The following is a 72,089-nucleotide window of genomic DNA, read 5'->3' as shown; positions in this document are numbered from 1 at the left end:
TGGAGAGCTAGAGGTTACATGACAGCTTCAGGTCAACCAGTAAAACATGGACAAATGATTAGACAGATCCTAGAATCAGCTGCCTCAACCAAACAAGTAGCAGTAATAAAAGTACCTGCACATGTAAGACTCGACACCGAGATAGCTAGGGGTAATGACCGAGCCGACAAGGCTGCTAAGCGAGCTGCAGTAAAACCTCTGACAACTGACCACACTATTAGTGCAGTATCAGAATTTGACTTAATTACACGGCTCAAAGAAGCCCACCAGCAGGTGAGTAGAGAAGAAAAAGAAGAGTGGCAGAAACAGGGGGCAGAAGAAAAAGAAGGACTATGGAGAAAAGGAGATGAGCTTTGTCTCCCCCGAGCGTGGTACCCTGTTGTGGTCAGTGAAGCCCACGGACCTACACATGTGTCTGCAAACGGTATGATACAGAGGGTCAGACAGAAGTGGTTAGCCCCAGGGTTCGGCCAGGTAGCTCGAGCAAAATGTGGTTCTTGTGAAATCTGTTTAGCCCACAATCCAGGACAGACTGTTAAGACCCCCCAGAAGCACCATGTAAGACCACTATATCCGTTCCAGAGACTTCAGATCGATTACATCCAGATGCCTAAGCATGGACACTATGAGTATGTACTGGTATGTGTGGACATGTTTTCGGGGTGGCCAGAGGCTTATCCAGTTCATACAGCCACGGCTAAAGTCACTGCAGTAAAAATAGCACATGAACTGGTACCCCGTTATGGTATCCCAGAAGTGATCGAGTCAGATAGAGGTACACATTTTACTGGAGAGATCTTTCAGAATGTAATGAAAATGTTGTGTATAAAAAGTGAACTACACACCCCTTACCACCCACAGAGTTCTGGTAAGGTTGAGAGAATGAATGGAACACTTAAGTTAAAAATACAGAAAGCCATGGCAGAAACACAGAAACCATGGACTGAGTGTCTCCCAATAGCATTGTATTCAGTCAGAAACACCCCCCAGGGAAAGAGCAAACTCACCCCCCATGAAATATTGTTTGGTAGAGTTGCCAATACAGGATTGTATTTCCCACAGACTTTAATGTTAGAAACTGAAAGCTTAACTGCTTATGTACAAAATTTATGTAAGCATGTGTCTAAAATACACTCTTTAGTGTTCTCTTCCATTCCAGATCCTGATTCCATTGAGGGAACGCACAAGCTGCAACCAGGAGACGAAGTTTACGTAAAAAGACATAACAGAAGAACGCTAGAACCCAGATTTGAGGGTCCATATCAGGTGTTATTGACAACTCCAACTGCAGTAAAATTGGAAGGAAAATCAGCATGGGTACATGCAAGCCATTGCAAAAAGAAATAGTGGTGATTGTACTTGTGTTAGCTATAACGATAGATCAGGGAGACCTGTGGGATAAACTAAGTTCCCCAAAACCTGCAGATAATAAATTTATAAAACATCATGAGACATTGGTAAACGGGCTGCTCGATGGCGGACAGAAAATAGCAGACTGTTGGATTTGTACGCATTCTCCAATATCAGCCACGAGCATACCCTTCCTGGCCGTACCCATGACCCCTGAGGAAGTGTTTACATGGACTAATTGCTCAGACAAATTAGCAAATAACCAAACCGTTAATTCTAGATTATGGAACACCACTGTTGCCATCCCAGTTGTGGGGTGGGTGGGATTTCCCTGGTGGCAAGGTAATATGACCGGAAAAATAAACAACTTACAATATTTAGCGTTTAAAGGAGGTGTATGGGTTCCTAGAAATAAGACGGGACTAACAGACTTAGGGTTAATTCCTACAGAAAATATACAACTCAGTTTTAGTAGCACAGTATCTTCTTCTCAACCTTTTAAACCTGATATAGTAGAAAAATACATACACAATAATGGTTGGAAATATTCACAATTATTCCCCGATGGAAACAATGATACATGTTCAAAAATACCAGGTAATATATTATGTAATGAGTCAAGTGCATATGACCCAGGTACACCGACTTGTGAAAATCCAGATGCAGGATACTGTAGTCCATTAGGTCAAAAACCCCCTTGGTGTATACTTCAGAATGTATCTAAATTTTTAGATTTGGTACATAGGTTGGTGCTCCAACACTCTGCAATATGGGATCTGCCTGAAGGAACCTTCTGGATTTGTGGAAATGGAGCATACAAATGGCTCCCAGTAGGAATAAAAGGTGCATGTACTCTAGGACGCTTAACACCGGCCACATTTATAGTTCAGAATCAGCAGGTAGATATGCAAGCAGTACCTAAACACACACTATACAAAAGAGCAGCCGACAACTCGCCTAGACCTTCAGGTAGGCCACATGTGGTCCAAATGGGAATTCCTAATAAAATATTCAGCACTTTCTTTGTGTATCCAATGTTGATGCAGATGTGGGATAAATTAGTTCAGGCCACCGACTATCTAGATGATCAGATATGGGATATTATGGATATACTTAATACTAGTATAGCTGTCCAAAATCAACTTATAATTGTTACTAATCAACATACTGTAGTGTTAGACTACCTAACTGCGGCCCAGGGAGGAATGTGTCAAATTATTGGTCCAACCTGTTGTCATTACATAGATCCAAACAGTACAATGAGTATGAGGTTCAAGCTGGCAGATATACAACGATTACGGGATGAATATGACAGACACAATGACCAAAATAAAGATAGCTGGTGGTCAGACACCTTCTCCTTTCTCAACCCAAAGAACTGGTTTAAGGGTATTGGAGGTTGGGTGGCTGGAATTCTGCAAGGTATATTACAGATTGTGCTAATTATAGTAGTCATATATGTAGTGTTTAAAATAGGATTAAAAATTATTTTAATATGCATAAATAAGCTTTGTAACACGGATTCAAGAATATGAAAGAAAAGAACTCCCGGACCAGGTCTTCTACCAAAAGTCCATAAGGAAGAATCAAAGGGGGGACTGAGAGGATGATAGGAGTTATACTTCACCCAAGACTACAATGTAAGACACAGATGAAGTTATTCTTCCCTTATCTGGACATTTGGACTGACGCCCAGAAATTAGATTGTAACTTGTTTTTAGCTGTCTCAGCAACCTTCTATTGCTATGAATTATCACTTTTCTGTTTATGAAACTTTCTTATCAACATTCCACTGTTATGAATCATCACTTCACTGCTTGTGAAACAAAGGCATTTTACTGCGCATGTCTGACAAAAAAAAATGATTATTAGTATAAATAAAGGGACAGCACTTATAGAGGCAGACGCGCTCAGGGGCTTCCCAGTACTTGATTATACACTACGTGTCTGTGTATTTCTTGTTACGGGGATACCCCGACTCCAACAAGGACCCTCCATGGCTGAATGATCCTAACAGCAGTATAATGGATGTTGGGAGTGATGGTAGTGGGAGTCCCAGTGCTGATAGTGCTGGAGGAGCAAGGAGCACACAGACAACAGGTTGCAGTCCAGGGTCTTTACTAAACAGGTAAACTGACCCACAAACAGTCCCGGCTAGGAGGGGACCTGGATGTCTGAGAGCAACGGGGAAATTGGCCCTGGTCAGGGTGAGGGTGTAGGCCTACCGTGCTTTCTGCGCTCCTTCTGGCTATCTCCTCCTGATAGGGTAACAGCCCACGTTTCCGAGCTTTCCGTGTTTTCTCGCCTGTATGGCCTGCGACGTGGGTTCCTTTCTGCTCCCAGCCTTGTATGGCTTTACTGGTCCCTTCTGTTGTTGCAGAGCCTCCAGGCTTCTTAGGCCAAGGAATATACAGTCCCTTGCGGACTGGTTCTCTGCTGGGGGATGTGGAATCCTTCCAGCCTCAGACACCAAAGTCTGGTAGATTAAGTCTGTTATCTGCCAAGACAGGCTCTCTTCGCCTCTTGTCTCTGGCTTGTGGCTCTCCTCCTGCCACACTTCCTCTTAGGTGCAGTGCAACTGTCTGTCCCTGCTCTGCTGAGACACGTCTCAGTCCTGAGACAGGTCATCTGGGTTCTCTCTAACCCTGCCCTCAGCACCAGCTTTTATAGGGGCAGCCTGCTCCCCCTACTGGCCTGAGACAGGAGGCATTGCATGCTAATGTTCCCCTGACTAGAGAACCTCCCCCCTGCTCTCAGACACAGCTTTAATTACACTTGTGGCATCCAGGCCAGGGTGACACACATGTACACTTACACTACACACGTGGTCAAAACTGTTGGTACCCCTCGTTTAATGAAAGAAAAACCCACAATGGTCACAGAAATAACTTGAATCTGACAAAAGTAATAATAAATTAAAAATCTATGAAAATGAACAAATGAAAGTCAGACATTGCTTTTCTGCTTCCACAGAATAAAAAAAATAAAATAAACTGATGAAACAGGCCTGGACAGAAATGATGGTTCTTCTTAACTTAATATTTTGCTGAACAACCTTTTGACGCAATCACTGCAATCAAACGACTCCTGTAACTGTCAATGAGACTTCTGCACCTCTCCACAGGTATTTTGGCCACTCCTCATGAGCAAACTGCTCCAGTTGTCTCATGGTTGAAGGTTGCCTTTTCCAGACGTCATGTTTCAGCTCTTTCCAAAGATGCTCAATAGGATTTAGGTCAGGGCTCATAGAAGGTCACTTCAGAATAGTCCAATGTTTTCCTCTTAGCCATTGTTGGGTGTTTTTAGCTGTGTGTTTTGGGTCATAATACTGTTGCAAGACCCATGACCTGCGACTGAGACCACGCTTTCTGACACTGGGCAGCACATTTCTCTCTAGAATCCCTTGATAGTCTTGAGATTTCATTGTACCCTGCACAGATTCAAGACACCCTGTGCCAGATGCGGCAGACCAGCCCCAAAACATAAAAGAGACTCCTCCATGTTTCACAGTAGGGACAGTGTTCTTATCTTGATATGCTTCATTTTTCCATCTGTGAACATAGATCTGATGTGCCTTGCCAAAAACTTCCATTTTTGTCTCATCTGTCCATAGGGCATTCTCCTAAAAGCTTTGTGACTTGTGAACATGTAGTTTGGCAAATTCCAGTCTGGCTTTTTTATGATTTTTTTTCAACAATGGTGTACTCCTTGGTCGTCTCCCATGAAGTCCACTTTAGATCAAACAACGACGGACGGTGCGATCTGACACTGATGTTCCTTGAGCTTGAAGTTCACCTTTAATCTCTTTAGAAGTTTTCCTGGGCTCTTTTGTTACCATTCATATTATTCGTCTCTTTGATTTGTTATCAATTTTCCTCCTGCGGCCACGTCCAGGGAGGTTGGCTACAGTCCCATGGATCTTAAATTTCTGAATAATATGTGCAACTGTAGTTACAGGAACATCAAGCTGCTTGGAGATGGTCTTATAACCTTTACCTTTAACATGCTTGTCTATAATTTTCTTTCTAATCTCCTGAGACAACTCTTTCCTTTGCTTCCTTTGGTCCATGTTGAGTGTGGTACACACCATGTCACCAAACAGCACAGTGAGTATCTGTAGCCCTATATACAGGCCCACTGACTGATTACAAGATTGTAGACACCTGTGATGCTAATTAGTGGACACAACTTGATTTAACATGTCCCTTTTGTCACATTATTTTCAGGGGTACCATCATTTCTGTCCAGGCCTATTTCAAGAGTTTAATTTTTTTTAAATTCTGTGGAAGCAGGGTTGAAAAGCAATGTCTGTCTTTCATTTGTTCATTTTCATCGATTTTTAATTTATTATTACTTTTGTCAGATTCAAGTTTTTTCTGTGACCATTGTGGGTTTTTCTTTCATTAAACGAGGGGTACCAACAATTTTGACCACGTGTGTATATAGTATATACAGAGCTCCTGTGTATGTCACTGGTGATCACTGTATTACCTATACACTATATACAGAGCTCCTGTCTATAATGTCACTGGTGATCACTGTGTTACCTGTACACTGACACTATATACAGAGCTCCTGTGTATAATGTCGCTGGTGGTAATAACAGTGTTGTTAGTTTTGTGGTTTTGTATTCATGATCAGTACTGTAGTATTTGGTCACCTTGGGGTGGTAATATATGGTCTGGTCATAGTTTGGCCATATTTGTTCCTTGTATGTGGTATTATTCAGTCACTATGTAGTGGTAATATGTGATCTAGTCAAGGTGTGGTGATATTTGTCCCTTTTGTATGTGGTATTATTGGTGTTGATATAGTGGACTGTGCTGTGTATGGCGGTCATTTTGTTCTCGCTGATCTTAACTAGGAAAAGATTTTTTTCCATTAGGCCACAGCCCCACCATCAGTATTTGGTCAGTATTTTTCTCAGGAGTGGGTGCCGAAACCAGGAATGGTTGATTAATGCAGAATTGGTGACTTGTTTCTATTATACCTTTTCTCTGATTGTTCATCACCTGTTTTGGCTCCCACTCCTGAGAAAAAATACTGACTGGATACTGACCGAATACTGATAGTAGGGCCGTGGCCTTAGCGATTAAATACTTGGACCAGAGCGGCAGAGATGCACTTACAGGGGTTCTCCGGTGAAAACAAGTAATCACCTCTCCACAGGATCAGTGATAATATTGATTGGTGGGGGTCTGACTGCTTGCACACACCGGCAGAATGTGGAGCTTTTCTCCCCATTAGACTGGAGCGGCATGTGAGATGCGACCACTGATCCATTCATTCTCTCAGTGGCTGTGAGCGCTGCTCTTTTTTGCAAGTCTCTAAGAGAATGAATAGAGCTGCGGTCAGACGTCCCACCTGCCGCAGCATTTTAAAATAGGGATAAGTGTTCTGTCAGGGATAAAACTTCCCCATTCTTCCGATAGGTGCGTTTTCCAATGTTCGGACACAAATGCTCAATAAGTGATCACCTATCCTGTAGAGCCCATGGATCGGTGATAACTTGTTTTAACTAGTGTTGAGCGAGTATGTTCTGTCCGAGTATGCTCGGGCCGAGCTCCGAGTATTTACAGCTGCTCGGTGATATGGTTGAATCGCTCCCGTGTGCATGATTTGCAACTGTTTGACAGCTTTAACCCCTTAACGACATGTCACGTATTAGTACGCGCATGTCGTTATCCTCCGGTTCAGTGAGGGCTCCGGCGCTGAGCCCGCACTGAACCAAACACATGTCAGCTGATTCTTACAGCTGACATGTGCCCGCAACAGGCGCGGGTGGAATTGCTATGAGCGCCATCTAGTGGTCGGTGCTCATAGGACAGGACCATTTCTACTGCATACAGGGGATCTGCTGGTTCCCTGTATGTAGCAGAGGTGATCGGACAGTTGCTGCTTCAAGTCTCCTATGTAGAGTACAGAAGCAAGCAAAAAGTGAAAAAAAAAGTTTTAAAAAATATGAAAAAAAATAAAAAAATTTAAAAGTTTAAATCACCCCCCTTTCGCCCCATTCAAAATAAAATCATAAAATAAACCCCACATACACATATTTGGTATTGCCGCGCACAGAATCGCCTGATCTATCAATATAAAAATAGAATTAATGCGATCGGTAAATGGCGTAATGAGAAAAAAATCCTAAACGCCAGAATTACGTTTTTTGGTCACCGTAAAATTGCAATAAAATGCAATAACGGACGATCAAAATATCAGATCTACCCCAAAATAGCATCTATAAAAACTTCAGCTCGGTTCACAAAAAATAAGCCCTCACCCTGCCCCAGATCCCGAAAAATGGAGACGCTACGGGTCTCGGAAAATGACACCATTTTTTTTTTTTTTTTTTTACCAAACTTTGGATTTTTTTTTCATCACTTAAGTAAAAAAGAACCTATACATGTTTGGTGTCTACGAGCTCTTAATGACATGGAGAATAATAATGGCAGGTCAGTTTTAGCATTCAGTGAACGTGGTAAAAAAAATAAAAAAAACCTCAGTGGTATTGCACTTTTTTTGCAATTTCACGGCGCTTGGAATTTTTTTCCCGTTTTCCCGTACACGGCATGGTAAAACTAGTAATGGCGTTGAAAAGTACAACTCGTCCCGCAAAAATAAGCCCTAACATGGCCATATTGACTAAAAAATAAAAACGCTATGGCTCTGGGAACAAGTGGAGCAAAAAGCGAAAATGCAAAAACGGAAAATGCTCCGCGGCTTAAGGGGTTAATACATGTGAGGAATGTCTATTTCTTACACATTCCTCACATGTATTAAAACCGTCAAACAGTCGCAAATCATGCACACGGGAGCGATTCAACCATATCACCGAGCAGCTATAAATACTCGGAGCTCGGCCCGAGCATACTCGCCGAAAGGGTTAACAGAACATACTCGCTCAACACTAGTTTTATCCAAAGAAGCCCTTTAATGCAAACATGTCCATCCCAGTTAGAGTGTCGCCCAGTAGATGTGCAGGAGCCGCCAGTCAATGCTCCACTATAACAGCGAGAGCGGATAACAGATATTTGCATCTTGCTGTAGGTGGGCCCCTAGAGTTAATTTCCCCTGTGGGCCCCAGACACCGCAGTCCGACCCTGGTCATCAATATCAGATCAGTGAGGTTCCAACACACGGCCCCCTCACCAATAAGACAGCAGCTGGAAATACTCAGCGTAGAGACCAAACAGCACAGCGCTGTACACTGTGTAGTGGCCGATCTTGGTACTGCAGCTCCTATTGAAATGATTGTGATCTGAGCTGTAGTACCCGAAACCAGCCATTGCACAGTGTGCGGAGCTGTGCTATTCCAGCTCTTAACACTGTGTACATCATCTTGCAGAAGTAGCTGATGTCTGGGGATTTCAGGTGTCAGACCCCCACTAATCACTGTATGAGTTCTGCTCTACTCCTTTATTAAAGGGGTGGTCTTGTGTTCCTCTCATCAGAAGCTGAAGATTTACAGTTCTGGCCGGTGGCTTGGCTGAGCCGCTTGTCTGAATTGTGCCCTCTTGCATTCTGTGGGCAGAGGCGGCTTTGCCTCTGCAGAATGGGACAGGCACAGGGGCGCTGAAGTCCACCAGTCTGCAAGTGAGCGCTTCTTGCCAAGGAGACCAGCCACTTCTCAGGTGGTCAGTAACCATAGCAATGAGCTGTACACTGCAGAATTAAAAATCTTTTCCTTCTTGAGAACAGAGAAGATTTTGAATAAGAAGGAAATTGCAAAGTTTCTTGTTTTTACAAGCTCTTTGCAATCTTAGCCTTTTAATACATTCATTTTATTTAGTTATATATTTATTTTACTCTCTTATATAGCGCCGTTAGATTTTGTAGCACCTTACAGACATTATCATCACTGTCCCCATTGGGGCTCACAATATGAATTCCCTATCAGTATGTCTTTGGAGTGTGGGAGGAAACCGGAGAACCCGGAGGAAACCCACACAAACACGGGGAGAACATACAAACTCCTTGCAGATGTTGTCCTTGCTATTATATGAACCCAGCCCCACAGCGTTAATCATTGACCCACCATGTTGCCCACATTCCTCGGCTTTTTTAAGATTTTCTGCAATGAATAAGAACACTGAAGAAAATCTAGATTGATCAACATTTCCTATCACAAATGCAGTTGCTGCAAAACTTGTCCATAGTCCTGTTCCCAGCTGAAAATTGGATACAATTGTATCTTGTGTAGACAATGCTCTGTGAGCTAAATAGCCGGGATCCACTGCTACAAGGCAGGAAACAGATTCTGCTGATGGGTTCTGCTCCCAGAGCATTATTCAGCCTGGACATCTCAGCTCAGAGCAAAACCAGCTATAAGGCTGTGTGCACACCTAGCAGATTTGATGCAGATTTACATGCGTTTTTTTTTGCCAGAGAGAAGCGTTTTCACATGCGTTTTTTCAAGCACTTTTCCAAGCAATTTTGAGCATCACTTGGAAAAGTGCTTGACAAGTTGATCACACAATATAAATCCATGCAACCGACATGGATCTATAATGTGTGAACAACTTAGATGCTTTAAATGCAGCATCTATAGTAAAAAAAAGAAAACGTTAATAAATAAAAAAAAACAACGGTATATTCACCTCTCCGGCAGCCCCCGGTCTGCTCTCCGGTCTCCTCCGGTCTGCTCCCGGCCGCGTCTTCTCTCTTCAGCGTCCCGCAGTGTACGGTCAGGACCTGTGGTGACGTCATTTAGTCAGCTGATGGCCACGCGACCATCACCTGATGCCGACGTCAGCGGTCATGCGACCATCACCTGACTAAATGACGTCACCGCAGGTCCTGACAGTACAGACAGCAGACCGGAGGAGACCGGAGAGCAGACCGGGGGCCGCCGGAGAGGTGAATATACAGGTTTTGTTTGTTTTTAACTTTTTTATTTCTTTTTTTCACCGCGTGGTAGCCGGGATGAAGAGGAGTTGTAGTCTCGTCTTCCTCCCAGATACCACACGCATCGCGAATAAGCTTCAGCGTAATCGCAGTAGAAATGGTCATGCTGCGTTTTGCAAAGTAATGCGAATTCGGCGCGCAAATTAGCGCATCATGTGCACAGCACATCCGAATTCACATGGCTTTGCATGGCAGACTGTTCTACAAACGTTTTCGCGGCCGTAAAAATGCCGCAAAAATGCTACAAAAACGCTGCGTGGGCACATGGCCTAAGGCTGTGTGCCCACAATGCGTTTTTTAAGCGTTTCGGCATGGCAAAAACGCTGCAGAAACGCTTAAAAACGCATGTTAGAAGGTCTGCCATGTTCCCCAATGATAGTCCGCATGTGCTGTGCACATGCTGCGGAAATTTCCACTGCGGATTATCATTGCGGAAAAAAACGCAGCACTACCAATTATTTCGCATAAGCGCTGCTTTTTCGCCGCCATTGACTTGCATTGGAACAAATGGATTCCGCTTCACTAGATAAGCACATGCGGAATACATGCGTTCAATGTGCGGATGGTACCCGCGTGTGGAGGATGGGAGACTCTCCTCCGGACCCGGGTACCATAGAACCTGTCAAAAAAAATAATAAAATATAAAATAAATGTTATATTTACCTTCTGACGGCCCCCGCTGCGCTCGTCCTCCCATGCCGGCAGCTCGCGATGGACTGAAGGACCTGCGCTGACGTCATAGTCATGTGACAGCAGGTCCTTCAGTGTACCGCGATCTGCCGGCAGCCAGGACGGAGCGAAGCAAGACTGCGGGGGCCATCGGAAGTTAAGTATAGATTTATAGATGGTGGCCTGATTCTAACGCATCGGGTATTCTAGAATATGTATGCGGCAGACCGGGCGCAATCAGCAGAGCGGTGTTTAAATTTGGCGCCAAAATCGCTGATTGGTCGCGGCCAACAACCGCGACCAATCAGCAAAGCGGTGTTGAAATTTAGCGGCTATATCGCTGATTGGTCACGGCCGGCAGTCGCAACTAATCAGCAGGGCGGGGTTTAAATTTTGCGCCAATAATGCTGATTGGTCGCGGCCAGCGAACGTGACCAATCAGCAGAGCGGGGTTTAAATTTTGCGCCAATAATGCTGATTGGTTGCAGCCGCCGGTCGCGACCAATCAGCAAAGCGGTGTTTAAATTTGGCGCCAATAGTGGTGACTGGTCACGGCCACGACCATTCAGCAGAGCGGTGTTTAAATTTGGCGGCAATAATGCTGATTAGTCGCGGCCGGCAATTTGGCGCCAACAATACTGATTAGTCGCGGCCGGCAACCGCGACCAATCAGCAGAGCGGGGTTTAAATTTGGCGCCAAAATTGCTGATTGGTGGCGGCCGGCTGTCTCGACCAATCAGCAGAGCGGGGTTTAAATTTGGCGCCAATAATGCTGATTGGTCGCAATCGCCGCCCGCGACCAATCAGCAGAGCGGTGTTTAAATTTGGCGCCAATACTGCTGATTGGTCGCGGCCGGCAACCGCGACCAATCAGCATAGCGGGGTTTAAATTTGGCGCCAATACTGCTGATTGGTCGCGGACGGCGACCGCGACCAATCAGCAGAGCGGTGTTTAAATTTTGCGCCAATATTGCTGATTGGTCGCGGACGGCGACCGCGACTAATCAGCAGAGCGGTGTTTAAATTTGGCGCCAATACTGCTGATTGATCTCGGCCAGCGACCGCGATCAATCAGCAGAGCGGTGTTTAAATTTGGCGCCAGTAATGCTGATTAGTCGCGGCCGGCATCCGCGACCAACTAGCGGAGCGGGTTTAAATTTGGCGCCAAAATCGCTGATTGGTCGCGTCTGGCGTCCGCGACCAATCAGCACAGCAGTGTTTAAATGTGGCGGCAAGATCGGTGATTGGTCGCGGCCGCTATTTAAATGTGGCGCCCAAATCGGTGATTGGTCACGGGCAGCGGCCGCGACCAATCAGCAGAGCGGTGTTTAACTTTAGCGCCAAGATCACTGATTGGTCGCGTGTGGAGAGCGAGACCAATCAGTGAATCGTATTGGTGAGGACCGGGGAGCGGAATCGTATTAGTGAGGACCGGGGAGCGCCGCTGCCTGTGCGGCTACTTCCGCTGCGAGAAGCCGGGAGATGAGCGACTGCTCGCAGCAGAAGTATCCGGACCCGCAGCGCCGCTCCCCGGTCCTCCCTTGACACCCTAGCCGCTGATGTCCCCACAGTATCCGCATGGTGTTACAAAGGTCCGGACATTTGTGTTAAAAATCGGTGATTGGTCGCTGGCGCTGCCCGCGACCAATCACCGATTTGGGCGCCAAATTTAAATATCGGCCGCGACCAATCACCGATCTTGGCTCCACATTTAAACACCGCTGTGCTGATTGGTCGCCGACGCTTGGCGCGACCAATCACTGATTTTGGCGCCACATTTAAATAGCGTCCGCGACCAATCAGTACAGCGGTGTTTAAATGTGGAGCCAAGATCGGTGATTGGTCGCGGCCGATATTTAAATTTGGCGCCCAAATCGGTGATTGGTCGCGGGCAGCGTCCGCGACCAATCAGCACAGTAGTGTTTAACTTTTGCGGCAAGATCAGTGATTGGTCGCGGGCCAAGACCGCGACCAATCACCGATTTGTGCGGCACATTTAAATAGCGGCTGCGACCAATTGGATGTCAGCGCCGCTCCCCGGTCCTCCCTTCACACCCTAGCCGCTGATGTCCCCACAGTATCCGCATGGTGTTACAAAGGTCCGGACAATTGTGTTAAAAATCGCTGATTGGTCGCCGACGCTGGGCGCGACCAATCACCGATTTTGGCGCCATATTTAAATAGCGTCGGCGACCAATCAGCGATTTTTAACACAAATGTCCGGACCTTTGTAACACCATGCAGATACTGTGGGGACATCAGCGGCTAGGGTGTGAAGGGAGGACCGGGGAGCGGCGCTGACATCCATGCGGCTAGGGTGTGAAGGGAGGACCGGGGAGCGGCGCTGACATCCATGCGGCTAGGGTGTGAAGGGAGGACCGTTGAGCGGCGCTGACATCCAATTGGTCGCGGCCGCTATTTAAATGTGCCGCACAAATTGGTGATTGGTCGCGGTCTTGGCCCGCGACCAATCACTGATCTTGCCGCAAAAGTTAAACACTACTGTACTGATTGGTCGCGGACGCTGCCCGCGACCAATCACCGATTTGGGCGCCAAATTTAAATATCGGCCGCGACCAATCACCGATCTTGGCTACACGATCTTGGCTCCCGGCTGCATCTCCGTCCCGCAGATGGGTCCGGCGGTCGATGTCCTTCTGCTGGTACCGGCCGGGAGATGAGCGCCTCGCGGCGCTCATCTCCCGGCTGCATCGCCGCTGAGCTCCGTCCCGCAGATGAGCCGCTAACGGCCGCCATCTTTTTTCAGAAATCCCGCGGCGCTGATTGGCCGCTGCCGGACCAATGAGTGACGCGGGATTTCCAGGACAGACGGACAAACAGACAGACAGACAGACAGACGGGATAAGACAATTATACAGTAGATTTTTTTATTTTTAACCAGTCGTTGGGGTCACACTATATAAATCCATGCCGTTTTCATGGATTTCTATAGTGTGACCAAATTGACAAGCACTTTCCAAGTGATGCTAAAATCACTTGTAAAGCGCTTGTCAACCCGCATGTGGAAATGCATGTGAAGAACGCTTCACTTCTGCATGTCCCTGGCAGGAAAAACGCATGTACAATCCGCATGTACAATCCGCATGTACAATCCGCATATACAATCCGCATGTACAATCCGCATGTACAATCCGCATGCACAATCCGCATGTACAATCCGCATGTACAATCCGCGTGTACAATCCGCATGTACAATCCGCATGTACAATCCGCATGTACAATCCGCATATACAATCCGCATGTACAATCCGCATGTACAATCCGCATATACAATCCGCATGTACAATCCGCATGTACAATCCGCATGTACAATCCGCATGCACAATCCGCATGCACAATCCGCATGTACAATCCGCATATACAATCCGCATGTACAATCCGCATGTACAATCCGCATGCACAATCCGCATATACAATCCGCATGTACAATCCGCATGTACAATCCGCATGTACAATCCGCATGCACAATCCGCATGTACAATCCGCATGTACAATCCGCATGTACAATCCGCATGTACAATCCGCATGCGTTTTTTCTGCCAGGGAGATGCAGAAACGCTCAGGAAAAATCCGGAGCTTTTGTGCATCGTGGGCACATAGCCTAAGTCTCTGCATTTGTCTGCTTACACATCTGTACATTTCTGAACACATTCAGGAAAAATTGCAGTACATTTGTTAAAATTGGGCATATAGCATACTATAGGTGCTTCTCACAAAATTAGAATATCATCAAAAAGTTAATTTATTTCAGTTCTTCAATACAAAAAGTAAAACTCATATTATATAGAGTCATTACAGACAGAGTGATCTATTTTAAGTGTTTATTTCTGTTAATGTTATTATCTCAGTAAATTAGAATACTTTATAACACCAGCTTGAAAAATGTTTTTAAAATCTGAAATGTTGTCCTACTGAAATGTATGTTCAGTAAATGCACTCAATACTTGGCCAGGCTCCTTTTGCATCAATTACTGCATCAATGCGGCAATGTGGCATGGAGGCGATCAGCCTGTGACACTGCTGAGGTGTTATGGAAGCCCAGGTGGCTTTGATAGAAGCCTTCAGCTCGTCTGCATTGTTGGGTCTGGGGTCTCTCATCTTTCTCTTGACAATACCCCATAGATTCTCTATAATAGATTCTCTATGGGGTTAAGGTCAGGTGAGTTTGCTGCCAATCAAGCACAGTGATACTGTTGTGTAAACCAGGTATTGGTACTTTTGGCCGTGTGGACAGGGGCCAAGTCCTGCTGGAAAATGACATTTCCATCTCCATAAAGCTTGTCGGCAGAGGGAAGCATGAAGGGCTCTACAATGTCCTGGTAGACGGGTGCGCTGACTTTGGTCTTGATAAAACACAGTGGACCTACACCAGCAGATGACATGGCTCCCCAAACCATCACCGATTGTGGAAACTTCACACGAGACCTCCAGCAGCTTGGATTGTGGCCTCTCCACTCTTCCTCCAGACTCTGGGACCTTGATTTCCAAATTAAATGCAAAATTTACTTTCATCGGAAAACAACACCTTGGACCACTGAGCAACAGTCCAGGTGTTTTTCTCCTTGGCCCAGGTAAGATGCTTCTGGCGTTGTCTATTGGTGATGAGTGGCTCGACACAAGGAATGTGACACTTGTAGCCCATGTCCTGGATACGTCTGTGTGTGATGGCTCTTGAAGCAATGACTCCAGCAGCAGTCCACTCCTTGTGAATCTTCCCCAAATGTTTGAATGGCCTTTCCTTAACAATCTTTTCAAGGCTGCGGTTATCCCGGTTGCTTGTGCACCTCTTCCTACCACACTTTTTCTTTCCACTCAACTTTCCATAAATATGCTTGGATACAGCACTCTGTTAACAGCCAGCTTCTTTAGCAATGACCTTTTGTGGTTTACACTCCTTGTGGAGTGTGTCAATGACTGCCTTCTGGACATCTGTCAAGTCAGCAGTCTTCCCCATGATTGTGGAGCCTACTAAAACAGACAAAGGGACCTTTTTAAATGCGTAAGAAGCCTTTGCAGGTGTTTTTTGTTAATTATTCTAATTTACTGAGATAATGACTTTTGTGTTTTCATTGGCTGTAAGCCATCATTATCAACATTAACAGAAATAAACACTTGAAATAGATCACTCTGTAATGACTCTATATAATATATGAGTTTCACTTTTTGGATTGAAGAACTGAAATAAATTAACTTTTTGATGATATTCTAATTTTGTGAGAAGCACCTGTATGTTTGATGCATCTCATTAGCTAAGCTCAACCTCTTCCTTGCTTCACCTCAATTTGAGCCATAAATTGTGATATTTCATTTTGGTGCATTTTATGACTCCTTTTTGTCACACTTTTCTCATAACTATTTTTTTTATAACTGAGGGAAAATAACAAAATCTTATTTGTTGTACTCAGGTTTTCACAGAAACATCTGATAAAGTGTTGACTTATTTTTCTGAGTTAAACTCTTCCTTTTGGCCCTCTATATATTTGAGTTTGACAGCCCTGATGTAGATGGATGATGATGTGGTAAGAAGGGGCAGAGGGGCAGAGCCTCCTGGCTCTCAGCTTCGCTCTCCACTGCTCACAGGAGACAGCAGTTACTTCACAAATGTAACTGATAGAAAAGATGTCACGTAAGAGGGGGTCAGGGGAGCGATGTGCTGCAGGAGGGGGAAGATTAGCCAGGGGAGTGATGTGCTGCAGGGAGAGGAGGATTATGCAGGGGAGTGATGTAATGCAGGATAGGGAGAATCATGCAGGGAGCGATGTGCTGCAGGAAGAGGAGGATTAGGCAGGGAGCGCTGTGCTGCAGGAAGAGGAGGATTAGGCAGGGGAGTGATGTAATGCAGGAGGGGGAGGCTTAGGCAGGGAAGCGATGTGCTGCAGGAAGAGGTGGCTTATGCAGGGGAGTGATGTAATGCAATAGGAGAGGATTAGGCAGGGAGCGATATGCTGCAGGAAGTGCAGGATTTGGCAGTGGGCGATGTGGTGCAAGAGGGGATTTGGCAGTGGGTGATGTGGTGCAGGAAGGGGGAGATTTAGAAAGGGCACAATGTGCTGCAAGGAGGGGAGGATTAGACGGGAGCAATGTGCCGCAAGAGGGGGAGGTTTAGACAGGGGAGCGATGTGCTGCAGGAGTGGGAGAATTAAGCGGTGAGAAACATGCTGCAGGACGGGGAGGGTTAGGCAGGGGAGCAATGTGCTGCAGGTGGAAGGAGAATCTGTGACTACAGCCCAGTGTTTAAGGTTTATTGGAGCCTGTCTTTTATATATTTTATTGTTTTTTTTCTGACAAAACTGCATAACATCTGACATGAAGTCCGCTTAGCAGTCACTGTCCCTGTAGATTGTTACTGTCCAGGTTCACCGCGGTCTCTTTTTGTTTTTAGTGCCAATCTGACAGCAGTGAAGGTTCCGCTGATAATGGCGGTCGGGTTCCGAATAGAATGTTCATGTCTGTTCTCATTGTAGTAACATCACGGAATATGCTAATTTCTTCTGACCACACCCGATGACTGAATAAAGGCGCCTCACCCACTTGTCTATGTCATCACTTTGTGGTGTCACAATGATCTAAGGGGATAAAAAAACGCTCCTGGCAGCTTTACAGTCATTCGTCCCTTCGTGTTAAAGGAGCAGGATGATAGAGCCGCACCATGCCAGCCAGAAGAAAAGAAAGTGGAGCCCTTCAAGATGATGAAGCAAGAAAGCAGACTGTGGAAGGCCATCCAGGACCAAGAGCATCATGAGGGCCTGGTAACGTATACTACACAACTGTTCTGTATATGCTCATGCCATGTAAACCTATGGTGGCCGATTCATCAAGGCTGGTGGATTTCTATACCAGCATTCATGAAGCGCCTATTGGAGGAACGTGCACCAAATTCATTAAAAAAACTAAACCTCTTAATGAACTTGACTCATCCTTAAAGGGGTTGTTCCCTTTCAATAAATGAATGTCCCTAGCTGCAGGTCATTTAATTAAAAAAAAGAGGTTCCACCATCTCAGAGCTGCAGCAGCTCAGTGCGCTCAGCTGGGCAGTCCGTCTGATTACATTTGTTGGCTGCGGCAGTATTGAGGTGATGTCAGTGCCATACACAATCCCAGGAATGGGTCAGGACAGCACAGTTTGATTCTTTATACCTGCAGCCAGGGTCATTCATTTATTGAAATATCCCCTTAAAGCTGACGTACTACACCTCAAGAAATGTACTCCAGTCAAAAGATGGAGTCAATTTCAGTCCTAATTTACACCACTTTTCCAGCCTAATTTGTAATAAGTTTTCAGGTAAAGCTAAGCCACAAGCGGTCCAGATAAGCTCTGTTCACTATTTAAGAAGTTAAAAGAGTGGGTGTAAAAAGGTCAGAGTATTTAAATGTAAGTTGCGCAGGAATTTACTGAGATTCAAACAGTTGTGCAACACATTTCCGGTGAAAACTGCTTGATGAAAAATGTTCCTTGAATAATATAACATTTCAGGCTAGTGGTAATAGATTTTATTATGGGACGTTGATCCAGGGAACTAGTCTGATTGCCATATGTGGAGTCGGGAAGGAATTTTTCCCCTAAAATGGGGCAATTAGCATCTGCCTCATGGGGTTTTTGCCTTCCTCTGGATCAACACATTAGCTTTTAGGTTGAACTTGATGGACTTGTGTCTTTCAAACTTAAAACTATGAAACTGTACCTGTATTGAGGTTCAAGGGTGAAGCCCAGGGTTCATTTGGAACCATCAGAAATGGTGTGTTTTGCGCCCAGTCTGTCCAAGGAAGCCTGTTTAAGCCAACGGCCTCAGAAATATCCTAACATTTCAGAAAGTAGCAATAGTTAGGTTGGCTGAACCATTCTAGCCTTAAGTTTGCCCCTCCAGTCAGCATCTACTATGTAGATGCAATCAAGGCCATGTAATAAGTCTTTATCGCTGTACAGGGCTGTAAGAGTGAAGGCCAGAGTTCCTTTGGAACCTGTAGGATAGACTGGCTTTTGCCAAGTCTTTCCAAAGAAGCTTTTTTGAGCCATAGGCCTCAGACAGGTCCTAACAAGAAAGTGGCATTAGATAGGTTTTTCTTTAGTTAGGATTGATTCAACTACTCAAGCCTCAAGCGCACTCCTCCGGCCAGCAGCTACTCTGTAGATGCAACCCTGGGCCTATGGTAAGTATCTATCCCTGTACAGGGGTGTAATGGTAAAAACCTGGGTTCCCTTGGGATCTGCAGAATGGAGTAGCTTGCGCCAAAGTCTGTCCGAGGAAGTCTGTTGAGCCAACAGCCTTAAACAGATCCCAGTATTTAGGAAAAAAAAAAGCTTCAGTTAGAGTTGAATCAACCACTATAGCCTCAAGCTCGCTCCTCCGGCCAGCAGCTACTCTGTAGATGCAGCCCTGGGCCTATGGTAAGTATCTATCCATGTACAGGCGTGTAATGGTAAAGGCCAGGGTTCTCTTGGGATCTGCAGAATGGAGTAGCTTGCGCCAAGTCTGTCCGAGAAAGCCTTTTTGAGCTGATGGATTTAAACAAATTTCAACATTTAGGAAAAAAGCATTAATCTATTTCAGTTAGAGTTAATTCAATTACTCTAGCATAAAGATCCTAATTCACTTTGTCTAAAGGAAGTTAGTTGGCAAATTTTTATTGTGTGAGCAATGAGGTTATGGAACTCTCTACCACATGAACTTGAAATACTTAATTTTCTAAAAAAAATTCAAGGAGGGCATATGTGTGCCTTTCTTGAATAATATAAAATTGCAGGTTATCCGTACTAGATTTTGTTATGGGACGTTGATCCAGGGAACTAGTCTGATTGCCATATGTGGAGTCGGGAAGGAATTTTTCCTCTAATATGGGGCAATTAGCATCTGCCTCATGGGGTTTTTGCCTTCCTCTGGATCAACACATTAGCTTTTAGGTTGAACTTGATGGACTTGTGTCTTTCAACCTTAAAACTATGAACCTGTCCATGTATTGAGGTTCAAGGGTGAAGCCCAGGGTTCATTTGGAACCATCAGAAATGGTGTGTTTTGCACCCAGTCTGTCCAAGGAAGCCTGTTTGAGCCAACGGCCTCAGAAATATCCTAACATTTAAGAAAGTAGCAATAGTTAGGGTTGGCTGAACCATTCTAGCCTTAAGTTTGCCCCTCCAGTCAGTATCTACTATGTAGATGCAATCAAGGCTCTGCAATAAGTCTTTATCGCTGTACAGAGCTGAAAGAGTGAAGGCCAGAGTTCCTTTGGAACCTGTAGGATAGACTGGCTTTTGCCAAGTCTTTCCAAAGAAGCTTTTTTGAGCCATAGGCCTCAGACAGGTCCTAACAAGAAAGTGGCATTAGATAGGTTTTTCTTTAGTTAGGATTGATTCAACTACTCAAGCCTCAAGCGCACTCCTCCGGCCAGCAGCTACTCTGTAGATGCAACCCTGGGCCTATGGTAAGTATCTATCCCTGTACAGGGGTGTAATGGTAAAAACCAGGGTTCCCTCGGGATCTGCAGAATGGAGTAGCTTGCGCCAAGTCTGTCCGAGGAAGTCTGTTTGAGCCAACAGCCTTAAACAGATCCCAGTATTTAGGAAAAAAAAGCTTTAGTTAGAGTTGAATCAACCACTATAGCCTCAAGCTCGCTCCTCCGGCCAGCAGCTACTCTGTAGATGCAGCCCTGGGCCTATGGTAAGTATCTATCCCTGTACAGGGGTGTAATGGTAAAGGCCAGGGTTCCCTTGGGATCTGCAGAATGGAGTAGCTTGCGCCAAGTCTGTCCGAGAAAGCCTTTTTGAGCTGATGGATTTAAACAAATTTCAACATTTAGGAAAAAAGCATTAATCTATTTCAGTTAGAGTTAATTCAATTACTCTAGCATAAAGATCCTAATTCACTTTGTCTAAAGGAAGTTAGTTGGCAAATTTTTATTGTGTGAGCAATGAGGTTATGAAACTCTCTACCACATGAAATTGAAATACTTAATTTTCTAAAAAAAATTCAAGGAGGGCATGTGTGTGCCTTTCTTGAATAATATAAAATTGCAGGTTATCCATACTAGATTTTGTTATGGGACGTTGATCCAGGGAACTAGTCTGATTGCCATATGTGGAGTCGGGAAGGAATTTTTCCCCTAATATGGGGCAATTAGCATCTGCCTCATGGGGTTTTTGCCTTCCTCTGGATCAACACATTAGCTTTTAGGTTGAACTTGATGGACTTGTGTCTTTCAACCTTAAAACTATGAAACGGTCCCTGTATAGAGGTTCAAGGGTGAAGCCCAGGGTTCATTTGGAAACATCAGAAATGGTGTGTTTTGCGCCCAGTCTGTCCAAGGAAGCCTGTTTGAGCCAACGGCCTCAGAAATATCTTAACATTTAAGAAAGTAGCAATAGTTAGGGTTGGCTGAACCATTCTAGCCTTAAGTTTGCCCCTCCAGTCAGCATCTACTATGTAGATGCAATATAGGCCCTGTAATAAGTCTTTATCGCTGTACAGGGCTGTAAGAGTGAAGGCCAGAGTTCCTTTGGAACCTGTAGGATAGACTGGCTTTTGCCAAGTCTTTCCAAAGAAGCTTTTTTGAGCCATAGGCCTCAGACAGGTCCTAACAAGAAAGTGGCATTAGATAGGTTTTTCTTTAGTTAGGATTGATTCAACTACTCAAGCCTCAAGCGCACTCCTCCGGCCAGCAGCTACTCTGTAGATGCAACTCTGGGCCTATGGTAAGTATCTATCCCTGTACAGGGGTGTAATGGTAAAAACCAGGGTTCCCTTGGGATCTGCAGAATGGAGTAGCTTGCGCCAAGTCTGTCCGAGGAAGTCTGTTTGAGCCAACAGCCTTAAACAGATCCCAGTATTTAGGAAAAAAAAGCTTTAGTTAGAGTTGAGTCAACCACCATAGCCTCAAGCTCGCTCCTCCGGCCAGCAGCTACTCTGTAGATGCAGCCCTGGGCCTATGGTAAGTATCTATCCCTGTACAGGGGAGTAATGGTAAAGGCCAGGGTTCCCTTGGGATCTGCAGAATGGAGTAGCTTGCGCCAAGTCTGTCCGAGAAAGCCTTTTTGAGCTGATGGATTTAAACAATGTTCAACATTTAGGAAAAAAGCATTAATCTATTTCAGTTAGAGTTAATTCAATTACTCTAGCATAAAGATCCTAATTCACTTTGTCTAAAGGAAGTTAGTTGGCAAATTTTTATTGTGTGAGCAATGAGGTTATGAAACTCTCTACCACATGAAATTGAAATACTTAATTTTCTAAAAAAAATTCAAGGAGGGCATGTGTGTGCCTTTCTTGAATAATATAAAATTGCAGGTTATCCGTACTAGATTTTGTTATGGGACGTTGATCCAGGGAACTAGTCTGATTGCCATATGTGGAGTCGGGAAGGAATTTTTCCCCTAATATGGGGCAATTAGCATCTGCCTCATGGGGTTTTTGCCTTCCTCTGGATCAACACATTAGCTTTTAGGTTGAACTTGACAGACTTGTATCTTTCAACCTTAAAACTATGAAATGGTCCCTGTATAGAGGTTCATGGGTGAAGCCCAGGGTTCATTTGGAAATATCAGAAATGGTGTGTTTTGCGCCAAGTCTGTCCAAGGAAGCCTGTTTGAGCCAATGGCCTCAGAAATATCCTCACATTTAAGAAAGTAGCAATAGTTAGGGTTGGCTGAACCATTCTACCCTTAAGTTTGCCCCTCCAGTCAGCATCTACTATGTAGATGCAATCAAGGCCCTGTAATAAGTCTTTATCACTGTACAGGGCTGTAAGAGTGAAGGTCAGAGTTCCTTTGGAACCTGTAGGATAGACTGGGTTTTGCCAAGTCTTTCCAAAGAAGCTTTTTTGAGCCATAGGCCTCAGACAGGTCCTAACAAGAAAGTGTCATTAGATAGGTTTTTCTTTAGTTAGGATTGATTCAACTACCCAAGCCTCAAGCGCACTCCTCCGGCCAGCAGCTACTCTGTAGATGCAACCCTGGGCCTATGGTAAGTATCTATCCCTGTACAGGTGTGTAATGGTAAAAACCAGGGTTCCCTTGGGATCTGCAGAATGGAGTAGCTTGCGCCAAGTCTGTCCGAGGAAGTCTGTTTGAGCCAACAGCCTTAAACAGATCCCAGTATTTAAGAAAAAAAAGCTTTAGTTAGAGTTGAATCAACCACTATAGCCTCAAGCTCGCTCCTCCGGCCAGCAGCTACTATGTAGATGCAGCCCTGGGCCTATGGTAAGTATCTATCCCTGTACAGGGGTGTAATGGTAAAGGCCAGGGTTCCCTTGGGATCTGCAGAATGGAGTAGCTTGCGCCAAGTCTGTCCGAGAAAGCCTTTTTGAGCTGATGGATTTAAACAAATTTCAACATTTAGGAAAAAAGCATTAATCTATTTCAGTTAGAGTTAATTCAATTACTCTAGCATAAAGATCCTAATTCACTTTGTCTAAAGGAAGATAGTTGGCAAATTTTTATTGTGTGAGCAATGAGGTTATGAAACTCTCTACCACATGAAATTGAAATACTTAATTTTCTAAAAAAAATTCAAGGAGGGCATGTGTGTGCCTTTCTTGAATAATATAAAATTGCAGGTTATCCGTACTAGATTTTGTTATGGGACGTTGATCCAGGGAACTAGTCTGATTGCCATAGTGGAGTCGGGAAGGAATTTTTCCCCTAATATGGGGCAATTAGCATCTGCCTCATGGGGTTTTTGCCTTCCTCTGGATCAACACATTAGCTTTTAGGTTGAACTTGATGGACTTGTGTCTTTCAACCTTAAAACTATGAAACGGTCCCTGTATAGAGGTTCAAGGGTGAAGCCCAGGGTTCATTTGGAAACATCAGAAATGGTGTGTTTTGCGCCAAGTCTGTCCAAGGAAGCCTGTTTGAGCCAACGGCCTCAGAAATATCCTAACATTTAAGAAAGTAACAATAGTTAGGGTTGGCTGAACCATTCTAACCTTAAGTTTGCCCCTCCAGTCAGCATCTACTATGTAGATGCAATCAAGGCCCTGTAATAAGTCTTTATCACTGTACAGGGCTGTAAGAGTGAAGGTCAGAGTTACTTTGGAACCTGTAGGATAGACTGGCTTTTGCCAAGTTTTTCCAAAGAAGCTTTTTTGAGCCATAGGCCTCAGACAGGTCCTAACAAGAAAGTGTCATTAGATAGGTTTTTCTTTAGTTAGGATTGACTCAACTACTCAAGCCTCAAGCGCACTCCTCCGGCCAGCAGCTACTCTGTAGATGCAACCCTGGGCCTATGGTAAGTATCTATCCCTGTACAGGGGTGTAATGGTAAAAACCAGGGTTCCCTTGGGATCTGCAGAATGGAGTAGCTTGCGCCAAGTCTGTCCGAGGAAGTCTGTTTGAGCCAACAGCCTTAAACAGATCCCAGTATTTAGGAAAAAAAAGCTTTAGTTAGAGTTCAATCAACCACTATAGCCTCAAGCTCGCTCCTCCGGCCAGCAGCTACTCTGTAGATGCAACCCTGGGCCTATGGTAAGTATCTATCCCTGTACAGGGGTGTAATGGTAAAGGCCAGGGTTCCCTTGGGATCTGCAGAATGGAGTAGCTTGCGCCAAGTCTGTCCGAGGAAGCCTTTTTGAGCCAATGGCCTTAGACAGAACCCATCATTTAGTAATAAAAAAGCTTTAGTTAGAGTTATAGCCTCAAGCTCGCTCCTCTGGCCAGCAGCTACTCTGTAGATGCAACCCTGAGCATGTGGTAAGTCTCCATTCCTGTAAAGGGGTGTAATGGTAAAGATCAGGCTTCCTTTTGACCTGCTTATGCCAAGTCTGTCAAAGGAAGCCTTTTTGAGCTGATGGCTCTACACAGATCCTAATGTTTAGGAAAAAAGCTTATGTGTATTTCAGTTAGATTAAAAGTAAAGCCAACAAAAGAGAATTTAACTTTCCTCAAAAAATCAATTATTAATATAGCATTTACCTGCCCAGATCTCAGAACTAATGCACTATTAGGATGTAGCAATCCCATATAATTTTGTGTGCAGTTTTAATACTATGTAATCACCCCCCTCCATTAATTGGTAATATGTGAGTGGTTGTCGCATCAGTATTTTGCACCTGTATTGCTGTCATCGTTATTATATTGTATGATTAGTACTGAGACCTAGGCAGGTAAACACTGTTGCCCTTTTTTCCTGTGTTAATTCTTGAATTTTGGTGGGAATTTAAATTTGTCTTTGCTTTTAATGTTAGTGTAGGGACTCGCAAGTATGAGGACCCTTGACGCGGGTTGCGAGCTTGTGTATTTTAGCCAAAATATTTACTAATACCTCATATATATCATATATATTTTTTGCACGTTATTTTTATTCAGGGTGCAGCCAGACCCATCAATGTTGGCCTTGTAAACTAGGGTGTCTGTCTTCATGGGGTGTACTTAAAAAGTGCTGGGCAGCCCGCCTAATCTAATAGTTTGGGCTTCACTAATAGGCTGTAAGCCAGACATTGTGCACTACCTATGTGTGACCAGTGCCCTATACAAGGCTTATTTGTGTGCAGTTTTAATACTAAGCAATCACCCCCTCCATGAATTGGTAGGTTGTGAGTGGTTGTCTCATCAATATTTTGCACCTGTGTTGCTGACTTCTTCATTATATGGGTTTGCTGCATCCTTGTAATTATTGTTGCTGTATTTGCGGTGTTAATTCTTGAATTTTGGTGGGAACTTTAATTCCTTGCTTTTGTGACTTTGCTTTTAATGTTAGTGTAGGGACTCGCAAGTATGAGGACCCTTGAGCAGGTTGCGAGCTTGTATATTTTGGCCAAAATATCGACCAATACCTCATATATATCATATATATTTTTTACATGCTATTTTTATTCAGGGTGCAGCCAAGCCCATCTACAGGTGCATCTCACAAAATTAGAATATCACCAGAAAAGTTAATTTATTTCAGTTCTTCAATACAAAACGTGAAACTCATACATTATATAGAGTCATTACACACAGAGTGATCTATTTCACGTGTTTATTTCTGTTAATATTGATGATTATGGCTTACAGCCAATGAAAACTCAAAAGTCATTATTTCAATTAATTAGAATACCTTATAACAACAGCTTGAAAAATGTTTTCAAAATCCAAAATGTTATCCTACTGAAATGTATGTTCAATAAATGCCCTCAATACTTGGTCGGGGATCCTTTTACATCAATTACTGCATCAATGCGGCAATGTGGCATGGAGGGATCAGCCTGTGGCACTGCTGAGGGGTTATGGAAGCCCAGGTGGCTTTGATAGAAGCCTTCAGCTCGTCTGCATTGTTGGTCTGGTGTCTCTCATTTTCCTCTTGACAATACCCCATAGATTCTTTATGGGGTTAAGGTCAGGTGAGTTTGCTGCCAATCAAGCACAGTGATACTGTTGTTTTTAAACCAGGTATTAGTACTTTTGTCAGTGTGGACAGGGGCCAAGTCCTGCTGGAGAATGAAATTTCCATCTCCAAAAAGCTTGGCGTAGCTAAGGTTTTGGTTCAGGGGGCCGAAACTTCTGAGTGGGCCTCTAACCAGGTAACCCTGATTCCAACTATAGCGGCGCACCCAGATAGTTGATGTAGGAAAACCTCAGCAGATGACCGCACTGTTACTAAAAATAATCTCTATACAAAGACCAGCACTGATATTACCGCCATATGGTGACATATATTGATAGATGCCAGTCCTGCAGAACATATAAGAGATCACAGCTCAGTTATATATAGTACCTTACAGCTGACGTTCTTTCTGATTAAATTGTTCACTTTTCCCGTCTTTTCCATCTGGCCCAGACCGACACGACAACTTCTCCAGCCAGGGCTCAGAGTCTCAGGTATGCAGAGATCACAACAAAGACACATTTGACTCCTTACATTTCAGGCACTGACCACATCTATCCCCAACCTGCACAAACTTCTCATCCTGCTGATACTCCAATACTGAGCCTCTGCTGCAAAATGTGTCCTTATTACTGCACCTACTGTGTGCCCTCTAGATGGTAAAACAAACCTCTAAAATAAAGTAATGCCGTGTGCAAGTGTCCTAGAAAACAGTGCCCACATTGTGCCCCCTAGAAAGTAATAGTGCCCCTTCGACAGTCACGATAACCTGAGTTCCCCTATAACAATAAGTGCCCACCTAAGATTTAATAATGTCCTGAGTCTCCCCCCATGTAGAGCTCCGCTCTAACCATTATGATGTTCTCCTATTCACGATATAATTCCCCCTCACTGTATAGTACCCCCACAAAGTATACTGACCCCTTAGTAGCCCCCAAGCTGATGGCTCCAACACTGTATGATGGCCTCCACACTATACAAAGACCCCACATTATCTCCCACACTGTATGATGGCCCCCACACTGTTCAAAGAACCCACATTATCTCCCACACTGTATAAATAGCCTACATATAGTATAATGCGCCCCTATAGGCAGAGTCTGTAGTAAAATGCTCCACCCATTGACAGAGTCTGTAGTATAAAGCTCCCCCCCATAGGCAGAGTCTGTAGTATAATGCTCCCCCCCTCCTCATAGGCAGAGTCTGTGGTATAATGCCCCCCCATAGGCAGAGTCTGCAGTATAATGCCCCCCCCATAGGCAGAGTCTGTAGTATAATGCTCCCCCCTCCTCATAGGCAGAGTCTGTAGTATAATGCCCCCCCCTCCTCATAGGCAGAATCTGTAGTATAATGCCCCCCCCATCTCATAGGCAGAGTCTGTAGTGTAATGTGCCCCCCCTCCTCATAGGCAGAGTCTGTGGTATAATGCCCCCCCCCATCTCATAGGCAGCGTCTGTAGTATAATGCCCCACCTATAGGCAGAGTTTGTAGTAAAATGCACCCCCCATAGGCAGAGTCTGTAGTATAATGCTCCCCCTCTTATAGGCAGAGTCTGTAGTACAATGTCCCCCCCATAGGCAGAGTCTGTAGTATAATGCTCCCCCCCTCCTTATAGGCAGAGTCTGTAGTATAATGCCCCCCCATAGGCAGAGTCTGCAGTATAATGCCCCCCCATAGGCAGAGTCTGTAGTATAATGCTCCCCCCTCCTCATAGTCAGAGTCTGTAGTATAATCCCCCCCCCCTCCTCATAGTCACAGTCTGTAGTATAATCCCCCCCCCTCCTCATAGGCAGAATCTTTAGTATAATGCCCCCCCATCTCATAGGCAGAGTCTGTAGTATAATGTGCCCCCCCTCCTCATAGGCAGAGTCTGTGATATAATGCCCCCCCCATCTCATAGGCAGCGTCTGTAGTATAATGCCCCACCTATAGGCAGAGTCTGTAGTAAAATGCACCCCCCATAGGCAGAGTCTGTAGTATAATGCTCCCCCTCTTATAGGCAGAGGCTGTAGTACAATGTCCCCCCATAGGCAGAGTCTGTAGTCTACTGCTCTCCCCTGCTCATAAACAGAGTCTGTAGTATAATGCCCCCCATAGGCAGAGTCTGTAGTAGAATGCCCCCCCATAGACAGAGGCTTTAGTATAATGCTCCCCCCCTCCCCATAGACAGTCTGTAGTATAATGCCCCCCCTCCCCATAGGCAGAGTCTTTAGTATAATGCCCCCCCTCTCTGTGGGCAGAGTCTTTAGGATAATGCTCCCCCATAGGCAGAGTCTGTAGTATAATGCACCTCCCCCTTCCCATAGGCAGAGTCTGTAATATAATGCCGCCCCCCACCCGGCAAAAAATAAATAAACAGTACTCATCTCTCCTCCTGGTTCCCTCGCTGCTCAGAGCACCCAGCACGCACACATCTTCAGCACAGCGGGCTGGGCGCCAAGTGATGATGTCAGAGACGTCAGTCACAGAAGGGACTAATGGGAGAGAGATCCGCGCTCCCTCTCTCATCAGTAAACTTGCGGCGGTGGCGGGCAGTGGGGCCCGATGCTGGCACCAGGGGCATGCTAGATACAGTTACACTGGCGTAGCCCTGGATGGGCCCCCTAAGAGCGAGGGGCCCGGGGCCACCGCCCCCTTTGCCCCCCTGGTAGCTTGATACTGTGGCAGAGGGAAGCATGAAGTGCTCTAAAATTTCCTGGTAGACGGCTGCGCTGACTTTGGTGTTGAAAAAACACAGTGGACCTACACCAGCAGATGACACGGCTCCCCAAACCATCACTGATTGTGGAAACTTCACACTAGACCTCAAGCAGCTTGGATTGTGGCCTCTCCACTCTTCTTCCAGACTCTGGGACCTTGATTTTGTAACATACCTGGCGGCGTCCTTGCATGGTGGTCCATCTCCCACTGTGCAAGAGCGCGCACTTGATCTCCAGTCCAGAATGTCTCTCTGGCTTCCCTCCATGCTGTCTGTTTGTGTCTGTTTCTGCTGCTTAAGGGCGGCGCCCGATCACTTCCTGCTTTTTGTACCTGCTGTGGGTCACACCCCTTGTGCGTCCTCAGCCTATTGCTGTCTGTCACCTGGTATATAGCTCAGCTGCTCCCATCTATCCCTGCCTGAGCATAGTGTTTCATTCAGTGTGTGCCTGCACTCTGAAGATGCCAGGTCCCATTCTTTGTCTCCTGTCTTGCGGTATCAGTTCCCGTGTCTGAACTGAGTCCTGTCTATGTCTCCTGCCTTGCGGTATCAGTTCCCGTGTCTGAACTGAGTCCTGTCTGTGTACTCTTGCCTGCTGCCTTTCCTGGAGGCTGTATTTCCAGGCCTGTCTGAACACGCTCCTAGCCTGTTCCTCCCGCCTTCTAGGGGCCGATTACCTAGATCCGTTCCTGTATCTTGTCTGTCCTGTCTGAACACGCTCCTAGCCTGTTCCTCCCGCCTTCTAGGGGCCGATTACCTAGATCCGTTCCTGTATCTTGTCTGTCCTGTCTGAACACGCTCCTTGCCTGTTCGTCCCGCCTCTCTGGGGGCCGATTACCCAGACCTGCTCCTGTATCTTGTCTGTTCTGTCTGAACACGCTCCTTGCCTGTTCGTCCCGCCTCTCTGGGGGCCGTATTCCCAGACCCGCTCCTGTGTCCCGCTCCTGTGTCGGTCTCGTCCGTACACTCAGTTCCAGTCTGTACTCTCTCCTATCTTTCATCTGTCTTTTCTCTATGTCCGTTCCTTTCCTTTTTCTGCAGAGTCTGAACTCGTACCTAACTCCTGCCTGTTGTCTCTGTACTCCCGTTTGTGAGTTTGTGGTCCACTCGCTACTTCACTGCAAGTACCCTGTGGGTGTCTGGCTCTGCCTTTCCCTTCCTGTCTGTTCCGTGTGAACAGAGCCCTGTCCCCCCTACTCAGCCTTGCCTGCTCTGACTCCTTTGCTCACTGCTCCGGCGGTTCTAGCCTGCTCTGACTCCTTTGCTCACCGCTCCGGCGGTTCTAGTCTGCTCTGACTCCTTTGCTCACCGTTCCGGCGGTTCTAGTCTGCTCTGACTCCTTTGCTTACCGCTCCGGCGGTTCTAGCCTGCTCTGACTCCTTTGCTCGCTGCTCCGGCAGCCTTGCTCCGCACTGACCCTTTTGCTCGCTGCTCCGGCAGTCTCGCTCCACTCTTGCTCACCGCTCCAGGCGGCCTCGTCCTGCTTTACTCTTGCTCACTGCTCCAGCAGTCTCGCTCAGCTTTGATCCTTTGTTCACCGCTCCTGGCGGCCTTGTCCTGCTCTACACTTGCTCACCGCTCCAGGCGGCCTTGTCCTGCCCTGTTCTCGCTCACCTCTCTGGGCGGCCTCACTCTGCTGTGTTTGTCCGCCACATCTGTGGCTCTGTTCCTGAGTCCCAGTGTGTACTGGGTCCTATCCTGCCAGTGTCCCTACCTGCTAGTGCCTCCCTGTCTGCACTCTAGCTGTGCTTGCCTGTACCCCTCTGCCTGTATTGTTCCTGAGTCCCAGTGTGTACTGGGTCCTATCCCGCCTGTGTTCCTACCTGCTAGTGCCTCCCTGTCTGCACTCTAGCTGTGCTTGCCTGTACCCCACTGCCTGCTTACCCGCCTGCCTGCATACCAGTCGTGCCTGCCTATACCCACCAGTCTGTGTGCCAGCCTACCAGTCTGTTCCTGTATTCCCCTGTGTGGGTCAACAGCCGTGTCCGGGGTCTGTCCTGGAGTAGCACCTGGTCCCTTTGCTCGGTTCCTCCTTGGTGCACTGGCGTCGTATGCCGTCGTGCGACCCTGGTCGGATCGGGTGAATACCTAGTTAAGCCCCTCCAGGCATTCACTCTCCGGCACGGTCCAGTGGAATCACTACAATCACACGCACACGCCGCTCAGCCCGGGCGTGTGCATAACAGCATGCTCAGGCCATGGTTCCCGTTGAGCCCCACGGCCTTCGCTCTCTGAGAAGTTTTCCAGCGAATACATGCATTAAAATAAATAAATATTTTTTTTTTTCCTTAGCTGAGTTCCAGGCGAATTACGCACCGTCCAGATGGATCTATCAGCTCTCGTTCCTGCGGATCCGCCACGTTACTATGGGGATCCAAGACAGTGTCGTGCATTTGTGGAGCAATGCATGCTACACTTTAAGGCCTACCCTCTCTATTTTCCTTCTGATTGGGCTAAAGTGGCCTTTATGATTGACTACCTAGCGGGTGATGCCTTGAAATGGGTCACCCCCCTATGGGAAGCATGGGATCCTGTCGTCCTTGACCTGCAGGCCTTCCTGGTGGCCTTTCGTATGGTCTTCGAGGACCCTAACCCTGAAGCCCCTGCTGAAGCTTCACTTCCCAATATCCCGGAGCAGCCCCGACGGGTAATGTGTGTGGGTAGCGCAATAGTCCTCCAGCCCAATGAGACTACTGCCCACCCAGAATCCTCACAGGGTGACTACGCTTTCCGGAATACTTCTCCCAACCTCAAGAGGCAGTCCAGACGTGCTAGACGTAGAGGCAAGCCGTCACGCCAGGGTCTGTCCTCCCTGAGACCTCCTGACCTCAACCTTGAAATCTCTACTGAAGCTTCATCTCCCTGTATCCCGGAGAAGCCCCAACGGGTAATGTGCGTGGGTAGTGCACCAGTTCTCCTGCCCGAAGAGACTTCTGCCCATCCAGACTCCACACAGGAGAACTTCCTGCACCCGGCATCAGATGCTTCACCCACTTTAACCGGTGTGCATGTCCAAGGATGCTCCAAAGCTGTGGTTACCTCAGAGTCTGTGCACCTCTACTACCTGGTGGAGGACCCCCTGTTGCCTCCTGAATCCTCCGGGATACCACTCGATGACAAATGGAGAGAGACTTCTCTACACCCGGTACTCGATACTTTGTCCACTTCGTCTTGTGAGCCTGACAATGGGTACCCCAAAGTGGTAGTTACCCCCGAGTCTCTACACCCCTCCGACCAGGCGGAGGACCTCCAGTTGTCTCCTGAACCCTTCGGGGTGCTACCTGGTAGCGAAAGGACAGAGACTCTCCTATACTCTGTACCTGATACCTCGCTCGCTTCGTCCAGTGAGTCCAACCTAGTGTACTCCGAAGCAGAGGTTACTCCCGAGTCTCTACACCCCTCCGACCAGGCGGAGGACCTCCAGTTGTCTCCAGAACCCTTCGGGGTGCTACCTGGTAGCGAAAGGACAGAGACTCTCCTATACTCTGTACCTGATACCTCGCTCGCTTCGTCCACTGAGTCCAACCTAGTGTACTCCGAAGCAGTGGTTACTCCCGAGTCTCTACACCCCTCCGACCAGGCGGAGGACCTCCAGTTGTCTCCAGAACCCTTCTGGGTGCCACCTGGTGGTGAATGGACAGAGACTCTCCTATATCCTAGATCTGATACCTCGCTTGCTTCATCCAGTGAGTCCGACCTAGTGTACTCTGAAGCAGAGGTTACCCGTGAGTCTCTACACCCCTCTGACCAGGCGGAGGACCGCCAGTTGTCTCCAGAACCCTTCGGGGTGCCACCTGGTGGTGAATGGACAGAGACTTTCCTATACTCGGTACCCGATACCTCGCCTACTTCGTCCAGTGAGTCCGACCTAGTGTACTCTGAAGCAGATGTTTTCTCTGAGCCTCTGCACTCTTCTGACCCGGCGGAGGACCTCCAGTTGTTTCCTGAATCCTCCGGGGTACCACCAGATAACAAAGAGACAGTGACTTTTCCTCATTATGTACCTGATAACCCGTCTATTTCTTCCTGTGAGCTTGACAAGATGTACCTCGAAGCAGAGATTACCCCCAAGTCTCTGTCCCCCTCCAACCCGGTGAAGGACTTCCAGTTGTCTCCTGTACCCTCTGGGGTGCCACCTGAAAATATGTGGAGAGAGACTTCCTTGTGTGCTGTTCCTGGTACTCCACCCGTTTCGTCTGTTGCAGAGGATGGCTGGATAGGAGGTAGCATCCTAGCTAACCAGATGAGATCAGTTTTTCCTGTGGACAGTGGAAGTGATCTCCTTGAAGTGAACGACTGGTCCTCGAATTCCCTGCGGAAGATTCTGGCAGGCCTGAAGAAGAGGGGGCGTAAGGGAGGGGGTACTGTAACATACCTGGCGGCGTCCTTGCATGGTGGTCCATCTCCCACTGTGCAAGAGCGCGCACTTGATCTCCAGTCCAGAATGTCTCTCTGGCTTCCCTCCATGCTGTCTGTTTGTGTCTGTTTCTGCTGCTTAAGGGCGGCGCCCGATCACTTCCTGCTTTTTGTACCTGCTGTGGGTCACACCCCTTGTGCGTCCTCAGCCTATTGCTGTCTGTCACCTGGTATATAGCTCAGCTGCTCCCATCTATCCCTGCCTGAGCATAGTGTTTCATTCAGTGTGTGCCTGCACTCTGAAGATGCCAGGTCCCATTCTTTGTCTCCTGTCTTGCGGTATCAGTTCCCGTGTCTGAACTGAGTCCTGTCTATGTCTCCTGCCTTGCGGTATCAGTTCCCGTGTCTGAACTGAGTCCTGTCTGTGTACTCTTGCCTGCTGCCTTTCCTGGAGGCTGTATTTCCAGGCCTGTCTGAACACGCTCCTAGCCTGTTCCTCCCGCCTTCTAGGGGCCGATTACCTAGATCCGTTCCTGTATCTTGTCTGTCCTGTCTGAACACGCTCCTAGCCTGTTCCTCCCGCCTTCTAGGGGCCGATTACCTAGATCAGTTCCTGTATCTTGTCTGTCCTGTCTGAACACGCTCCTTGCCTGTTCGTCCCGCCTCTCTGGGGGCCGATTACCCAGACCTGCTCCTGTATCTTGTCTGTTCTGTCTGAACACGCTCCTTGCCTGTTCGTCCCGCCTCTCTGGGGGCCGTATTCCCAGACCCGCTCCTGTGTCCCGCTCCTGTGTCGGTCTCGTCCGTACACTCAGTTCCAGTCTGTACTCTCTCCTATCTTTCATCTGTCTTTTCTCTATGTCCGTTCCTTTCCTTTTTCTGCAGAGTCTGAACTCGTACCTAACTCCTGCCTGTTGTCTCTGTACTCCCGTTTGTGAGTTTGTGGTCCACTCGCTACTTCACTGCAAGTACCCTGTGGGTGTCTGGCTCTGCCTTTCCCTTCCTGTCTGTTCCGTGTGAACAGAGCCCTGTCCCCCCTACTCAGCCTTGCCTGCTCTGACTCCTTTGCTCACTGCTCCGGCGGTTCTAGCCTGCTCTGACTCCTTTGCTCACCGCTCCGGCGGTTCTAGTCTGCTCTGACTCCTTTGCTCACCGTTCCGGCGGTTCTAGTCTGCTCTGACTCCTTTGCTTACCGCTCCGGCGGTTCTAGCCTGCTCTGACTCCTTTGCTCGCTGCTCCGGCAGCCTTGCTCCGCTCTGACCCTTTTGCTCGCTGCTCCGGCAGTCTCGCTCCACTCTTGCTCACCGCTCCAGGCGGCCTCGTCCTGCTTTACTCTTGCTCACTGCTCCAGCAGTCTCGCTCAGCTTTGATCCTTTGTTCACCGCTCCTGGCGGCCTTGTCCTGCTCTACACTTGCTCACCGCTCCAGGCGGCCTTGTCCTGCCCTGTTCTCGCTCACCTCTCTGGGCGGCCTCACTCTGCTGTGTTTGTCCGCCACATCTGTGGCTCTGTTCCTGAGTCCCAGTGTGTACTGGGTCCTATCCTGCCAGTGTCCCTACCTGCTAGTGCCTCCCTGTCTGCACTCTAGCTGTGCTTGCCTGTACCCCTCTGCCTGTATTGTTCCTGAGTCCCAGTGTGTACTGGGTCCTATCCCGCCTGTGTTCCTACCTGCTAGTGCCTCCCTGTCTGCACTCTAGCTGTGCTTGCCTGTACCCCCCTGCCTGCTTACCCGCCTGCCTGCATACCAGTCGTGCCTGCCTATACCCACCAGTCTGTGTGCCAGCCTACCAGTCTGTTCCTGTATTCCCCTGTGTGGGTCAACAGCCGTGTCCGGGGTCTGTCCTGGAGTAGCACCTGGTCCCTTTGCTCGGTTCCTCCTTGGTGCACTGGCGTCGTATGCCGTCGTGCGACCCTGGTCGGATCGGGTGAATACCTAGTTAAGCCCCTCCAGGCATTCACTCTCCGGCACGGTCCAGTGGAATCACTACAATCACACGCACACGCCGCTCAGCCCGGGCGTGTGCATAACAGATTTCAAATGAAAATTGGAACTCTGGACATCTGTCAAGTCAGCAGTCTTCACCATGATTGTCATGATTGTGGAGCCTACTAAAACAGACTAAGGGACCTTTTTAAATGCTTAGGAAGTCTTTGCAGGTGTTTTTTGTTAATTATTTTAATTTACTGAGTTAATGACTTTTGTGTTTTCATTGGCTATAAGCCATAATCATCAACATTAACAGAAATAAACACTTGAAATAGATCACTGTGTTTGTAATGACTCTATATAATATATGAGGTTCACTTTTTGCATTGAAGAACTGAAATAAATTAACTTTTTGATGATATTCTAATTTTGTGAGATGCACCTATATGTTATGGCCTTGTAAATTAGAGTGTCTATCTTCATGGGATGCACTTAAATAGTGCTGGGCAGCCCGTGTTCTTGCCTCAGCAGCGAATTTAGCTATCCAGGGAATCTAGTCACTTTATGTGTATATCAGTTCTGACATTATGTTGCTTGCATTTGAATCCTGTCTCTTTTTTATTGTTTGATAACTGCACTGTCTGCTAGTGATTTAATGTATTTGCTCTAGTTTCAATTTGCAATGCATTATGGGAAAGTTCCAAGAGCATTGTGAGACAGTTCTTGTTGCATTGTGGTCCTGTTCTTGTCACAGTTTGGGCAGCGACCATTATTTCCTCTTCTCTTCTGATGGAGAAGTTCCCTTATCACTCATCTTGTAAAGTGGCACAGAGCGGTAGTCGTGACTGAACGTCGGTCTGATTTCGCTCTGGCACTTTACAGACAATGGGTGTCCCAGTCCCAGTGTGCTCTAGGGTGTGGGGTGCAGCACACTCTCTTGTAGGCCGCAGGCCTCCACTGCCTTCAGGCTTCTGTCCTCAGAAGCCGCCGCTCACAATTTAGGGGACACGAAGTTCTTTGTAACAGTCAAACATATACTTGACAGTTCAAGTTCATCAGGTGGGTACAGATGGGATAAGGCACAGCAATTCACATTATCCTCCTTCTTAGCATAACTCCTCTTCAGCCCTGTTGCTAGCTCATCCTGTATTTCTCGTCCACCTCTGCAGTGCACCCGGGACTGGCCTTCAACTTCCATCTATGCAGGTCCCTGTCCATCTTCCTTTGTACTTCAGAGCACACAAAGTGTCCGGCAGCTCCTATGCCAGACCTTAGGCTCTGGACGTGACTGGAGCGACTGCTCTGGATCCCAGTAATGCCTCCCACTGCCTGGAACATTGAGTACTATATACAGTGGGTACGGAAAGCATTCAGACCCCTTTACATCTTTCACTCTTTGTTTCATTGCAGCCATTTGGTAAATTCTAAAAAGTTCTTTTTTTTTTCTCATTAAAGTACACTGTGCACCCCATCTTGACTGAAAAAAAAACAGAAATGTAGAAATTTTTGCAAATTTATTAAAAAAGGAAAACTGAAATATCACATGGTCATAAGTATTCAGACCCTTTGCTCATATTTAAGTCACATGCTGTCCATTTCTTGTGATCCTCCTTGAGATAGTTCTACTCTTTCAATGGAGTCCAGTTGTGTTTAATTAAACTGATAGGACTTGATTTGGAAAGGCACACACCTGTCTATATAAGACCTCACAGCTCACAGTGCATGTCAGACCAAATGAGAATCATGAGCTCAAAGGAACTGCCTGTTACGATGTTAGTAGATACCCTGAAGTCCAATGGCGTGGGCCAAAAGCAGAGACTGAGACAAGAGTAGTGTGAAAGTCTATTTTAAACTCAAGTGCAAAAGATCACAGCAAACAGTTTATGAAGGTAAGTTCATTCCAAACAATACTTCTTAGAACCTAATCTGTAAGGCACGGCCTTCATTACTATTAGGGTATGTAAACGTTAACGATAGTCCAAGTTTACTTAGGTACAGTAATATGCAAACAGAAATAAGGATAGTAAGCAGACGTAGGTATTCCTCAGTTGATTGTGGACTCACGTAGTGCAGAAGAGAAGACAAACTGGAATATGGATCTGGATATTGAAGAATGCAGGAGGTGCAGCGGAGGAAACAGCGATGTCTTAAGCAGAGCTGGAGCCGGGTATTTAAACACAGAGCAAGATGGTGACTATACCAGAGGTGTAGAGATCCAGGAGAAGTTTTCTTCAGGAAGACAAAAGTTCAGAGATCCCAGCGTGAGTGAACAACAGCCAGTGGTTCCTTTCAGCAGAAGTCCCCTTAGCAGAGGATTCAGGCAGCAATCCTTTCAGCGGATGACTAGGAGTAAACACAAGGTCAGCAAGACTCTATTCAGAGGGCTAGCACAGGTGAGTAGAAAGCTAAAAGCACACAATACTCAGGCAAGGCATGATTGCAACACATGCAGTTTAAGTAGGTCCACAGGCAGGAAACACATGACCCCAGTGAGGCAATGGAAGCCATCTTGGCTAAGGGAAAAACTACTGGCAAAGTAAAATTAAACCTGGCATCCTGACACTGCCCAAGGAGCTTAGAGACAGAATTGTGGCAAGGCACAGATCTGGCCAAGTTTACAAAAGAATTTCTGCATTAGTCAAGGGTCCTAAGAACACAGTGGCCTCCATAATCCTTAAGTGGAAGAAGTTTGGGACCACCAGAAGTCTTCCTAGACCTGGCCGTCCAGCTAAACTGAGCAATCGTGGGAGAAGAGCCTTGGTGAGAGAGGTAAAGATGAACCCCAAGATCACTGTGGCTGAGCTCCAAAGATGCAGTAGGGAGATGGGAGAAAGTTGCATAAAGTCAACTATCACTGCAGCCCTCCACAAGTCGAGCCTTTATGGCAGAGTGGCCCAACGGAAGCCTCTCCTCAGTGCAAGACATATGAAAGCCTGCACAGAGTTTGCTTAAAAACACATGAAGGACTATGTCCCAGTCTATGAGAAATAAGATTCTTTGGTCTGATGAGACTAAGATAGAACTTTTTGGTGATAATTCTAAGGGGTATGTGTGGAAAAAAACAGGCACTGCTCATCACCTGCCCAATACAATCCCAACAGTGAAACATGGTGGTGGCAGCATCATGGGGGTGTTTTTCAGCTGCAGGGACAGGACGACTGGTTGGAATTGAAAGAAACATGAATGCGGCCAAGTACACAGATATCCTGGATGAAAATCTCTTCCAGAGTGCTCTGGACCTCAGACTTGGCCGAAGGTTCACCTTCCAACAAGACAATGACCCTAAGCACACAGTTAAAATAACAAAGGAGTGGCTTCAGAACAACTCTGTGACCATTCTAGACTGGCCCAGCCAGAGCCCTGACCTAAACCCAATTGAACATCTCTGGAGAGACCTGAAAATGGCTGTCCACCAACGTTCACCATCCAACCTGACAGAACTGGAGAGGATCTGCAAGGAAGAATGGCAGAGGAACCCCAAATCCAGGTGTGAAAAACTTGTTGCATCATTCCCAAGAAGACTCATGGATGCACTAGCTCAAAAGGGGGCTTCTACTCAATACTGGTCATTTGGTCTGACATGCACTGTGAGCTGTGAGGTCTTATATAGACAGGTGTGTGCCTTTCCAAATCAAGTCCTATCAGTTTAATTAAACACAGCTGGACTCCAATGAAAGAGTAGAACCATCTCAAGGAGGATCACAAGGAAATGGACAGCATGTGACTTAAATATGAGCAAAGGGTCTGAATACTTATGACCATGTGATATTTCAGTTTTCCTTTTTTAATAAATTTGCAAAAATTTCTACATTTCTGTTTTTTTCAGTCAAGATGGGGTGCAGAGTGGACTTTAATGAGAAAAAAAATGAACTTTTTAGAATTTACCAAATGGCTGCAATGAAACAAAGAGTGAAAAATTTAAAGGGGTCTGAATGCTTTCCGTACCCACTGTACTTCAATAAAACTCACCCTATAGATACCCTAGCCTGAACCTGCATGTCAACGGAGATGGGCATCCTACATATAGATGACAATGGCACCCTTGCTGAACGGCAGCTGCCCCTAGACCCTAAAAGTCCCTTATTCGTATTTACATAGACCAAAGATCTGACAGTCTACCAGAAACTGGTACAGATATCACATCAAACAATCAATCCTCAGTGTGTACTAAATGATTAAAGTGACAACAGTGAATAAAGTGACAATGTGCAAATTTATAAAAACACCCAAGAACGTTCCTAATATCTTTGGACCTCCAAGCCAAAGGATACATTCGGGCATCCAAACAAAGGCTACAATCAGCCCTGTTCAACACCCTAGATGCTGATTACCTGCCTTATAGTGGAGGGTGACACCCTAGTTAATGTTGACACTGTGGCGCCCCGCTCCACGGCGGCTATCCCTGGATAACCCTAGCCAGCCCTGGAATTAATCACCCATAGAGGTATCAATGACATAAATGATCACAAGACTAAACAATAAAAGGAACTTATCTTGATAAAGTGCAATACTGATGCGGATCATCTTTATGCCGCATGTCCCGATTTTAAAGAGATTTAATAAAATTTGTATTTTAGGGTTTATGTTATACTTATGTCTTATGGTATCCTAAGCTTATCTTATGCTATACTCACATTATGCATTAACACTTCACATGCTGTTACATCACCATTATACATTACATAAGACACATATCACTTTTACATATAAAACCGCAAGAGAGTGTTCACATGAGGTGTTTGTTGTCTTCAGGGGCAGGAACAGGGTAACACAGTCCACATCCCTACAGTTTTGTATCTTGGGCTCTGTGCACACAGCCTGCTCCAAGCTTAGCCGGTAAGAGCCCTATCTATGTGGTACAATACTGGGGTTCATCGTATGTTTTCCGCATCTACTGTATGGAGGTTTCTCTACTACCAATAAAGAGAAGGTTTTTCGCAGCCTTATTCTTAAGAAGACAGGGGGTTTAGCTCCATGTCACACTACACACCGTGGTAAGGTGTATGAGGGGAGCATAGCCCGCCTAATCTAATAGTATGGGCGTCACTAATAGGCTGTAAACCAGACACTGTGCGTGACCAGCGCCAAAATATTTACCAGAACCTCATATATAGATTTTGCACGTTATTTTTATTCAGGGTTCAGACAAGCCCATCAATGCTGGATTTGTAAACTAGGGGGTCTGTCCTCATGGGGTGCACTTAGATAGTGCTTTGCAGCCTGCCTAATCTAACAGTATGAGGGTCACTAATAGGCTGTAAGCCCTATATTGAGCACTATCTGTGTTAGGCGTCAGGTGTTTTCTGGATCCGAAATGGGTTCAGAATCATCAGTGGATTCTGTGGTCTCCCATTCTGGTCCAGCCAGGGCAGATGCTGCTCAGCATCATCATCGGTCCCAACGCCTAGCTGGTGCACGAGATGTACAAGCTGTCTCTCGGGTCTTTGTTCCTAGCAACATGAAGGATAGGTTGCGGAGGGAAACAGGGCTGTTACAGCCTAAGTCCAGGATACACTGCACTGAGCATGCCCGTGACATGGCGGACCGTGATTGGTGGTTTGGGAGTCAGCTGATCCGGTGACCTGGCACCGCCTGATTGGTCGCGGGTGACGTCACCAATAATGTGACGATGGGCAGGGCTTAATATTTAAATAGCACGCCCACAAACATGGCGGCGCACTCTGATCATTGAGCTGAGTTGGTGTTACTGTGTGGACGCTTGGTCGTTTCGGCTCCACGTGTGCTTTTGCTGTTATAGCTTCTGACAGGCAGGTTTAGCAGGGGATAGACAGCCTTAGATGGAGGGAGGCAGGTAGCTTCGTCTGACACTCTGGCTCCAACAATGGGGTCGCTATACACCCCGAGCAGACTGCGGACTCCGTATTCCCGGCACCGCCTGTTAGCCACGTGGAGAGATACTCCTCAGTCCGGTAGCAAGCCGGCTGGGAGCATGTATACACCGGCGTGAATCACACACGCATCCCAGCGCCTGCTGCGTAGCCTCTGTGCAGTTAACAGGGCTACGGCTCCATTATTTGTCGCACATCTCTCGTGCAGATAACGGAGATAGTGCGAATCCCTATTCCCGTTCCGGTGTGCAGTAACACGGTGGGGATTGTTATTTCAGTTGGTTGTTTTACCTTCTTACCCGGAAGGTGTTCGTCCGCAGTCCTCCAGGCTGCATCACGGACCCCGGGTTCGTTTGCTTTCCATTATTTAATAAAGTTGTTTGCAACCATTCCCCTAACAATCTGTGTGTGACCAGTGACCTATACAAGCCATTTTTTGTGTGCAGTTTTAATACTAAGCAATGACCCCCTCCAAGAATTGGTAGGTTATGAGTTGGTTGTCTCATCAGTATTTTGCACCTGTGCTGCCCCTGCCTTTATTATATGGTTTGCTTCATCCTGATTAGTGCATTCGTTTTGAGACCTGGGCTGGAGAATAAATACTGTTCCTCTTTTTTGCTGTGTTAATAATTTTTTTCAGTTTTAATTCAACTACTCTAGCATCAAGCTCCTAATTCGCTTTGTCTAAAGGAAGTTAGATGGCAATGTTTTATTGTGTGAGGTATGGAACTCTCTACCACATGACCTTGTAATACTTAATTCTCTAAAAAAAAGTTCAAGGAGGTCCTGTGTGACTTTCTTGAATAACATTACAGGTTATTCATACTAGATTTTGTTATGGGACGTTGATCCAAGCAACTAGTCTGATTGCCATATGTGGAGTCGGGAAGGAATTTTTCCCCTAATTTTGGGCAAGCAGCATCTGCCTCATGTTTTTTTTTGACTTCCTCTGGATCAACACATAAGCTTTTCACAGGTCTCTATATATAGTGTGATGGCTCCCACAGCTCTTTATATACAGTACTAGATGGTGGCCCGATTCTAACGCATCGGGTATTCTAGAATCTGTATGCGGCCGACCAGGCGCAATCAACAGAGTGGTGTTTAAATGTGGCGCCAAAATCGCTGATTGGTCGGGGCCGCCGGCCACGACCAATCAGCAGAGCGGTGTTTAAATTTGGCGCCAGTATCGCTGATTGGTCGCGGCGCCAATATCGCTGATTCCGACCAATCAGCGAATCGTATTACTGAGGACCGGGCAGCGACGCTACCTGTGCGGGTACTTCAGCTGCGAGGAACCGGGAGATGGCCGGCTGCTCACAGCCGAAGTATCCCGACTGGCGGCGCCGCTCCCCGGTCCTCGCTTCACACTTGCCGTCGGGAGATCAGCGGCCCTAGCCATTGATCTCCTGACGGTAGCCGCATGGAGGTCAGCGGCGCCGCCGGTCGCGGTACTTCTGCTGCGAGCAGCCGGGAGATGAGCGGCTAGCGCCGGTCATCTCCCGGCTGCATCGCCGCTGACCTCCGTGCGGCAGATGAGCTGCTAACGGCCGCCATCTTTTTCTGAAATCCCGCGTCGCTGATTGGCCGCGGCTGGACCAATCAGCGACGCAGGATTTCCTGGACAGAAGGACAGACAGACAGACGGGATTAGACGATTATATACAGTACAGACCAAAAGTTTGGACACACCTTCTCGTTTCAAGATTTTTCTGTATTTTCATGACTATGAAAATTGTACATTCACACTGAAGGCATCAAAACTATGAATTAACACATGTGGAATTATATACTTAACAAAAAAGTGTGAAACAACTGAAAATATGTCTTATATTCTAGGTTCTTCAAAGTAGCCACCTTTTGCTTTGATGACTGCTTTGCACACTCTTGGCATTCTCTTGATGAGCTTCAAGAGGTAGTCAATGGAAATGGTCTTCCAACAATCTTGAAGGAGTTCCCAGAGATGCTTAGCACTTGTTGGCCCTTTTGCCTTCACTCTGCGGTCCAGCTCACCCCAAATCATCTCGATTGGGTTCAGGTCTGGTGACTGTGGAGGCCAGGTCATCTGGCGTAGCACCCCATCATTCTCCTTCTTGGTCAAATAGCCCTTACACAGCCTGGAGGTGTGTTTGGGGTCATTGTCCTGTTGAAAAATAAATGATGGTCCAACTAAACGCAAACCGGATGGAATAGCATGCCGCTGCAAGATGCTGTTGTAGCCATGCTGGTTCAGTATGCCTTCAATTTTGAATAAATCCCCAACAGTGTCACCAGCAAAGCACCCCCACACCATCACACCTCCTCCTCCATGCTTCTCGGTGGGAACCAGACATGTAGAGTCCATCCGTTCACCTTTTCTGCATCGCACAAAGACACGGTGGTTGGAACCAAAGATCTCAAATTTAGACTCATCAGACCAAAGCACAGATTTCCACTGGTCTAATGTCCATTCCTTGTGTTCTTTAGCCCAAATAAGTCTCTTCTGCTTGTTGCCTGTCCTTAGCAGTGGTTTCCTAGCAGCTATTTTACCATGAAGGCCTGCTGCACAAAGTCTCCTCTTAACAGTTGTTGAAGAGATGTGTCTGCTGCTAGAACTCTGTGTGGCATTGACCTGGTCTCTAATCTGAGCTGCTGTTAACCTGCGATTTCTGAGGCTGGTGACTCGGATAAACTTATCCTCAGAAGCAGAGGTGACTCTTGGTCTTCCTTTCCTGGGGCAGTCCTCATGTGAGCCAGTTTCTTGCAGCGCTTGATGGTTTTTGCATCTGCACTTGGGGACACTTTCAAAGTTTTACCAATTTTTTGCATTGACTGACCTTCATTTCTTAAAGTAATGATGGCCACTCATTTTTCTTTACTTAGCTGCTTTTTTCTTGCCATAATACAAATTCTAACAGTCTATTTAGTAGGACTATCAGCTGTGTATCCACCAGACTTCTGCACAACACAGCTGATGATCCGAACCCCATTTATAAGGCAAGAACTCCCACTTATTAAACCTGACAGGGCACACCTGTGAAGTGAAAACCATTTCCGGTGACTACCTCTTGAAGCTCATCAAGAGAATGCCAAGAGTGTGCAAAGCAGTCATCAAAGCAAAAGGTGGCTACTTTGAAGAACCTAGAATATAAGACATATTTTCAGTTGTTTCACACTTTTTTTGTTAAGTATATAATTCCACATGTGTTAATTCATAGTTTTGATGCCTTCAGTGTGAATGTACAATTTTCATAGTCATGAAAATACAGAAAAATCTTTAAATGAGAAGGTGTGTCCAAACTTTTGGTCTGTACTGTATATTAGATGATGACCCCACAGACCCTTTACACAGCATTATGTTTCCACAGCTCCTTGTATACAGTATGATTCCCTCATTGTTCCCTAAATACAGTATGATGTGCTCACAGCTCCATATACACCGTATGATGTCCCCACACATGCAGATACACAATATGATACCTATACACAATATGATGCCCCTACATCTCCCTATACACAATATGATGCCCCTACATCTCCCTCCATCTGAACAAGTCTCTCCAGCTTCAGAAAGATTATGGACGCATCACATTTTTTTTTACGGACAGGGAAAAAGGTGCCCTATTTTTATGGACTGTCCAAGAATTTCTGGACAGTTGGCAACCCTGCTATTAGTTCCACTGGGGTGGCAGCCTAGGTGGATGCTGGAAGCACAACCGTCTCTCCCTAAGATTCGGAGAGGGAAGGCCACCGATTCCTGACCCTTGCTGTGGCCTTTTCGTTGAGAGGGATGGTTTATTGAGGGCCCATATATACACACAGTCATGGCCGGAAGTGTTTAGCAACCTTGAGATTGTTCCAGAAAGTGAAGTATTTCTCCCAGAAAATTATTACAATTACACATGTTTTGTTATACATTTGTTATAATATTTATTTCCTTTGTGTGTATTGAAACAGCACAAAAAAATGGGAAAAAAAGGCAAATTGGACATAATTTCACACAAAACTCCAAAAATGGGCCGGACAAAATTGTTGGCACTTTTCCAAAATTGTGGAAAAACAACTTTGCTTCAAGCATGTGATGCTCGTTAAAACTCACCTGTGGCAAGTAACAGTCGTGGGTAATATGAAAGTCATACCTGAGACCAGATAAAAAGTGGAGAAGATAGATAGATATGAGATTGATAGATAGATAGATAGATATGAGATAGATAGATGGATATGTGGCACCCCAGGGTCTGGTTACCACTGTAATAGAAATATTATGTCTGAGAGCAAGTGGGAGGTTTCCTGGTTCGGAGCCCTTAAACATGCAACACCTCCTGTCCCAGACCAGATAGGGGAGGAACCTGCCCTATATAAACTGGATCTGGGGCGGGGTTAGTGAAGTCAGAGCCTGGAGTTAGTTCCAGACACAGGGAAAGTAACAGCGAGGAGCTCTGTAGGAGCAGGAGCTGAAGACCAGGGACTTGAGCTAAGCGGAGTTCGTCCTGGCAGAAGACTCTGAGAACCGGACACAGGAGTCCGAGGTTGCGGGGACTTATATATACCCAGCAGCAGAAACCCGCCGGCAGGGGATTTCAAGTCCTCTGGCCATAGAAGCCCGGAGGCTCAGTCACGAGCAAGGGACCAGCACTGCAATCGAGGAGCGGGGGCTATCAGAAGGCCCCAAGTCACCAGCCATACAGGTGAGCACCACACGGAACACTCAGGGATGTGGGCTACTTCCACTCGCTTACAGCAAGGTAGCCAGGAAGAGTGCAGATAGTCGGGGAGGCCTACAACTCCACCTGGCCAGGGGAACTCCAGTTTGCTCACAGACTGACCAGGCCTCTTATGCTAGCCAGTACTCCCGGGAGGGTCTGCCTTATCACCATCAGTAAAGACCCTGAACTGCACTGCAAAGCCTCTGAGTCGTTCCTGCTACGCTCGTGCACCATCACTCCTATCATCCACACTCACTAGCCTGAGGCTATACTCCTCCCGTGGGGAGTTATACTACACTCTGCTGCCCTCACAACATCAGCCTCAGAGGACTGCTCAGCAGCGGCGGTTCTTATTTTACCGCAATCCACGGGTGGCGTAGTCGGACATTGCATTATACTGATACAGAGACTGCCACAATATTGGTCTGGCCACCCTGAGCCACGGGACCGGGTCGCCACTACTACTCCCAGCATTGCCCTGAAGTCCGGTCCCGGGTGCCCCATGGCCCAGGGGGCGCGTCATATAGATAATAGATAGATGATAGATAGTCCTATGATATGAGATAGAGGTCGTTATAGACAGGTTTATACACTCTCTCCCGAAGTCGGTAAAATCCTGGGTTGCCCAGGGAGATCCCTATAATGCTGATGACTTGGTGGGGTTGGTGGAAAGATACCAGGCGGTTGAGAGTCCGTTGGGAAAACAAGGGGTCGTAGCCTCTCAATACTGGGGTTCCCAAAAGGTGGCGGACACCCAAAAGAAGCGAGCTAGCGCCACACCTGGGGGGCATCCTAGAGTTCAGGAGGGGTCTGAGTTGCTGCCCAAGGTCCCACCCCATAATATAGTGTGTTGGAGATGTCATACCCCTGGCCATATTGCCTCCCGGTGTCCCATAACCTCTGAACCAATGGACTGTAACATGGGCCGGCGTTGCTCTTATTTTGCCTACCCCGCCTGCAGCGCGGTTCGTCAACATGGCGAGGGCCCTCAGGCATGCTCAGTGTCAGTTAACGGGGCACAAGTCTCTGGACTATTGGTCTCAGGAAGTTTGGTGACCCTGATAAGGGCCACACTCCCTCATCGGCTGGTTTCTGGGAAGGTGGTGGATGTCCGGTGTATCCATGGGGACGCTAAGAACTATCCTGTGGCCCAGGTGGATGTAAACACAGACTGTGGCACCACATCTCATGAAGTGGCGGTCGTTAAGGACCTATTGCATCCCATAATAATTGGACGTTACTTTGCATTATTCTGGGAAATGTGGGGGAAAGCGGGGACACCTGGTTGCTTGGACGACAGCCAGATCGCCCCTAAGGAAACTTACCCGCAGAACATAGTAGATGAGTTTCCCATGTGTGTGCTGGTGGGCAATGAGGATGAAGTAGCATCCCCTGAGTCCAATATCCCTGAGCTGGAGGTGTCCGAGGGAAACTTTGGAACTGCCCAACTCAGGGATTTAACTCTGAAAGGGGCCTTTGAAAATGTTACTGTGTTAAATGGGGTGCCTCAGGAACCGGGGGCTGACACTCGGTTCCCTCATTTTGCTGTGAATGGGGATTTGCTGTACAGAATAACCAAGCCAAGGGGTGAGGTAATAGAACAGTTGCTGGTGCCAGGGCCCTATAGACGCAGGGTGTTAGACATGGCTCATTCTCATGTGTTGGGTGGTCACCTGGGTGCAGACAAGATTCAAGAACGGATCCTCCAAAGATTCTACTGGCCAGGTTGCTATAGAGAAATATAGAGTTATTGTCGTTCCTGCCCCACATGCCAGATAACCTCCCCAGTGGCCCACTTCCGCAGTCCCCTAGTGCCACTACCAGTCATCGAGGTTCCATTCGAATGCATAGCAATGGATCTAGTGGGGCCTCTGGTCAAGTCCGCCCAAGGGCATCAGTATATCCTGGTGGTATTAGATTATGCTACATGGTATCTGGAGGCCGTACCACTACGAAACTCCTCCACCAGGTGTATAGCCCGGGAGTTAGTCCACATGTTTTCAAGAACCGGGTTGCCTAACGAGATCCTAACAGACCAAGGAACTCCATTTATGTCGAAGGTCATGAGGGAATTGTGCAAGACACTGCAGATTGCACAACTGAGAACCTCCGTGTACTCTCCCCAGACGGACGGACTGGTAGAGAGGTTTAACAAAACCTTGAAAGCAATGTTGAGGAAAGCAGTGGAAATGGATGGCCGAGACTGGGACTATATGTTGTTTGCCATGAGGGAAGTTCCCAAAGCTTCCACAGGTTTCTCCCCGTTTGAACCACTCTATGGACGACACCCTCAGGACTCCTGGAGGTGGAGAAAGAGTCCTGGGAAGCTGAGACCACTCCCTATAGGAGAGTGGTGGAGCACGTTGCCCAGATGCAAGAGAGGATTGCCCATGTGATGCCCATTGTGAGGGAGCACCTCCTCAAGGCACAAGAGGCACAGTCCAGGGTGTATAATAGGTCGGCCAGGGTGAGATCGTTCAACCCAGGAGATCGAGTGCTTGTGCTAGTCCCACAGTGGAGAGCAAGTTCATGGCCAAGTGGCAGGGCCCCTATGAGGTGGTAGAGAAAGTGGGGGAAGTCAACTTTAAGATCCACCAACCAGGGAAGAGGAAGCCCTACCAAATTTACCATGTTAACTTGATTAAGCCATGGCAAGATAGAGAGCCTGCGGAAGCTCCCTGTTTAGTGGCTGAGGCTGATGTGAAAGAGGTCAAGGTGGCAGAGTCACTGTCACATGCCCAAAAGCAACAGTGCAAAGAGTTGTTACAGCGAAATAAAGACATGTTTCCGAGTTGCCAGGACTCACTCAGGTCATAGAGCATGAGGTTCTCACAGAGCCTCATGTTCGCGTCAATCTAAAACCATACCGGATCCCCGAAGCCCGCAGAGAGGTGATCTCTAAAGAAGTAAGGCGGATGCTAAACCTGGGAGTCATTGAAGAGTCCAAAAGTGGATGGTCCAGTCCTATAGTCTTAGTGCCGAAACCAGATGGGGAATGGCGGTTTTGCAACGACTATAGGAAGCTGAAGGAGGTCTCAAAGTTCGACGCCTACCCAATGCCTAGGGTAGATGAGCTTATCGAAAGGCTAGGACCCGCTCGGTACATCACCACTCTGGACCTCACCAAAGGATATTGGCAAATTCCCCTGTCCAAAGAGGCTAAGGAGAAGACAGCCTTCTCGACGCCAATACGTCAGGATGCCGTTTGGGTTGAAGGGAGCTCCGGCCACCTTCCAGAGAGCCATGGACCGGATCTTAGCACCCCACAAACAGTATGCAGCGGCCTACCTAGATGCTATCGTCATATTTAGCCAGGACTGGGAAAGTCATCTGGACAAAGTTCAAGCCATACTTGATGCCCCAAGGAAGGCGGGCTTTACTATCAACCCGAAGAAATGTGCCACGGGGATGGAGGAAGCCAAGTACCTAGGGTACGTGGTTGGTAGAGGGGAAATAAAACCACAAATAAATAAGGTCGAGGCGATCTTGAACTGGCCACAGCCCCTCTCGAAGAAGCAGGTCAGGGCGTTTCTAGGCATTGTGGGCTACTATCGAAGATTTGTCCCTAACTTTGCCCTGATAGCAGCCCCACTGATGGATCTTCTGAAAGGGATGAAGTCAGCTATGGCCAAGTGGTCCCCGGAAGCAGAAGCGACCTGCCAGGAATTGAAACTGGTCCTCTGTAAACAACCAGTCTTGGTGGCACCCAGCTTCTCCAAGGAGTTTGTGGTCCAGATGGATGCATCGGATGTCGGGCTGGGAGCAGTCTTGTCCCAGGAGATTAACGGAGAAGAACACCCTGTAAAATACCTCAGTCTGAAGCTCTCCGCTTGTGAGAAGGACTACTCCATTGTAGAAAAAGAATGTTTGGCCATTAAGTGGGCGTTAGACACTCTGAGGTATTACCTATTAGGTAGAAGGTTCAGGTTAGTGTCAGACCATGCCCCATTGAGGTGGATGCGAGAAAAGAAGGGAAACAATGCCAGAGTGACTAGGTGGTTCCTGGCTCTACAAGATTTTAGTTTCCGGGTAGAGCATAGGCCTGGGAAACAACATGGGAATGCCGCTGCCTTGTCAAGGATTTATTGTATGGTGACAGAAGGTGCCAAGCCCTACGGCTTTGGACAGAGGGGGGGTGTATGTAAGGTTGCTGCCGGACAGATCGTGGACGGGAGGTATGTGTCCTCAAAGTGCCATGCTTCGGTGATGTAGGATCCGGAGAAGCAGGCTCCAGCACACATAGTGCTGAGAGGAATTTAATGGGTCCGGATTACAGGGCCGGGTTTTATGAGCAGCTGAAAGAGCTGGGGGGAACAGCTGCTCACTTACCTCCAGTCCAGGTCTTGGAAGGCTAATTTAAGACAGCTGCGCCTGTCTCTGTCTGTCTGTGTTTGCTGGGCAAGGTGAGCAGACCTTGCAGGTGCTTCTTAGACTCTGCAGGAGGCAGAGAAAAGCACCTTGTTTAAACGGCTGAAGCCGTGCTGCATGGACTTGTTATTTTGAGCTTTGTTCTGTTATTCCTTTTTGTGCCAGGAAAAGGCTGTAACTTTTGTTTCTTAACTGGTGTATGGACACTAAAATAAGCCACCAGTTTGTTTGAACCCGTGGACTGCATCACTGTGTGAACCTGTGCCTACCTCCAACGCGGCTCAGTGAGTACAAATCCCTACACTATCTATCTATCTATTTATCTATCTATCCATCTATCTATCCATCTATTTATTCATCTATCCATCTATCTATCCATCCATCATACATGGATAGATAGAAAGATAGATAGATACATATATGGATAGATAGATGGATAGATAGATATGAAATAGAGTATATAAGGATAGATAGATAATAGATAATCCTATGATATGATAGGTTTGATCGTGCATTTCCAATGTCTCTTACCACTGCTGCCATGATAGAGCATTTTCTACACTTTCTCGGTTCCCTCTTCCATTGCTGGAGGCTAACTTCTGCCGCATGAAATACAGTGGTGGCCAAAAGTATTGGCACCCCGGCAATTCTGTCAGATAATACTCAGTTTCTTCCTGAAAATGATTGCAATCACAAATTCTTTGGTATTATTATCTTCATTTAATTTGTCTTCAATGAAAAAACACAAATAGAATTGTCCTAAAGCCAGATTGGATATAATTCCACACCAAACCTAAAAAAGGGGGTGGACAAAAGTATTGGCACTGTTTGAAAAATCATGTGATGCTTCTCTAATTCGTGTAATTAACAGCACCTGTAACTTACCTGTGGCACCTAACAGGTGTTGGCAATAACTAAATCACACTTGCAGCCAGTTAACATGGATTAAAGTTGACTCAACCTCTGTCCTGTGTCCTTGTGTATACCACATTGAGCATGGAGAAAAGAAAGAAGACCAAAGAATTGTCTGAGGACTTGTGAAACCAAATTGTGAGGAAGCATGAGCAATCTGAAGGCTACAAGTCCGTCTCCAAAGACCTGAATGTTCCTGTGTCTTCCGTGCGCAGTGTCATCAAGAAATTTAAAGCCCATGGCACTGTGGCTAACCTCCCTACATGTGGACGGAAAAGAAAAATTGACGAGAGATTTCAACGCAAGATTGTGCGGATGGTGGATAAAGAACCTCGACTAACATCCAAACAAGTTCAAGCTGCCCTGCAGTCTGAGGGTACAACAGTGTCAACCCGTACTATCCGTCGGCGTCTGAATGAAAAGGGACTGTATGGTAGGATACCCAGGAAGACCCCACTTCTTACCCCGAGACATAAAAAAGCCAGGCTGGAGTTTGCCAAAACTTACCTGATAAAGCCTAAAACTGGAAGTGCATTGAGGTGAAGGTGAAGAGGTATTGGGAATCCTGCAGAAAATACCTGTGTGAATTGCGTGAAGAGGTATTGGGAATCCTGCAGAAAATACCTGTGTGAATTGCGTGAAGAGGTATTGGGAATCCTGCAGAAAATACCTGTGTGAATTGCGGTGAGTGCTGCATTGTGATCTGCTGAGTGCTTTTCTACCTGTTTAGATTTATTGGGCTTTTTAAAATCTATTTTCTCACTACAGTTTTAGTTTCTTAGTTTACTACCTGTGTATTTAAAGGTTAACTACATTGCACTAAAATCCTGAGGTGTAGATTTACTCACAAGGGGTTAATTAAGGGGAAGGGGTCATAATTAAGGGTTTATAAGGGGCAGCTGGTTGGGCATAAAGTCCTTTGGAAGTGCATTGAGGTGAAGGGTACATTGCTGGAAAAGGAAAAAAAAAAAAAAAAAAAAACACTTTAAATCTCTTAGTTTGCGAGTGTGAACGAGCTGCGTGTGTCCGGTGCGTAAGTGCGAACGAAAGTAAGTGTGTGACTTGTTTTTCAGTGACTTTGGATTCAGGGAGTTTGGAAGGGAGGACTTAGGACTGAATTGCTGACTGTATTTCATTCTTTCTTTACTTTACTTTTTACTTAATTAATCCACCTGACCTACTTAGCTGATTCCCCTGTCCATACTTGATACTTAATTGATCCCCCGTCCATACTTAACTGATCCCCTGCCAATATCTAATTGATACACTTGCACATCCCTAATTGATCCCCGTCCATACACCTATATATAAATAATTGTGTTTTGTACTTGTAAATATATAATGACTGTATCCCCATATTTAGAATGACGTCCATGTTGGACGGAGCCGTGCAGTGTACATCTTGCGCAATGTATGCATTCCGTGAGCACCCACTCGAGGATCCATACTGCTGCGAGAGATGTGAGCATATCGTGCACTTGGAAGCCCAAATTCTGGATCTAAGTGCTCAGATAGCGGTACTGAGGAGCATCGACAACATAGAACGGAGTTTGCTGCTCACCGAGCAGACACTCAATGGGTCAATACTGGGGGTGGAGCATAGAGGGGAAGTGCAGGCTGAACAGGCAGGGAGCTGGATAACAGTAAGGAGGGATAGAGGGAAGAAGTATAGGAAGGCTGGTTCAGAACCGGCATTATTGGAGCATGACAGATCCTCTGACCGCCGGGGGAGTGTATGCTCCAGTAATGAGGGGGAGGGGGGAAGTGTAGGGCAGGCAAGACAGGTTCTGGTAGTGGGTGACTCTATTATTAGGGGGACAGACAGGGCAATCTGTCACAAAGACCGGGATCGCCGAACGGTGTGCTGCCTCCCTGGCGCTCGAGTCCGGCACATCGCGGATCGGGTTGACAGGTTACTGGGTGGGGCTGGCGAAGACCCAGCGGTCATGGTCCACATCGGCACCAATGACAAAGTGAGTGGTAGATGGAGGGTCCTTAAAAATGATTTCAGGGACCTAGGTAGGAAGCTTAGGGCAAGGACCTCCAAGGTAGTTTTCTCAGAAATACTACCAATCCCGCGAGCCACACAGGAGCGCCAACAGGAAGTTAGGGAGGTGAATAAGTGGCTAAAGAGTTGGTGCAAGGCAGAAGGGTTTGGGTTCATGGAGAACTGGGCCGACTTCGCGGTCATATACAGGCTCTACCGTAGGGACGGGCTGCACCTCAATGGGGAGGGTGCAGCGGTGCTGGGGAAGAAGATAGCTAATAGGTTGGAGGAGTTTTTAAACTAGAGACGGGGGGGGAAACCAAGGAAATAGGTGGGATGTGAGGCAAGCAAGGGGGAAGGGGAAAAGTGAATATAATGAGGGTGGAGAGGGGGGTGGGGATAGTACAGTTAGATCGTTAGAGAAGAATAGGATGCTAAATAACCCCAAAGTTTTATCTTGCATGCTGACCAACGCAAGAAGCCTGACCAATAAGGCGGATGAGCTGCGGGCGCTTATATGGGAGGAGAGGTATGACATCGTAGGTATAACAGAGACTTGGCTAGACGATAGCTACGACTGGGCGGTAAATTTATTAGATTATAGTTTATTTAGAAGGGACCGGAAACAGGGGAAAGGCGGAGGAGTCTGCTTATATGTAAAGTCATGTCTAAAACCCAGACTAAGGGAAGATATAGGAGAGGGAGAAGAGGGGGTCGAGTCCATGTGGGTAGAGATAGAGGGAACTAAAAATAATAATAAAATATTACTGGGGGTCTGCTATAAGCCACCCAATATAACAGAGGAGAATGAGAATCTGCTATTAGGACAAATAGACAAAGTAGCAAAACATAATGAAGTGATTGTAATGGGGGATTTCAACTACCCGGATATTGACTGGGAAACAGAAACCTGTAGATCTCAGAAAGGAAAAAGGTTCTTGACAAATATTAAGGATAATTATCTCTCCCAACTAGTGCAGGAACCAACGAGAGGGAAGGCCGTGTTGGACTTAATATTGACTAATAGGCCTGATAGAATAACTGAGGTACAGATAGGGGGGCACCTAGGTAATAGCGACCATAATATTATCGACTTCAAAATGCCCTTCAGTAGGGTTATCAATAAGGGAACAACAAAAACTTTAAACTTTAGGAGGGCGAAGTTTGATCAGCTGAAAGAAAGCCTTCAACTTATTGACTGGGACAAAGTTCTTAATCAAAGGAATACGAATAGTAAATGGGAAACCTTCAAAAGAATTCTGAATACTCAGTGCGAGAGGTATATACCGTATGGGAATAAAAGGGCCAGAAATAAGAGGAAACCAATATGGTTGAACAAGAACGTAAAAGGGGCGTTAAATAGCAAAAAAGAGGCATTCAAGAGATTAAAACAGGAAAACAGTAAGGAGGCACTAATGTGTTACAAGGAAAAAACGAAAACCTGTAAAAAACAAATAAAAATAGCGAAGGAGGAAACAGAGAGACGTATTGCTAGGGAAAGTAGATCAAATCCCAAACTGTTCTTTACGTATATAAATAGTAAAAGGATTAAATCGGATAATATTGGACCAATAAAAAGTGAGGAAGGCAAAATCATAGAGAAAGATGAGGATAAAGCTAATCTATTAAATAATTTTTTTTTCGACAACTTTCACAAAGGAAATCAAACTAACAGGAGAAATGAGAAGTGACAAACTTAATCCTCCACTAAGTATGACAAATCTAACCCAAGTTGAGGTACAGAAACGCCTCAGTAACATTAAAATAAACAAATCACCAGGACCTGATGGCATACACCCACGGGTACTAAGGGAACTAAGTAATGTGATAGACAGACCGTTATATCTTATATTTAAGGACTCTGTTGAGACTGGGTCTGTGCCACTTGATTGGCGACAGGCGAATGTAGTGCCAATATTCAAAAAGGGAGCGAAAAGTGACACCGGAAACTATCGGCCGGTGAGTCTGACGTCCGTTGTGGGCAAAATTTTTGAAAGCTTCATTAAAGAGGCAATTACGGAGCATCTTGATGCTAATAATCTTTTAATCCCGAACCAACATGGATTCATGAGGAATCGCTCCTGCCAAACAAACCTGATTGACTTCTACGAGGAGATTAGCTCTCGAGTAGATCAGGGGGAACCAGTGGATGTCGTGTATCTCGACTTCTCAAAAGCTTTCGATAGCGTGCCACATAATAGGTTGGTATACAAAATGAGAATGATGGGGCTGGGGGAAAATGTCTGCAAGTGGGTAGCTAACTGGCTAAGGGATAGAAGGCAGAGGGTGGTTATAAATGGAATATACTCAGATTGGGTAAGCGTCACTAGAGGGGTTCTTTACGGTAAGAGCAGTGAGAATATGGAATTCACAGAGTGAGGAGACGGTGATGTCAGATTCACTACACCAGTTCAAGTGGGGACTGGATGCATTTCTAGATACCAGGCAGATTTCAGCATATACTTAAAAATAAAATAAAATAGTAAGTTGATACAGGGATTTATTCTGACTGCTGGTTTCAGAGTCAGGAGGGAATTTTTCCTCAGGTGAAGATTGGCCAAATCATTTGGGGTTTTTGCCCTCCTCTGGATCAACTTTACCAATTACAGAACTAACAGGTCGAACTTGATGGACGCAAGTCTTTATTCGGCTTTACTAACTATGTTTACAAACTATGTTACTATGTTTTGGAAGAATGTTCTCTGGTCAGATGAGACAAAAGTCGAGCTTTTTGGGAAAAACCATCAACATAGAGTGTACAGGAAAAAAAAAGAGGCATTCAAAGAAAAGAACATGGTCCCTACAGTCAAACATGGCGGAGGTTCCCTGATGTTTTGGGGTTGCTTTGCTGCCTCTGGCACTGGACTGCTTGACCGTGTGCATGGCATTATGAAGTCTGAAGACTACCAACAAATTTTGCAGCATAATGTAGGGCCCAGTGTGAGAAAGCTGGGTCGCCCTTAGAGGTCATGGGTCTTCCAGCAGGACAATGACCCAAAACACACTTGCAAAAGCACTATAAAATGGTTTTAGAGAAAGCACTGGAGACTTCTAAGGTGGCCAGCAATGAGTCCAGACCTGAATCCCATAGAACACCTGTGGAGAGATCACAAAATGGCAGTTTGGAGAAGGCACCCTTCAAATATCAGGGACCTGGAGCAGTTTGCCAAAGAAGAATGGTCTACAATTCCAGCAGAGCATTGTAAGAAACTCATTGATGGTTACCGGAAGTGGCTGTTCGCAGTTATTTTGGCTAAAGGTTGTGCAACCAAGTATTAGGCTGAGGGTGCCAATACTTTTGTCTGGCCCATTTTTGGAGTTTTGTGTGAAATGATCAATGATTTGATTTTTGCTTCATTCTCTTTTGTGTTTTTTCCTTGCAAGCAAATTAAATGAAGATAATAATACCAAAGAATTTGTGATTGCAATCATTTTCAGGAAGAAACTGAGTATTATCTGTCAGAATTGCAGGGGTGCCAATACTTTTGGCCACCACTGTAATAAGTGAGCTGTCATTTATTCATAAGACGTTCTATTCTTCAGAGCTGAGACTGTAAAATAAAAAGTGAACAATAAAATATCTGATGACTGTTCTTTCACTGTGAGTAAGAAACAGATAATAAAATTAAAGGAAAAATAACTGAGGGGAGAACCCTGCAGGTTTATTGTCCTTCTATAGCTGTATGGTGGCAGGATGGTGACACTGCTGGAGTCCTGGTGAGGATCTGCATGATATTCATTTCTGTTGACTTTTTATTGCCAACATATTCTGCAGTGATGTACATATAGTCCCTGCCCACAATGCGGTACACATGAGGGACAATCTCATATTAAGCCAAGTAACCTATGATGTCAAGGTCTCATATTTACAAGGTGCTTATTGACAATCTGAGCCGGCGAATGGCTCTGTGTCCGTATATTCGCTATATACTGCCCGCAATATCTTGTAGAAAGCTCACAGTGACTAAAATGTATAAATAGTTCTCTTTGGAGAATTTAATTAGATCCATTCATACCTTACCTTATAATGAGGACTTAAAGGGCTTTTATAACTAGGTAAAACAAGCTTAACGGGACTGTCCAGGACTTATATATTAATGACCGATTTTAGGATAAGTCATCAACAGGGTGGGACTGGGCTGGCGGGGTACCCTTCTGCAGAGGAGAGGGGGAGAAGAGAATGAAAAAATAAAAAAACCTGCGGTTTTAAGGGGCACGGACCCTTTAAAAGCGCAGGCACAGTGTATGCAGGGACGCGCGCACGCGGCGTTCATTACCTGAACCGCCGCGACACACGTCCCAGTGGAGCAGCTGAAGCTGCGCGTCTCCCTTCCTCGGCCGGCGTATGACGTCACCGGAGAAGGAGGACACCGCACGGGAGAGCAGGAAGGTAAGAGATGTCTGTGTGTGTGTCTGTGTGTATATGAGTGGATGCAGAATGGGATGGGCCCCTGGCTGGACACACAAGGGGGGGCCCGGCTAGACACACAAGGGGGGACCCTGGCTGGACACACAAGGGGGGGCCCGGATGGACACACAAGGGGGGCCTTGCTGGACACACAAGGGGGAGCCCTGGCTGGACACACAAGGGGGAGCCCTGGCTGGACACACAAGGGGAAGCCCTGGCTGGACACACAAGGGGGAGCCCTGACTGGACACACAAGGGGGAGCCCTGACTGGACACACAAGAGGGAACCCTGGCTGGACACACAAGGGGGAGCCCTGGCTGGACACACAAGGGGGAGCCCTGGCTGGACACACAAGGGGGAGCCCTGACTGGACACACAAGGGGGAGCCCTGGCTGGACACACAAGGGGGGAGCTGGATGGACACACAAGGGGGAACCCTGGCTGGACCCACAAGGGGGAGCCCTGGCTGGACACACAAGGGGAAGCCCTGACTGGACACACAAGAGGGAACCCTGGCTGGACACACAAGGGGGAACCCTGGCAGGACACACAAGGGGGAACCCTGGCTGGACACACAAGGGTGAGAGCCTGGCTGGACACACAAGGGGGAACCCTGGCTGGACACACAAGGGGGGGAGCCTGGCTGGACACATAAGGGGGAGCCTGGCTGGACACATGGGAAAGGGTGGGCAGGATGGCTATATGGTGGGGCAGGCTGGACACATGGAGGCCAGGATGGATATGTGAGGGGGATGGATATATGGGGGGGCCGGATATAAGGGGGGCGGGGCAGGCTGGACACATGATGGCCAGGATGGATATGTGGGGGGCAGGCTCGATACACGTGGGCTAGGATAAATATATGGAGGGGCCACGCTGGACATATGGGGGCCAGTATGGATATATGGGGGGGTGTCAGGATGGATATATGCAGGGGGGAAGGGCAGGATGGATATATGAGGGGGCAGGCTGGACACATGGAGGCCAGGATGGATATATGGGGGGCAGGCTGGAAACATGGAGGCCAGGATGGATATATTGTGGGGGGCAGGCTGGACACATGGAGGCCAGGAAGGATATGTAGGGGGGGGCATGCTGGACACATGGAGGCCAGGATGGATATATGGGGGGCAGGCTTGACACATGGGGCTTTAGGACAGATATATGGGAGGGGGCAGGCTGGACACATGGAGGCCAGGACAGATATATGGGGGGGCAGGCTGGAAACATGGAGGCCAGGATGGATATGTGGGGGGGCAGACTGGACACATGGAGGCCAGGATGGATATATGGGGGGAACAGGAGGGCCACATGGGGGACTAGGATGGGTATATGGGAGGGGGCAGGCTCGATACACGTGGGCTAGGATAAATATATGGAGGGGTCACACTGGACATATGGGGGCCAGAAGGGATATATGGGGGGTGTCAGGATGGATATATGCAGGGAAGGGGGGGCCAGGATGGATATATGGGGGTGCCAGGCTGAACAAGGGACTTAATTACTGTTTGGGGCCAGATTGAGGAACATACTTTATTAGTTTATGGTGGCCAGTGAGGAACATTATTATTTTAGAGTCCAATTAGAGACATTATTACTTCTGTAATATAATTTACTTTTTAGGAAATTGTTTTCCATGGGATAGGACAAAAGCGGGCTCCTGTTACTGTGCAGGGCGGCACTATATCGCTTTTTTTCTTCAACTGGTGTAGTGTAGAAGTCGGGGGGTGGAGTGGGAATATTCCCTAGAAGAGATCAGTTATTGATAACTGTGTGTTATTTTCTGCAGAGATGATTCCTGGCTGGAAGAAGTGATGGCCGTCTGTGCCAGATGAAGAAGAAAAGCGAAGATGAAGGACTTCACCTAGAGACGTCACTGGTGAGTCAGTGTATTACATGTGACTCGCCCCCTGGGCCGTGGGGCACTCGGATCCGGGCAATAGGGAGACGATGGGGGTAGTAGTGGCGACCCGGTTCCGTGGCTCAGGGTGGTCAGGCCAATGGTAGTCTGCTATGTTCTGCTGATAATGTCCGACTACGCCACCCGTGGATTGCGGTTATTAGGAACCGCCGCTGCATGCAGACCGCTGGGGCTGATGAGGTGTGCAGCTAGGGTAGTGTGACTCTCCACGGGAAGAGTGCGGCCCCAGGGCAGTATAATGGATGTTGGGAGTGATGGTAGTGGGAGTCCCAGTGCTGATAGTGCTGGAGGAGCAAGGAGCACACAGACAACAGGTTGCAGTCCAGGGTCTTTACTAAACAGGTAAACTGACCCACAAACAGTCCCGGCTAGGAGGGGACCTGGATGTCTGAGAGCAACGGGGAAATTGGCCCTGGTCAGGGTGAGGGTGTAGGCCTACCGTGCTTTCTGCGCTCCTTCTGGCTATCTCCTCCTGATAGGGTAACAGCCCACGTTTCCGAGCTTTCCGTGTTTTCTCGCCTGTATGGCCTGCGACATGGGTTCCTTTCTGCTCCCAGCCTTGTATGGCTTTACTGGTCCCTTCTGTTGTGGCAGGGCCTCCAGGCTTCTTAGGCCAAGGAATATACAGTCCCTTGCGGACTGGTTCTCTGCTGGGGGATGTGGAATCCTTCCAGCCTCAGACACCAAAGTCTGGTAGATTAAGTCTGTTATCTGCCAAGACAGGCTTGCTTCGCCTCTTGTCTCTGGCTTGTGGCTCTCCTCCTGCCACACTTCCTCTTAGGTGCAGTGCAACTGTCTGTCCCTGCTCTGCTGAGACACGTCTCAGTCCTGAGACAGGTCATCTGGGTTCTCTCTAACCCTGCCCCCAGCACCAGCTTTTATAGGGGCAGCCTGCTCCCCCTACTGGCCTGAGACAGGAGGCATTGCATGCTAATGTTCCCCTGACTAGAGAACCTCCCCCCTGCTCTCAGACACAGCTTTAATTACACTTGTGGCATCCAGGCCAGGGTGACACATTCCCCCCTAGTGAAATTTAGTACTCCGGGACTAAACAGTAAACAAAGACAATATGCATAACAATAAAACATTAATAGACAGACGACGCACAAATTGAGTTCTTAAGGTCACAGTGTGGCCTGTGACCGGGTGTCCATATCACCAGCACAACGGGGAACCTTAACCAGGTGGGGGTCTGTCCTACCCCAAGTCCTTCACAGTCTTAGTTCATTCCTGGGTTAGGCTCTGAACGCAGTCCATACAAGGTCCCGGTTATAAAAAGTCCATAACCTGTGAGTCCTTACGGTAGCTGCAAGAAACTGAAACAGAGTATTAACAAACATGCATGTAACTTTGCAAACAATTCAACATTTGGCAACAGGGTTATTTACAATTTTAGTACACTCTATATTCTCCAGCGAGCGGGTATCTGTCCCTTTGTGCTCCTGGTTGACCTACGTAGCCCACTGTCTGGTGGTGGACTGACTTGGCTTTCCCCACTAGTGTTAGGGGTGCAGCTACCAGCTGGGTGTACAGGTAGGGCAGGCAGCTGTCTGCGGGTCCTTTGGCTTACCGCAGGCATGGCAGGCTCACTGTCAGCAGAGGGTTGACTCTCCTGGGCTGCTGGTACAGGCTCTTCTGCCTCTGGAACTGCTTGCTCCTCTTCACCTTCCGGCTCTGGTGTTGGTTGTTGCTGTGCCGGTTGCAGGAAATGCAGGACAGGTACCACTATGGCATCATTTATGCGAGTCCAGGACTGAGGAAACTCTCCGAGAACGGTGCTGATCATTTCTTCCTTGTCCTCTGCGGGTTCAAGGTCACTCTGATCCTCTTCTGCACTACGGAGTTGCTCGGGGCACCTTTTGAGATGGTCTCTGGAGATGACACTAGTGGTTTCTCCTCCGTCCTTGGTGATTACGCACACCTTTGGGTTGTCGTGGTCAGACTGCAGTACGGTGTAGGGTTCCCTTTCCCACTGGTCGTCCAACTTATGTAGCCTTCTTTTTCGCTTTAGGACTTGCTCACCAGGTTCTAGGGGACTAGCAGGGGCGTGTTGATTGAAGAGTCTTTCTTGCTTCTCTCTCACCTGGGCCAGGCTCTTCTCCACACTCTCCTGTACCTTCTTGTACTGCAGTTGCCTTTCCGTATCCCAGTCCGCATCCGGGGAGGTGTCCTCAGGTATTAGGACTCCCATCTCCAGGTCTACGGGCAGCTTTCCTGGTCTAGCTCGCATCAGGTAAGCCGGGGTGCAGTTTGTAGCATTCACCGGGATATTGTTGTATAGGTCTATCAGGTCCGGCAGTTTTTCTGGCCACAGGCTGCGTTCCTCCAGGGGCAACGTCTTCAGGAGATCAATGACTATATTGTTCATCTTCTCACACATCCCGTTGGTTTGGGGGTGGTAAGGCGTTGTACGAATCTTCTTACAGCCATAGAGGTTGCAGAACTCCTGGAAGATTTCAGCCTCGAACGCTGGACCCTGGTCTGTCAGGACCTGTTCCGGATACCCGTGTGGACGGCAGAAATATTGCTGGAAGGCTCTGGCCGCTGTTTGGGCTGTCAAGTCCTTTACCGGGACCACCACCAGAAAACGGGAATAGTGGTCCACGATTGTCAGGGCATAGATGTATCCTGACCGGCTGGGAGCCAATTTGACATGGTCCAGAGCTACCAGCTCAAGAGGCTGCGTGGTGATGATGGGCCTCAAGGGTGTATTCTGGCTGGCACGGTCCTTCCTCCTTAGGTGACAAGGGCCACAGTCTCTGCACCATTTTTCTACAGCTCCTCTCATGCCGACCCAAAAGAATCTTCCTCTTAGTAGGAACTCCAGTTTCTTCCAACCGAAGTGTCCCGCTCTGTCATGGTAAGCCCCCAGGACCATAGCTGCATCCCTCCTTGGGACCACGACTTGCCAGGTCAGCTCGTGCGTCCGGTGGTTGACAATCCTTCTGCACAACTTGCCTTCGTAGAGGAACAGCTTGCTCTTCTCCTTCCATAGCTGCTTGGCTTCCTCTGGGGCATCTGGATCTAAGCGGGCGTCTTCCCGGGTCAGCAGATCTTTCACCAGGCGGACTGCAGGGTCACTATCTTGGGTCTCGGCCCAACTGTGGTGAGGTAGGGGATTCATCATCACAGTTGTTAGATCCTCCTCCTTCACGCGGTGAGAGTGTTGAGCGGCTCCATACCGGTGAAACGCGGGGAGTTCTACCTCCTCCAGCTCTTCTGGGTCTTCGTCACCTTCAGGTAAGTGAGGCATCCTTGATAGGGCGTCCGTGTTGGAGTTGGTTTTGCCTGCCCGGTACTTGATCACGAAGTCATAGTTGGAGAGACGGGCCATCCACCGCTGTTCCAGGGCACCCAGTCTTGCATTGTCCAGGTGTGTCAACGGGTTGTTGTCCGTGTACACGGTGAACTTTGCGGAGGCCAGGTAATGCTTGAAGCGTTCCGTCACGGCCCACACCACCGCCAAGAATTCTAGCTTGAAGGAGCTGTAATTCTCCGGGTTCCTCTCGGTGTGCCTCAGCTTCCGGCTGGCGTATGCGATCACCCGTTCTCTGCCCTGTTGGTTTTGGGACAATACAGCTCCCAGTCCCACATTACTGGCATCTGTGTGGAGAATGAAAGGCTGGCCATAATCAGGGTAGGCCAGGATCTCATCCCCTGTGAGGGCCATCTTTAGCTGGCGGAAGGACTCCTCTTCCGGTTTATCCCACTTGAAGGGCGGCTTTTGTCTCCTGGACTTAGACTGTCCGATCAGGAGGTCCTGCATAGGAGCTGCCATCTTGGTGAACCCGGGGATGAATCTTCGGTAGTAGCCTACCAACCCGAGAAACTGTCTCACCTCTTTGATGTTCGAGGGGCTTGGCCAGCTCTTGATTGCCGTGACCTTGTCAGGGTCGGGGGCCACTCCTTCCGCGCTTACCACGTGCCCTAGGTACTGGACCTTTGGTTTCAGCAGGTGACACTTCGATGTTTTCACCTTCAGGCCTTAGCCTGCCAGGGCTTCGAACACCTCGGCCAGGTGCTTCAGATGGTCCTCGTAGGTCTTCGAATAGACAATCACGTCGTCCAGGTAAAGGAGGACCGTCTCGAAGTTTCGGTGCCCTAGACAGCATTCCATCAGCCGCTGGAAGGTCCCTGGTGCGTTGCAGAGCCCGAAAGGCATGCAGTTGAATTCGCTCAGTCCCATCGGGGTGGTGAAGGCGGTCTTCTCCTTGTCAGCCTCTGCCACAGGAACCTGCCAGTACCCGCTAGTAAGGTCCAAAGTAGAAAAGAAGTTAGCTGATTTTAGTGCGGCTAAAGACTCCTCTATTCTAGGCAGCGGATATGCGTCTTTGTGAGTGATACAGTTGATTTGTCTATAGTCGACGCACATTCTCATGGTGCCGTCTTTCTTTTTGACCAGAACCAAGGGGGCTGCCCAGGGGCTACAGCTGTCTCTAATAACCCCAGCTTCTTTCATCTCTCTTAGCATGCCCCTTGCGTTCTGATAATGTGCAGGAGGTACAGGTCTGTGCCTCTCTTTTATCGGTGGGTGGCTCCCTGTGGGGATGTGGTGTTCTATCCCCTTTACTCTGCCGAAGTCTAGCGGGTGCTTACTAAAGACTCTCTCGTACTCCTGTACCACCCGGTAGACTCCTTGTTTTTGGTGCAGGGGAGTGGAGTCAGCACCCACGTGGAGTTTCTGGCACCAGTCCTCCTTTTGTTTCTGGGAGCCATTACCCTCCGCCTGAGGAGATGGAGGCAAGGGTTCCACGGCCCTGATAGCTTTGTGTTCGACCACAAACAGCTTGGCGAGTGTAGCGTACCTGGGTAAGTGTACCTCCCTCTCCCCAATGTTGAGGATGCGGACGGGCACCCTCCCATGACGGACATCAACCAGCCCCCGGGCTGTCAAAATGGTGGGCCTGCTGTCTGAGTACACGGGTTCTACCATGGCTTGGTAGTCTCTACCTCTCAACCCGATTGCAGTCCGACACCAGATCATCATTTCACTTTTGGGAGGCATGGAAATGGGGAATGGGTCACTCAGTCTTACGCTACCGATCTCACCACCAGACAGTTCTACCTGCTGCCGTCTCATCAGGGCCTTTATCTCCTTGTTGAGGACTCTCTGTTGGCTGGAACTAGCATTCACCGCCACCTGTTGTAAGATTACAATTACCTCTGAAAGACAATTTTCAATTACATTAGTACCCACAGTTATTTTAGGGTGACTTTCACGACGGTCAATGTCCACAATAATCACTCCCTGTGCCGGTAGTTCAACTTTACCAATCTTAATGGTCATCTCCTTGAACCCCATCTGCGGCACGGGTAAGCCATTACTGGCGATGATGCTCAAGTTACCGTCTGGATACCGTGTGATATCAGCATCAGTCCAATACTGCTTAAAAAGTACATAAGGGATAGTGGTTACTTGTGACCCAGTATCCAGCAAGGCGCTCATGGGGATACCGTCCAGCACCACGGGTAAAACCGGGCGCCCCCCAACGTACTTATTACGCCAATTGTAAGGGCCTGGTGATCTTATGCCTGGGGGTTGGCCCTCTGCCCCAGGTTGGACCCGTTTAAATTACAGTACCTGGAAATGTGTCCGGGCTGGTTGCATCGACGGCAAATGGGCTGTCCATCCTCTGCGTAGCGGTCTGTGGGCCTCCCTCGGAACGACGGGATCCTCCTCTGTCGACGCCATGGGACATCCTCCGGACTTGAAGCCAGCTCGATGGGACTTGACAGGTCCACTTGCAACGCCTGGACGGTCCTGGTCAACGCCGCGACGCTCCTGGTCAGCTCCTGGACTTGTTGGTGCAGATCTTTCGACGGGGCTTGGTTCAGGGCCTGTGCATCAGCCTCCACGGAGTCCATAGAGGAGGGCGCCGCCTCCTGGTGGTAAGTGATAGCAGGGCGCCGGGGGTTTATAGCGCCACTGGTTGCAGATTCACGGAGCACCCTTATGGCCCTGTCCTTAAATTGGGCAAAGGTCAGGTCGAGGTTCTGAAAGAACATGAGGCCCAGTTGGGCCCTGTGGGCGCTAGACAGCAGACCTTCTATGAATTAGCAGCTTATCCGTTTCCTGCACACTGCCAGGGTCAGTTTGTTGAATAGCCCTCAAGGCTTCCTGCAGATTTAGGGCATAGTCTCTGATGCTGTCCTGTGCCCGCTGCTTACATCCATAGAACCTCATTTTAATCTCAGCGGAGGTACGTGTGTCAAAGGTACCCCGCAGCCAGGCCAGAATACCCTTCACAGTCCTTTTCTCCTCAGTGGGCCATGATTTTACCTCCCGCTGGGCTGCGCCAGTTAACTGCCCTGTTAATATGCTAACCTTCTGTTTCTCTGTCAGGGGGTAAACGTGGAAGAAACTGTATAGCCTTTCCTTGAAGTCAGTTAGGGCATGGGGCTCCCCTGAGTATTTGGGCAGCCAGGCCGCTCCAGGGATGTAGGGCAAGGAAAAGGGCATCACCGCTGCTGCAGTTGCGTTGGTGGTAGTGGGCGCCTCTGTGTTCGTTATCTTCCTCCCCCCCTAGTTACGCGTGGCCTACCTTCCGACGATCCTCTTCTGTAGGCCGCGGCTCCGCTGCTGCTGCTATGGACGAGGACCTGGCGTCGCGTCCTGATGACGTCAGCGTCGCTCTCTCTCCCTTCCAGGACCTTGCGCAGCGTCGGTGCGTGGGGCGGAGCTTCGGATCTCGCGCGGTTTTGACGTCCACGTCCCTCTTCTTCCCGCGCGGCGTCCTGAAGATGGTGTCCGATGGCGGGAAGCAGCTGCGGATGTCGGGAAGGCGGCAGAAGACGGCAGGAAACGGGGTCATAAAAAATCATAAAAAAGCCAGACTGGAATTTGCCAAACTACATGTTCACAAGTCACAAAGCTTTTAGGAGAATGCCCTATGGACAGATGAGACAAAAATGGAAGTTTTTGGCAAGGCACATCAGATCTATGTTCACAGATGGAAAAATGAAGCATATCAAGATAAGAACACTGTCCCTACTGTGAAACATGGAGGAGTCTCTTTTATGTTTTGGGGCTGGTCTGCCGCATCTGGCACAGGGTGTCTTGAATCTGTGCAGGGTACAATGAAATCTCAAGACTATCAAGGGATTCTAGAGAGAAATGTGCTGCCCAGTGTCAGAAAGCGTGGTCTCAGTCGCAGGTCATGGGTCTTGCAACAGTATTATGACCCAAAACACACAGCTAAAAACACCCAACAATGGCTAAGAGGAAAACATTGGACTATTCTGAAGTGGCTTCTATGAGCCCTGACCTAAATCCTATTGAGCATCTTTGGAAAGAGCTGAAACATGCCGTCTGGAAAAGGCAACCTTCAACCATGAGACAACTGGAGCAGTTTGCTCATGAGGAGTGGCCAAAATACCTGTGGAGAGGTGCAGAAGTCTCATTGACAGTTACAGGAGTCGTTTGATTGCAGTGATTGCCTCAAAAGGTTGTTCAGCAAAATATAAAGTTAAGAAGAACCATCATTTCTGTCCAGGCCTGTTTTATCAGTTTATTTATTTTTTTTTATTCTGTGGAAGCAGAAAAGCAATGTCTGTCTTTCATTTGTTCATTTTCATCGATTTTTAATTTATTATTACTTTTGTCAGATTCAAGTTTTTTCTGTGACCATTGTGGGTTTTTCTTTCATTAAACGAGGGGTACCAACAATTTTGACCACGTGTGTATATAGTATATACAGAGCTCCTGTGTATGTCACTGGTGATCACTGTATTACCTATACACTATATACAGAGCTCCTGTCTATAATGTCACTGGTGATCACTGTGTTACCTGTACACTGACACTATATACAGAGCTCCTGTGTATAATGTTGCTGGTGGTAATAACAGTGTTGTTAGTATTGTGGTTTTGTATTCATGATCAGTATTGTAGTATTTGGTCACCTTGGGGTGGTAATATATGGTCTGGTCATAGTTTGGCCATATTTGTTCCTTGTATGTGGTATTATTCGGTCACTATGTAGTGGTAATATGTGATCTAGTCAAGGTGTGGCGATATTTGTCCCTTTTGTATGTGGTATTATTGGTGTTGATATAGTGGACTGTGTTGTGTATGGCGGTCATTTTATTCTCGCTGATCTTAACTAGGAAAAGATTTTTTTCCATTAGGCCACAGCCCCACCATCAGTATTTGGTCAGTATTTTTCTCAGGAGTGGCTGCCGAAACCAGGAATGGTTGATTAATGCAGAATTGGTGACTTGTTTCTATTATACCTTTTTTCTGATTGTTCATCACCTGTTTTGGCTCCCACTCCTGAGAAAAAATACTGACTGGACACTGACCGAATACTGATAGTAGGGCCGTGGCCTTAGCGATTAAATACTTGGACCAGAGCGGCAGAGATGCACTTACAGGGGTTCTCCGGTGAAAACAAGTAATCACCTCTCCACAGGATCATTGATAATATTGATTGGTGGGGGTCTGACTGCTTGCACACACCGGCAGAATGTGGAGCTTTTCTCCCCATTAGACTGGAACGGCATGTGAGATGCGACCACTGATCCATTCATTCTCTCAGTGGCTGTGAGCGCTGCTCTTTTTTGCAAGTCTCTAAGAGAATGAATAGAGCTGCGGTCAGACGTCCCACCTGCCGCAGCATTTTAAAATAGGGATAAGTGTTCTGTCAGGGATAAAACTTCCCCATTCTTCCGATAGGTGCGTTTTCCAATGTTCGGACACAAATGCTCAATAAGTGATCACCTATCCTGTAGAGCCCATGGATCGGTGATAACTTGTTTTAACTAGTGTTGAGCGAGTATGTTCTGTCCGAGTATGCTCGGGCCGAGCGCCGAGTATTTACAGCTGCTCGGTGATATGGTTGAATCGCTCCCGTGTGCATGATTTGCAACTGTTTGACAGCTTTAACCCCTTAACGACATGTCACGTATTAGTACGCGCATGTCGTTATCCTCCGGTTCAGTGAGGGCTCCGGCGCTGAGCCCGCACTGAACCAAGCACATGTCAGCTGATTATTACAGCTGACATGTGCCCGCAACAGGCGCGGGTGGAATCGCGATCCACCAGCGGCTGTTAACATATTAAATGCCGCTGTCAATCTCCGACAGCGGCATTTAATGCGCGCTTCCTGGAAGCGCGTCACTTACCCCGCCCATCGGCGACCCCGTCACATGATCGCGGGTCGGCGATGTGTGGTCATGACAACCCTGGGTCTGCAGCAGACACCAGTGGTTGTAATGATCCTGTCGCTATGAGCGCCATCTAGTGGTCGGCGCTCATAGGACAGGACCATTTCTGCTGCATACAGGGGAACTGCTGGTCCCCTGTATGTAGCAGAGGCGATCGGACAGTTGCTGCTTCAAGTCTCCTATGGAGACTACAGAAGCAAGCAAAAAGTGAAAAAAAAAAGTTTTAAAAAATATGAAAAAAAATAAAAAAATTTAAAAGTTTAAATCACCCCCTAAAATCATAAAATAAACCCCACATACACATATTTGGCATTGCCGCGTTCAGAATCGCCTGATCTATCAATATAAAAATAGAATTAATGCGATCGGTAAATGGCGTAATGAGAAAAAAATTCTAAACGCCAGAATTATGTTTTTTGGTCACCGTAAAATTGCAATAAAATGCAATAACGGGCGATCAAAACATCGGATCTACCCCAAAATAGCATCTATAAAAACTTCAGCTCGGTTCACAAAAAATAAGCCCTCACCCTGCCCCAGATCCCGAAAAATGGAGACGCTACGGGTCTCGGAAAATGGCACCATTTTTTTTTTTTTTACCAAACTTTGGAATTTTTTTTCATCACTTAAATAAAAAAGAACCTATACATGTTTGGTGTCTATGAACTTGTAATGACCTGGAGAATAATAATGGCAGGTCAGTTTTAGCATTCAGTGAACGTGGTAAAAAAAATAAAAAAAACCTCAGTGGTATTGCACTTTTTTTGCAATTTCACGGCGCTTGGAATTTTTTTCCCGTTTTCTCGTACACGGCATGGTAAAACTAGTAATGGCGTTAAAAAGTACAACTCGTCCCGTAAAAAATAAGCCCTAACTTGGCCATATTGACCAAAAAATAAAAACGCTATGGCTCTGGGAACAAGGGGAGCAAAAAGCGAAAATGCAAAAATGGAAAATGCTCCGCGGCTTAAGGGGTTAATACATGTGAGGAATGTCTATTTCTTACACATTCCTCACATGTATTAAAACCGTCAAACAGTCGCAAATCATGCACATGGGAGCGATTCAACCATATCACCGAGCAGCTATAAATACTCGGAGCTCGGCCCGAGCATACTCGCCGAAAGGGTTAACAGAACATACTCGCTCAACACTAGTTTTAACCAAAGAAGCCCTTTAATGCAAACATGTCCATCCCAGTTAGAGTGTCGCCCAGTAGATGTGCAGGAGCCGCCAGTCAATGCTCCACTATAACAGCGAGAGCGGATAACAGATATTTGCATCTTGCTGTAGGTGGGCCCCTAGAGTTAATTTCCCCTGTGGGCCCCAGACACCGCAGTCCGACCCTGGTCATCAATATCAGATCAGTGAGGTTCCAACACACGGCCCCCTCACCAATAAGACAGCAGCTGGAAATACTCAGCGTAGAGCCCAAACAGCACAGCGCTGTACACTGTGTAGTGGCCGATCTTGGTACTGCAGCTCCTATTGAAATGATTGTGATCTGAGCTGTAGTAACTGAAACCAGCCATTGCACAGTGTGCGGAGCTGTGCTATTCCAGCTCTTAACACTGTGTACATCATCTTGCAGAAGTAGCTGATGTCTGGGGATTTCAGGTGTCAGACCCCCACTAATCACTGTATGAGTTCTGCTCTACTCCTTTATTAAAGGGGTGGTCTTGTGTTCCTCTCATCAGAAGCTGAAGATTTACAGTTCTGGCCGGTGGCTTGGCTGAGCCGCTTGTCTGAATTGTGCCCTCTTGCATTCTGCGGGCAGAGGCGGCTTTGCCTCTGCAGAATGGGACAGGCACAGGGGCACTGAAGTCCACCAGTCTGCAAGTGAGCGCTTCTTGCCAAGGAGACCGGCCACTTCTCAGGTGGTCAGTAACCATAGCAATGAGCTGTACACTGCAGAATTAAAAATCTTTTCCTTCTTGAGAACAGAGAAGATTTTGAATAAGAAGGAAATTGCAAAGTTTCTTGTTTTTACAAGCTCTTTGCAATCTTAGCCTTTTAATACATTCATTTTATTTAGTTATATATTTATTTTACTCTCTTATATAGCGCCGTTAGATTTTGTAGCACCTTACAGACATTATCATCACTGTCCCCATTGGGGCTCACAATATGAATTCCCTATCAGTATGTCTTTGGAGTGTGGGAGGAAACCGGAGAACCCGGAGGAAACCCACGCAAACACGGGGAGAACATACAAACTCCTTGCAGATGTTGTCCTTGCTATTATATGAACCCAGCCCCACAGCGTTAATCATTGACCCACCATGTTGCCCACATTCCTCGGCTTTTTTAAGATTTTCTGCAATGAATAAGAACACTGAAGAAAATCTAGATTGATCAACATTTCCTATCACAAATGCAGTTGCTGCAAAACTTGTCCATAGTCCTGTTCCCAGCTGAAAATTGGATACAATTGTATCTTGTGTAGACAATGCTCTGTGAGCTAAATAGCCGGGATCCACTGCTACAAGGCAGGAAACAGACAGATTCTGCTGATGGGTTCTGCTCCCAGAGCATTATTCAGCCCGGACATCTCAGCTCAGAGCAAAACCAGCTATAAGGCTGTGTGCACACCTAGCAGATTTGATGCAGATTTACATGCGTTTTTTCTGCTAGAGAGAAGCGTTTTCACATGCATTTTTTCAAGCAATTTTCCAAGCGATTTTGAGCATCACTTGGAAAAGTGCTTGACAAGTTGATCACACAATATAAATCCATGCAACCGACATGGATCTATAATGTGTGAACAACTTAGATGCTTTAAATGCAGCATCTATAGTAAAAAAAAGAAAACGTTAATAAATAAAAAAAAACAACGGTATATTCACCTCTCCGGCGGCCCCCGGTCTGCTCTCCGGTCTCCTCCGGTCTGCTCCCGGCTGTGTCTTCTCTCTTCAGCGTCCTGCAGTGTACGGTCAGGACCTGCGGTGACGTCATTTAGTCAGCTGATGGCCACGCGACCATCACCTGATGCCGACGTCAGCGGTCATGCGACCATCACCTGACTAAATGACGTCAGCGCAGGTCCTGACAGTACAGACAGCAGACCGGAGGAGACCGGAGAGCAGACCGGGGGCCGCCGGAGAGGTGAATATACAGGTTTTGTTTGTTTTTAACTTTTTTATTTCTTTTTTTCACCGCGTGGTAGCCGGGATGAAGAGGAGTTGTAGTCTCGTCTTCCTCCCAGATACCACACGCATCGCGAATAAGCTTCAGCGTAATCGCAGTAGAAATGGTCATGCTGCGTTTTGCAAAGTAATGCGAATTCGGCGCGCAAATTAGCGCATCATGTGCACAACACATCCGAATTCACATGGCTTTGCATGGCAGACTGTTTTACAAGCGTTTTCGCGGCCGTAAAAATGCCGCAAAAACGCTACAAAAACGCTACGTGGGCACATAGCCTAAGGCTGTGTGCCCACAACGCGCATTTTAAGCGTTTCCGCATGGCAAAAACGCTGCAGAAACGCTTAAAGACGCATGTTAGAAGGTCTGCCATGTTCCCCAATGATAGTCCGCATGTGCTGTGCACATGCTGCGGAAATTTCCGCTGCGGATTAT

This window comes from Phyllobates terribilis, unplaced genomic scaffold, assembly GCF_046119375.1.
Source record: "Phyllobates terribilis strain yellow unplaced genomic scaffold, ASM4611937v1 Scaffold_30__1_contigs__length_15301838, whole genome shotgun sequence".
Taxonomy (NCBI): Eukaryota; Metazoa; Chordata; class Amphibia; order Anura; family Dendrobatidae; genus Phyllobates; species Phyllobates terribilis.
Note: the sequence above shows the minus strand (reverse complement) of the source record.